At 34.3% G+C, this 72,089-nt stretch overlaps 4 protein-coding genes, 1 long non-coding RNA gene, 1 other non-coding gene and 3 pseudogenes across 6 annotated transcripts; 7 read left to right on the top strand and 2 right to left on the bottom strand.

Moving 5' to 3' along the window:
* Positions 1-8,306: 8,306 nt before the first annotated feature.
* LOC120159883 (zinc finger A20 and AN1 domain-containing stress-associated protein 6-like) lies at positions 8,307-9,327 on the top strand. The gene has a single exon (XM_039170402.1). The coding sequence runs from the start codon at positions 8,444-8,446 to the stop codon at positions 8,936-8,938; it is 495 nt and encodes a 164-aa protein (XP_039026333.1). The 5' UTR covers positions 8,307-8,443; the 3' UTR covers positions 8,939-9,327.
* A 13,490-nt stretch (positions 9,328-22,817) lies between these two features.
* LOC120159860 lies at positions 22,818-26,354 on the top strand (annotated as a pseudogene).
* An 8,134-nt stretch (positions 26,355-34,488) lies between these two features.
* On the top strand, positions 34,489-34,890 carry LOC120159868 (protein LITTLE ZIPPER 3-like). The gene has a single exon (XM_039170391.1). The coding sequence runs from the start codon at positions 34,526-34,528 to the stop codon at positions 34,745-34,747; it is 222 nt and encodes a 73-aa protein (XP_039026322.1). The 5' UTR covers positions 34,489-34,525; the 3' UTR covers positions 34,748-34,890.
* A 3,282-nt stretch (positions 34,891-38,172) lies between these two features.
* On the top strand, positions 38,173-38,246 carry TRNAN-GUU. The gene has a single exon. It is a non-coding gene; the product is annotated as a tRNA-Asn (tRNA).
* Positions 38,247-46,936: 8,690 nt separating this feature from the next.
* LOC120159861 (protein SELF-PRUNING-like) lies at positions 46,937-48,266 on the top strand. Its single transcript, XM_039170386.1, has 4 exons — positions 46,937-47,158; positions 47,239-47,300; positions 47,831-47,871; positions 47,957-48,266. The coding sequence occupies exons 1-4, from the start codon at positions 46,961-46,963 to the stop codon at positions 48,172-48,174; spliced, it is 519 nt and encodes a 172-aa protein (XP_039026317.1). The 5' UTR covers positions 46,937-46,960; the 3' UTR covers positions 48,175-48,266.
* Positions 48,267-54,251: 5,985 nt separating this feature from the next.
* LOC120159870 lies at positions 54,252-56,188 on the top strand (annotated as a pseudogene).
* Positions 56,189-56,904: 716 nt separating this feature from the next.
* LOC120159858 (iron-sulfur assembly protein IscA-like 1, mitochondrial) lies at positions 56,905-58,519 on the bottom strand. Its single transcript, XM_039170385.1, has 3 exons — positions 58,173-58,519; positions 57,953-58,070; positions 56,905-57,147 (listed from the first exon to the last, which is right to left on the bottom strand). Exons 1-3 carry the CDS (start codon positions 58,363-58,365, stop codon positions 57,036-57,038), a joined length of 423 nt encoding a protein of 140 aa, XP_039026316.1. The 5' UTR covers positions 58,366-58,519; the 3' UTR covers positions 56,905-57,035.
* Positions 58,520-59,048: 529 nt separating this feature from the next.
* Positions 59,049-65,881, top strand: LOC120159859 (annotated as a pseudogene).
* A 1,960-nt stretch (positions 65,882-67,841) lies between these two features.
* LOC120159854 lies at positions 67,842-68,699 on the bottom strand. Its single transcript, XR_005519390.1, has 3 exons — positions 68,632-68,699; positions 68,430-68,501; positions 67,842-67,924 (listed from the first exon to the last, which is right to left on the bottom strand). It is a non-coding gene; the product is annotated as an uncharacterized LOC120159854 (long non-coding RNA).
* Positions 68,700-72,089: the final 3,390 nt, after the last annotated feature.

The raw sequence follows: 72,089 nt of genomic DNA, 5'->3' as shown, positions 1-72,089 counted from the left end.
ATTATCAAACAGATAGAATCCGAAGGGCACATCGATCGAGAATCATATGGTCACACAAGTTATCACATGTTCAAACTAGGGATGAGAATGAGTCTGGTCAGGTCAGATTTTCGGTCTACCCGATCTGATCTAAAAATTATAAATCCTCCACTCGACTCAAGCTCGACCTGAAAAATATACACCTTTAGTCCAACTTGAAACTTGTTGGGTTTTTGGCAAAATCTCACATTGGTTGTGTATAAGGAGGATGAGAATTTTTTTTGTTATAAATAAGCCCTCCTCCTCCTTAGTTTAGCATCCTACAAATATAAGCCTTATTCACTATTAAAGGCTATTTGTACTCTTTCTCTTTTTGTAATATTTCCTCTATTAGTGAAATATTATTTTAGTAGTGTTCGAGGAGGTAGGCATAATTTTGGCCTAATCTCGTTAAATTTTGGTGTTCTCTTTATGTCTATTTAATAGCTATTGTCGGGTATAGTTGTTGTTAATTATTGTCATATTAAAATTACTTGTCTTGGTAGTTCTGTCTAAGGAAAGTGGATTTTAAGAGGGACCATTGTGACCCCTCCTCTTTCCTGGAAATCTATCTTGGGGTAATTTTTAGTACAATCGTTTTCACACTAGTCACCTAGATAATAGTTTTCAAGGTGAATTTGTTATTATTGGTGGAAATTAACCCGAATTCCACAACAATTGATATCAGAGCTCTTGGTTTATTTTAGTATGCTTTGTGGTTGCGACTTAGGCTGATCTTCCACATCATAAAATATTTCCTTGGGGTAATTAACATTTCGCATTGACAGCTATTAAATAGAATTTGTAGCAGAAATGACAGACGACACAAAAACATCCGCAAGAAATGTTGTAACAAATGTTAGATTTGAAGTGGAGATTTTTTATGGTACCGGTCATTTCGGCATGTGGTAAAGTGAGGTTCTAGATGCTCTATTTCAGCAGGGTCTAGACATTGCTATTAAAGGAGAGAAACCAGATGATGTTGAGGAGAAAGAATGGAAGATGATCAATAGATTGGCATGTGGTACTATTCGATCGTGTCTTTCTAGAGAACAGAAGTATGCATTTTCTAAGGAAACTTCTGCAAGTAAATTGTGGAAGGCACTGGAGGAGAAATTTTTGAAGAAAAGCGATCATAACAAGCTCTACATAAAAAAGAGATTGTTCTGCTTCAACTATGTACCAGGTACCACTATGAATAATCACATTACTAGCTTTAATCAGTTGGTGACTGATCTGATGAATATGAACGTGACTTTTGAAGACGAAGATCTGGCTCTGATGTTGATGGGATCACTTTCTGATGAGTTTGAGTATCTTGAAACTACTCTACTTCATGAGAAGGTTGATGTGTCTCCAGTGAAGTAACTGTTGCCTTGTATAGTTATGAATTGAGAAAGAAATAAAAACAAGAAAATACAAGTGTCGAAGCAGAAGCTCTTGTTGTTAGAGGTCGTTCGAAGAGTCAGAATAAAGGAAGGAGAGGGAGATCGAAGTCAAAGTTCAGATTGAGCAAAGATGAATGTGTCTTTTGTCGAGAAAAAAGGCACTGGAAGAAAGAATGTCCCAGGCTAAAGAATAAAGGCAAACCTGAAAGGGGAAAGGCTGTCTCAGAATCAAATGTGGTCGAGTATGATGATACAGATTCAGATTTCGCATTCGCTGCTATGCCATCAACCAGCTGTTCCAGTTCATGGCTGTTAGATTCAGCTTGTAGCCATCATATGACCCCCAATAGAGAATGGTTCTTTTATTTTAAAGAACTAAAAGGTGAAATTGTCTACACAACAAATAATTCCCCTCTTGACACACTTGAGATTAGTTCAATTCACTTGAGGAATCAGGATGGATCAATCAAAACCTTATCAGGTGTCTATTATGTACCAGATTTAATGAGAAATCTCATCTCCGTGGGAACCTTAGAGTCAAAAGGTTTAGAAGTGAGGGCAAAAGATGGGATTATGAGGATTATCTCTGGTGCACTGGTGATAATGAAGGGAATCCGAAAAAGAAACAATGTATATTACTTTCTGGTAGTACAATTGTTGGGACAGCAGCAGTGGCAACTTCTACTGATGAACAGGAGTCAGAAGCAACCAGGTTATGGAATATGCGCTTGGGGCATGTTGCTGAAAAATCCTTGAAATTGTTGATAGATCAAGGATTATTGAAGGGTGCTCGGGCTTGCAAATTAGCTTTTTGTGAGCATTGCATCAAAGGGAAGAAGACGAGGGTGAAATTTGGAACAACAATCCATGATACTAAAGGTATTTTGGATTATGTTCATTCAGATGTATGGGGGCCTTCCAAGATAACTTTATTGGGAGGAACACACTATTATGTCACCTTTGTTGATGATTTTCCCCAGAGAGTTTGGGTGTATACAATGAAGACAAAGGATGAGGTGCTAGGATTTTTCCTTAAATGGAAAAATATGGTGGAGACTCAAACAGACAGAAAAATCAAACATCTCCGTACAGACAATGGTGGAGAGTACAAAAATGATACATTTATGAAAGTCTGTGAAGAAGAAGGTGTTGTCAGGCATTTAACAGTCAGATCTACACCACAACATAATGGGGTGGCAGAGCGTATGAACCGGACATTAGTGGAGAAGGTTCGGTGTATGTTGTCTAATGTCGGATTAGGCAAAGAATTTTGGTCTGAGGCTTTGGTATATGCTTGTCACCTTGTCAACCGCTTACCATCGACTGCTATTGGTGGTAAAACACCATTAGAGAAATGGTTTGGAGAACCTGCTACAGATTATGATTCCTTACATGTGTTTGGTTCTACTGCATACTACCATGTTAAGGAGTCAAAGCTAGATCCAAGAGCAAAGAAGGCGATCTTTATGGGGATCACCTCTGGTGTGAAAGGCTATTGTCTTTGGTGTCCAGAAACAAAGAAAGTAATCTTCAGCAGGGATGTTACCTTTGATGAATCTACCATGTTGAGAAAGGTGACTTCAGAAAAATTGGAGCAGACAGATGGAACTCCCAAACAGGTGGAGTTTGAAGGAAGCAGAATTGACCCAGCCAGTAAAGAAACTGATGTTGACTCTCCTATGGTAGAAGAAGAGTCAGATGAAGAAGAGGTTCAGACCCAAGAACCTCCACAACAACATGAATCAATTGCACTCAGAAAGGAAAAGAGAACCATTAGACAACCTGATCGTTATGCTGATATGGTCTCTTTTGCATCACCAATTGCAATTGATGACGTTCCTGCCACTTTTAATGAAGCAGTCCAAAGTTCAGAACATAAAAGGTGGAGGATCACCATGAATGAAGAAATGTAATCCCTTCAAAAGAATCAGACGTGGAAACTAGCTAGTCTTCCGAAGGGAAAGAAGGCAATTGGGTGCAAGTGGGTATATGCAAAGAAAGATGGATTTCCTGACAAGAATAACATTCGCTACAAAGCAAGATTGGTTGCTAAAGGCTACGCTCAAACGGAGGGAGTTGATTATAATGAAGTATTTTCTCCAGTTGTAAAATATTCCTCCATCAGAATTTTTGTTAACTTTGGTAGCACAGTTGGATTTGGAACTAGTTCAGATGGATATAAAACCTGCATTTTTACATGGAGACTTGGATGAGGAAATCTACATGACTCAGCCAGATGGATTCAAAGTTGTTGAAAAAGAAGAGATGGTGTGCAAATTAGAAAAATCGTTGTACGGATTGAAGCAATCTCCAAGGCAGTGGTATAAGTGATTTGACAAGTTTATGATAGGGCAGAAGTACAAAAGAAACAAATATGATCATTGTGTGTATTTACGCAAGCTACAAGACGGATCTTATATATATCTTCTTCTTTATGTTGATGATATGCTGATAGCTTCCAAGAGTCAGACAGAAATTGCGAAACTAAAGACTCAATTGAACAGGGAGTTTGAGATGAAGGATCTTGGTGAAGCGAAGAAGATTCTAGGCATGGAGATATCAAGGGATAAGAAATTGGGGAGGCTTTGTTTGTCTCAGAAAGAATATCTGAGGAAGGTACTAAAACGTTTTGACATGAATGAGAAGTCAAAACCAGTTAGTACACCTCTTGCTCCTCATTTCAAGCTCTGTGCATCTATGTCAACTAAGGATGATGCAGAACGGGAATACATGTCAAAGGTTCCGTATGCAAGTGTTGTTGGTAGCTTGATGTATGCAATGGTGTGTACAAGACCTGATATTTTATAGGTAGTTGGGGTTGCGAGCAGGTATATGCATGATCCTGGAAAGGAGCATTGACAAGCTGTGAAATAGATTCTGCTGTATATTCTAAACACCGTAGATATTGGTTTGGTCTTTTAGCAGGACAAACAAGATGGTCAATGTGTAGTTGGGTGTTGTGATTCAGACTATGCAGGTGATTTGGACAAGCGTAGATCAACTACTGGTTTGCAAAGGCACCAGTCAGTTGGAAGTCCACCTTACAATTCAACAGTGGCTTTATCTACTACAGAGGCAGAATATATGGCAGTTATAGAGGTTGTGAATGAGGCAATTTGGCTTCATGGGTTGCTTGGTGAATTGGGAATGAAACAGAAGCATATCAATGAGCATTGTGACAGTCAGAGTGCTATTCATTTAGCAAAGAACCATGTTTACTATGCAAGGACGAAGCACATCGATGTTCGATATCACTTTGTACGAGAGATTCTAGAAGAAGGTGGAGTCATAATCCAGAAGATTCGGACCACTGAGAATCATGCTGATATGTTGACAAAAGTTGTAACTGCAGTCAAGTTTAAACATTGTTTAGACTTGGTCAATATTATTACAAATTGAAAGATGAATTTGCAGACACTACTGAAGATTGAATTTTTTAGAGATGTGTGTGGAATTTGTCAAGGTGGAGATTTGTTGGTTTTTTGGCAAAATCCCACATTGGTTGTGTATAAGGAAGAAGGGAAATTCTTTTGTTATAAATAGAGCCCTCCTCCTCCTTAGTTTAGCATCCCACAAATATAAGCTTTCTTCACTATTAAAGGCTATTTGTACTATTTCTCTCTTTGTAATATTTCTTCTATTAGTGAAATATTATTTTAGTAGTGTTCGAGGAGGTAGGCATAATTTTGGCCTAACCTCGTTAAATTTTGGTGTTCTCTTTATGTATATTTAATAGTTATTGTCGGGTATAGTTGTTAATTATTGTCCTATTAAAATTATTTGTCTTGGTAGTTCTGTCTAAGGAAAGTGGATTTTAAGAGGGACCATTGTGACCCATCCTCTTTCCTGGGAATCTACCTTGGGGTGATTTTTAGTACAATCGTTTTCACACTAGTCACCTATATAATAGTTTTCAAGGTGAATTTGTTATTATTGGTGGAAATTAACCCGAATTCCACAACAAAACTAACTCGTTTTTTAGATAAAATCAGAACCCGATTCGAACTACTATATTTATTAAAAAATATTATTTTTATTCGATAAAAATAGAGATTTAATTGAAAGAAAATAGTATATATATATATATATATAGATATTATTACAATTATCCTTGAATATATAAGATAAAATTACATTTTTTGGAGTCAGATCGAGTATTTTTTATCTTAAAAACAAACCAACCCGAACCAAATATAACCTTAAAAAAATCCGACCCGACCATACCGAAATCTAAAATCTTTTTTAAAAAAATCGACCCGTTTAAAATTCATCGGATTCGAATTTCATCCCCATCCGTAGTTTTGCAAGAAAACTCAATTCATCGAACAAATTCTCAAAAAAAAATAACTTATGGTAAATGTCACGTCATATGAAAGCTCAGCAAGAAAATTAATTACATTTGTTGAAGTGCTGACTATGAGGTTCGAACTCACGCGCACTTATGTGCAGCAGATCTTAAGCAAACAGTTAATGTGGCAGGCCAACAAGTGTCTTAGTCTTTAATGTTGGTTTTGCAGGCTTTTTATGAGAGTTTGTTTGGCGAATCGAGCAAGAATGGTCAAATTGAGGGTTTTTTTATATTAAGGTACAGTGATTATTAAATAGTATTTATTTTATATATTCTTAATCATTTGGTAATAAACGTTCAATTATCTTACTACAATCGTTGGTGTTCAAATTCTTGATTTCTAAAAAATAACAATAATTCCTTTAATCATTGAGGTAAATTGATTCGTGATAAAATTCTCAACCATATGATTATCATTCAACATGTCGTTTGGATTCTATTTGTTTGATAGTTTAGTATTTTAATTTTGCTTCATTAATATTAATGTCCACATAATATCATTAACTCGTACATAATTATTATTATTTATTTTGAACACTATCATTAATATCAATCGATGCGACATTCTCACTCATTTAAAGATAATTAAATTAATATGTCGCATGTAATTTTCTCTAGTAAATTAATACTCTTCAACAAAATTTCGACGTGATAGACATATCAAATTAACTATTATTAATGATAATGATCGAAATGAAAATTCCTTTTCATTGGCAGAGATTTTAATGATTTTTTTATTTTAGTAAGCAAAATGAAAATACTTTAAAAACCCAGTGACCGTTATTATATTTATACCCTTTGAATTATTAGTTAACAAAATCGACATATTTCTCTTTTATTATAATTTTTATTTGATGCGAATTTGGTGGTACTAGACCCAGCTCCGCTATGTGTCTCTGACACAGCAAGCTCTAAACTTTATTCAAGACCCTCAATCATTTGCCGCTGAACCATGCACCCCCTTCTTCTCCCACACGCTTCCAATGGCGCGTCTGTCAGCCACTTTTTCCGGTTAAGCCCACATCATTAGCATCGCTTATGTTTATAATTTGATATACAATAAATTAACTAAATTTTTTCGATGGTAAACAGAATAGTTATTATTTATGTAGGTTACAAGTTTAAGCATCTAACGGTTGTAAGAGTAAATAAGCGTTTATGATTAAATTATTGAGAGTACTTGAAATATATATTATTTTATAATTATCTTAGTTTAATTAAAAAATAAATGAATATAATAATTATAATTATTTTTATTTTTATAAATTGTAAATAAAATCATTTTTATAAATAATGTAAAAATAATAATTTATTTAGGCTTAATTATAAAACAAGTGTCCAAATATAACGCTTTTCTAAAATAAACATTTAAATATTTTTAATTATTCAAGTGTCTAATATTACAAATATTACAATTTTAGGTATCTCAATCGTAATGACCGTTTAAAAATCTCGTTAAGTGACATATGTCAAACTTATAGAATTTTAAATATTTTATTTTTTTTAAAAAAAAAAATATTATTAAAAAACCCTTCCCCAACTAATGTCCCCTCCCTCCTCTACTTTCTCTTCCCCTGCTTTTCACCCTTCCTCCCCATGGCCAAACGCCCAAAGGCCAATTAAACAACTGACCAAATGACTAAATGGTCGACTGCTATAGTCGGCTAAATGGTCCTTTATCACGATAGATTAAAAGGATTAGAGATTTAAATATAGCGATTTGAGAATTTTGGATTTTTAGATAATAATAAAGGTTATGATCAGTCAGTGGGTGACCGACGACGTATGGGTACCCAAAAAATGATCGATAGTTGGTGTAAAGGGGACTATAATAAAGATCTTAAGAATTAGGAGTTATTTTTTAAAAAATTTAAGTGTTTTTTAAAAAATATTAATTTTTTATTTTTTTTTAAATTAAATTTTCATGAAAGTATGAATGTGACACGAGTCACTTAACCGAGTCTTTTAACAACAATTACGGTTGTGACATCTAAAATGATAACATTTGTAACGTTAGGCATCTTGATAATAAAAGTTTACAAGTCTGTTTAAGAAAAAATGATACAGTTTGGATTAGGTATAACTTAGGTTAAGGGCACAAGGCTCTTAACCTTGTGTGAGATCGAGTCTCACTGAGAGCATTTCATAATTTAGAGGTCTCCACGAAAGTTGCTCTCAACCGGACGTTGGGGTAAGTTACTGTCATACTTTCTCTTACCTCAATACATATAAAAAAAAGTCAGCTAATTAGGTTAAGAGCAGTGGCGCGCGTGAGTAATTTTAATTTTCTCTCTCTCTTTCTGTTTGCATGAATTTCCGTGTCCAATTTTGATTTGCAGGCAATTAGGGATAACCAAAGGCGGCTTCCCTATACATCCATTTTTGGCCCTTCAATAAAAAAAATATTGATGATTATCAGTCGTTAATTTTATTTTCTACCTTTTTCGTCGTTTCGTCTTTCACCCATGGCCCTTTAATATTATTGCCTCTTGACGCTTTCTTCCTGATAATTCTTTCCTTCCAGCTTTTCTTTCCCAGGCATTTTCTCCAAACTTTTTTTTCGATTCTGATGTTTTCAGAGTTTTCCTTGTCTTTTCTTTTTAACATTTCTGTTTTAGATCTTGCAGATCCGATCTCAAGTGGATTAAATTTCTTGTGCAATTCAATAGGTCGAGAGGTTTAAAAAAGGATGGCGGAGGATCATAGATGCCAAACGCCGGAAGGCCACCGTCTTTGCGTCAACAACTGCGGCTTTTTCGGCAGTCCGACGACGATGAATCTTTGTTCGAAATGTTATAGAGATTTTCGCCTTAAAGAAAAACAAGGAGCTGCTTCGATCAAATCATCTCTCTCTTCCTCCCCTTCGTCATCCTCAACGGTTGTCGAATCCGTTTCTCAGGTTTCGCTATTCACTCTCCCTGAAGTCATCGGAGAATCGCCTGTTCCGACCATCGAGATTGCCCTGGCGGCTGAGCAGCGACCGCAGCAACAACCAAATCGGTGCATGGTTTGCCGGAAACGGATCGGGTTGGCCGGGTTCAGATGCAGATGCGGAATTACTTTTTGCGGGTCGCACAGGTATCCAGAGAATCACGGGTGTACTTTCGATTTCAAAACAGTTGGAAGAGAGGAGATCGCACGAGCTAATCCTGTGGTCAAAGCAGATAAACTCGAGAAGATTTGAGATGGGAACATCGATCTATTGACCTTGGATGAAAGAAAATTTTGAAATCATACAGCTCTTCAAGAATCGACACGTGTTTCGATGGTGGTCCCCATGATGGAGAGAAACCAATTAGGCTGGATAAAAAATATTTTCATCCTAATAAGTTAAAATATCTGTTTTATTTTACGTGTCCCCTTTAGTCTTTTTCTTCCCTTGTAAAAAAATGATTTTTTTACAACTTTTTACTCTTTTTATTTCTCTGGGTGGAGAATGAAAAAAAATATTAAATTCGAAATTTGGTGTAGATTCTTTTTTTTAATTATTGGTGTGTATCTGTGCTCATGTGCTGGAAGCGGCCAACTGTGACAGCTATCTCCGTATTGAATGTTATTGTCTTTTGGCATAAATCTATAATTTATAATATATATTCTATAAAAAATTATACATATATTCATTTATAAATATAATTTTTTAAAATTAATCATTGACATTCGATCTATTAATCGATTGACCCTCTAACCCAATTTGATCCATTTACAAACATCATGATTCGAATCTCTGACTTTACTTAAGGGAACCTATTACCTCATATTACATCAGTTATTGGTATTTATAATATAACATTTAATAAGTCTTATGCATCTTAATCAATTCTTTCCACTATTGATATTTTATTAATCATTTCTTTTTTTTTAAAAAAAAAAGAGTCTACCAAGAATCTCTAAGGATTTATAATCATAAAAGAGTGTCCAAAGGAGATATATTACTCAGAAACAATGTCACGTGATACAATAGAAGCAATAATTTTAGGATAAACCGAATCAAAGAAAAACGTATTTCCTAAACGAAGAGCCCGAGAAGCTAACTTATGCGCAACTTTGTTACAATTCCGAGGGATAAAAACAGCAGTGAACAAAACATTGCTATTTAAGATATCACGAGTTTTCTATAACCCAGGGTGGATAAAATGCATTAAACTTAATTTTTACTTGCTGCTCTAATCTACGATGGACTCTCCTATCTTGATTCCCTTGGTATGATATGCCTCTACATGAAGCTTAAAAGGGTCGAACCAACTCACTAAACCACCTCATTTTAAAGTAAAAAGATTTCGTACCAAAGCCATCGATAACGGTCCACCAGGAAGCTCTAGTCAATTGGTCTGGAGCCACCCCATAAGTGTTTAACACATGCTACACAAAGATGTACGCCGAGAGATGAAGTCTAGCCTGAAAAACAAACAAAGGAAGATAAAACCATTCTTGATCCCCACATGTGATCTTGTTGCAGTCGCTCAAGCAGTAAATCTCCAATCACCAAAAATGATTAGTTCCTTTCTGTTTTCTTTCTTTCTAGACTTCTCACCCCATTTGCGACTCCTTTCTTCTTCATGCCAAGAAAAAATTTAAAAGAAAAGAAAAATAAATTTCAATAGAATTTCTCAGGAAAAATTACGATGAATAAAAAATAAAAGAAAAAATAAGGGACATTTTCCTTAACTTTCCCTTAAATAGTCGGAGAATACAATTTCTTCCAATATTTTATTCCTGTAGACTATGCCAATGATATAATGTCATGTATATAAAAGATTAACAAAGGGATGTTGAGGGTGGGGTCGCACCATTGAAAATTTCAAACTCCCTTGTAGTTGAAGTTTTTTCTTTGTATCTTTTATTAATTATTTAATATTCTAACTTTGCACCCCTTAAAATTTTTAGTATAATCTCTTAAGTTGTTACCATCTAACATAAATTCTTACGTCAGTCCTACGTGTATGAGTCTTCAACTGTTTAAAAGTAATCATCTCGATGTTTCCTCGCAAATGGTGCCATTAATGCGATAAAAGACTTGTTTTGCACATTCCTTCGACCAAGAGGGAAAATGTTGTACCTCTTTCGGACCTTCTCAGCAAACTGTTAGGTATGGCTCATAAATATACCAGTAAAGAGGACAGGAGATGGAGCGGAGTGAGCGAACATCAACTGTCCTTACAAAGAAAGTCTCGTTGTGGGGTTACAAATTATGTGGGTTGGGGGTGCGGGGCGTAGCCCCCCCGGTACGGTACAGGGTTGATTTTGTAATTATGTACCAGGGTTTTCTATTATAAATAGAGATGTAACCTAGACCTAAAATATCATTGAATAAAACTTCTAGCGCCGCCTAGGCACCGAGGACGTAAGCACATTGTCGAACCTCGTAAAATTCTCGTGTTCTTTCGTTTTCTTTACCCGTTTTCGTCAACAATTGGTATCAGATGTCAGGAGCAAAATTCGAAGTCGCGAAATTCGATGGTCAGGGTAACTTCGGATTATGGCAAACGAGGGTGAAGGATCTATTGGCGCAGCAAGGGATCTTGAAGGCTTTGCGACCTACAAAGCCGGCGTCGATGGATGAGGAAGATTTGGAAGAATTGCAGCAGCGAGCGGCAGGAACCATACGATTATGCTTGGCGGACGAGGTCATGTATCACGTCATGCATCTATCGTCTCCAGACGAAATTTGGAGGAAGTTGGAAAGTCAGTTTATGTCCAAATCCTTAACGACAAAACTGTATCTGAAGCAGCGGTTGTATGGGCTGAAGATGCAGGACGATCACGATTTGGCGCAACACGTGAATGTCTTCAATCAAATCGTTTCTGATCTGGCTCGGCTTGATGTGAAAATTGAGGATGAAGACAGAGAGATGATTCTGTTGTGTTCGTTGCCTTCCTCTTACGAACACATGGTGACTACTCTTACATATGGGAAAGAGACTATCAACGTTGAGGAGATTACTGCAGCCTTGTTGGCTCACAACCAGCGGAAGCAGAATGCAGGGGAAAGCTCTCAAGCTGATAGCTTATATGTCAAGGGTAATCGAGATCGTGGACGGAAGCCAGAGAAGGTAGGGTCCGGGAAGCGGAATTCCAGATCCAAATCCAGGGATAAGAAGATGATTCACTGTTACAAGTGCAAGGAGGCGGGACATATGAAGCGAGACTGTCCGAAGTTGAAAAAGCAGACTGATGAGAAGCGTGATGGCTCATCCAAGTCTGTGAACGTGGTCGAGGATGATACTTCTGATTGCAGTGAGGGTGATATGCTTTCTATTTCAACGACACAATTGACAGATGCTTGGATTCTTGATTCTGGATGTTCTTATCACATCACGCCAAATAGGGAATGGTTTTTGACATACAGGCCGGTTAATTCTGGTTCGGTTTATTTGGGTGATGATCGATGTTGCAATATTGTTGGTATTGGTGATGTCAGAATTAAGATGCACGATGGCTTCGTTCGGACGTTGAGTGGTGTTCGACATATCCCAGACTTGAAGAAGAATTTGATTTCCTTGGGCACTTTGCACAAGAATGGTTTTATCCCTAAGGCTGACGAGGATAGGGAAACCATTCGGATTGTTAAAGGAGCATTGACTATGATGAAAGGCAAGATGACTGCAGGGAATATCTACAGATTGTTAGGGAGTACCGTTGCAGGTGGAGTTCACTCTGTTGAGTCCTATGATGATACGACAAAATTGTGGCATATGCGCCTTGCTCATCTTAGTGAATGTGGTATGGCAGAATTACACAAGAGAAACTTGTTGCATGGTGTCAAAAGCTGTAAGCTCGATTTTTGCAAGTATTGTGTTCTTGGTAAACAGACTAAAGTCCGTTTCAAGACTGCGAAGCACACAACTCAAGGGATTCTTGATTATGTGCATTCTGATGTATGGGGGCCTTCCACGACATCGTCTTTGGGTGGATCTAGGTACTATGTTACTTTTATTGATGATTTTTCACGGAAAGTTTGGGTGTATTTTTTGAAACAGAAATCTGAAGTTTTTGAGAAGTTCAAGCTGTGGAAAGCTGAGGTAGAAAACCAAACAGGACGAAAAATCAAGTGTTTGCGGTCTGACAATGGTACGGAGTACACAGATTCACAGTTCCTACAATTCTGTAAGGAGCATGGGATTCAGAGGCATTTTACAGTGCGCAAGACACCACAACAGAATGGTGTTGCGGAACGAATGAACAGGTCGTTGAATGAAAGAGCCAGATGTTTGCGGTTGAATGCGGGGCTTCCCAAACACTTCTGGGCTGAGGCTGTTAACATGGCGTGTTACCTTATCAACAGATCGCCAAGGGCATCGCTGGCTGGGAAAGTTGCAGAAGAGGTATGGACTGGTCATGATGTTAGTTTTGATAACTTACGGATTTTTGGTTGTCCTGCTTATGTGTATGTACCTGCTGATGAGAGATCCAAACTTGATGCAAAATCGAAAGAGTGCATTTTTCTGGGTTACAAGAAAGGTGTCAAAGGATTCAAGTTCTGGGATCCAGTTGCGAAGAAAGTTGTGATTAGTAGAGATGTCGTTTTTGATGAACAGTCTATGTTGCAGCAGAAGCAAGACACGACAGTGGTAGATTTCGAGCAGTTTCCAGTTGAGAAACCAGAAACTTCTCAACCGACTTCTGGTGGTTCCACTACGGATGATTTGCAGGATTATATTCTCGCCAGAGATAGGGTGAGACGGACGAATATAAAGCCTCCGAACAGATTGGGTTTTGAAGACTTGGTATCTTTTGCACTTACTGTTAGCAGTGATGATCCAGTTACTTTTCATGATGCCGTTACTAGTCAGGAAAACGACAAGTGGATGGCAGCCATGGTTGAGGAGATGGAGTCTTTGAATCACAATCGTACATGGGAGTTAGTTCCCCTTCCTGAGGGTAAGAAGCCGATTGGTTGCAAATGAGTGTATAAAAAGAAACCAGCAGTAACAGAAAAAGAGGGGGAGAAGTTCAAGGCTCGTTTGGTAGCGAAGGGTTTTTCACAGCAGAAAGGAGTTGATTATGATGAAATCTTTTCTCCTGTGGTCAGGCACACTTCAATCCGAGCAGTACTTGCATTGGTGGCTAGTTGGGATTTGCATTTAGAGCAGATGGATGTTAAAACTGCTTTTTTGCATGGTGATTTAGAGGAGCAGATCTACATGCGGCAACCTGAAGGTTTCACTCAACCTGGAAACGAGCATTTAGTTTGCAGATTGAAGAAATCTTTGTACGGGTTAAAACAGTCTCCGAGACAGTGGTATAAACGGTTTGACTCCTATATGATCAAGATTGGCTACAACCGATGTGAGTATGATTGTTGTGTCTATGTTAAGAGCCTTGATGATGGTTCTTTTATTTTTCTATTACTGTATGTTGATGATATGTTGATTGCTGCGAAGAACATGGATGATGTTATCGGTTTGAAAACTTTATTGAGTCAGGAATTTGATATGAAAGATTTAGGTGCTGCAAAGAAAATTCTTGGAATGGAAATTTGCAGGGACAGAGACTCAAGGAAACTGCGGCTATCTCAACGGGGTTATGTTGAGAAAATGCTAGAAAGGTTTGTGATGAGCAGCGCGAAACCAGTTAGCACTCCATTGGCGAATCACTTTAAGCTCTCATCAGAACAGTGCCCTAAGACAGATAAGGAAGCTGAAAATATGGCAAAGGTTCCGTATTCTAATGTTGTTGGCTGCTTGATGTATGCGATGGTATGTACTCGTCCTGATTTAGCTCATGTTGTTAGTCAAGTTTGTAAGTACATGTCTAAACCTGGTAAGCAACATTGGGATGCAGTCAAGTGGATCTTTCGGTACTTAAAGGTACTGTGGGACATGGAATTGTTTTGGGAGTCAGCGGGATAATCCTTTGGTTGTAGGATATGTGGATTCAGATTATGCAGGTGACTTGGATAATAGAAGATCTACGACAGGGTATGTGTTTACTCTTGGTGGAGGGCCTATTTGTTGGAAGTCTACTGTTCAATCTGTCGTGGCACTATCTACAACTGAAGCTGAATACATGGCCGCGGCTGAAGCTGCAAAAGAAGCTTTATGGCTTACTGGTTTAGTGAAGGAGTTGGGTGTTCAACAAGGTGGAGTTCAGTTGCTTTGTGATAATCAAAGTGCTATTCACTTGGCTAAGAATCAGGTGTATCGTGCTAGAACTAAACATATTGATGTAAGGTTCCACAAGATCAGAGAGTTGGTTGCATCTGGAGAGGTTTTGTTTCAGAAGGTACATACTGATGAGAATGCCGCTGATATGTTCACCAAGCCAGTTACGATAGACAAGTTCAAGCATTGCTTGGACTTGTTGAATGTTTCGAGTTGTTAAAGAAGCAAGGTAACTCAAACCCACATTGAAGTTTCCAAGGGGCAGGATATTCGCCAAGGTGGAGATTTGTTAGGTATGGCTCATAAATATACCAGTAAAGAGGACAGGAGATGGAGTGGAGTGAGCGAAGCGAACATCAACTGTCCTTACAAAGAAAGTCTCGTTGTGGGGTTACAAATTATGTGGGTTTGGGGTGCGGGGGCATAGCCCCCGCGGTACGGTACAGGGTTGATTTTGTAATTATGTACCAGGGTTTTCTATTATAAATAGAGATGTAACCTAGACCTAAAATATCATTGAATAAAACTTCTAGCGCCGCCTAGGCACCGAGGACGTAAGCACATTGCCGAACCTCGTAAAATTCTCGTGTTCTTTCGTTTTCTTTACCCGTTTTCGTCAACACAAACCACACCTCTGCTGTTGGTCTTTCGCCTGTCGATACTTCTAAAGATTCAAGAAGTCTTCAGAGTCCAATATCCTCCGAATAGATATAGTCCCACGTGATATATCTAGCATAGCTAAATATGTTAGTTGACAGTTATATCAATTAGTTTTGTTAGCCTGCGAACAGACCCTAAGTATGACACTAAAATCGAAATTCAGTATATAAATCACAACACATGACTGGAGAAAGGATTATGAATTCTCTTTCTCTTTTTGACATCATATATCATCTTCTTTGATTCACCTGAATCATTTGGGGATCCTTTCTCCAGACATCCACGACAACTCTTGTTTAAACTTTTCAAATAAATAAATCGTCTTGTAATGAAGCGAAAGAGGTTTGCAAAGGGAGCGGAGCCGCAGACACGAAGAAGTTTGTCAGAAGAAAAGAAATATATGCTTCTCCCATGAATACATTAATTCTCCATCTTAAATTTTATCAATAGCTGATTTCTTCTCCGGTTTTTATAAGTTTTTATTAATTAATAAGAGTGTATAATCAAAATGATATATATAACTTTAAAAATAAATTACAAATTGCAACTTAAGTGAAATCCAACAAACATGTGCAAATTATCCACAAAAAAAAACAAACAAACATGTGCAGCAGTGATGGCCAACCAAATGAATTTACCTGTAAGTATTGACCCATAGTTTAAGATTGTGAGAAACAACCGAATCTTGTTTAGATTACCGGTTACAGCTAGGCGATTAAAAAAATGAAACCGTTAATCGTAACTGTTAATAGGTATAATTGTTACATTTAATAGGTTAATTAACTAAATCGTTAATACTAAATGGTTTCAATTAACAGAACAACTAAAACTGATGGTTAAAGATTAATGTTACAGTTATGAATTTTGATAAACGGTTAACCATTAATAAATTAAATTTATAATTATATTTCTAATTTAACATTTTTTACACACATAACTTAGTATAATTTTATATTATTTATAATTTATATATTATATACAAATAAATTAATCTATATTTTTTTTCATTGAAAATATAAAAACATACTTACAGTCTTACGTCAACATAATTATGTGTTTACTATTACGTACTATGATATTGGGAGATGTTTATACTTATACTAGTATAAGTATGTATTAAGTGATACACTTTCTTATTTTATTCACTTACACCAGTGTAAGTATGGGGTATTGCTACATTTTTTATTTTATTCACTTACACAGGTGTAAGTATGTGTTAGAAGAATGATTATATGAGTGGTTAGTGTGGGCGTCAGCATTGCTCGTTCATGCAACTTAGTAATTCTAGAAGTTTATTAGAAGCTAAGGTTGTTTGTAATCAGTTGAGTTTGTTATAAGTCAATTACCAAGACTGTTAAAGAACTAACAAATCTGTATTGGTGTATATAAGGATGTAAGGTGTACAGATCAAATACTCAATATACTTCATTCATTTCTCATGAGTCCTTGTTTGTATTTCACCGTAGATGTTCAACATGGTATCAATCGCCATTGATCGTGGGAGTCTATGCTCTTGCTTCCGCTCGTGAATAAAGGCTCTTGAAGTTTAATTCACTCATGGATCTTACCTCATCTGCAGCTCGAAGCTTCTCCAATAAGAAAGTTAACGTGGTTCTTGATGAAACCAACTTCTTGCTTTGGAAACAACAAGTTTTACTCACAGTTAGGAGTCACCGGCTGGAGCGTCTACTAACCGGTGATGTCTCTTCACCGCCTATGACGGTTCTTGATCCAGATGGTAAGACGCGAGTGAATGAAGAGTACGAGGACTTTGTTGCGCGGGACAGTGCGTTGGCAACGTGGCTTCTATCAACGATGAGTACGCATTTGCTGCCCCAGTTTGTTGGAGCAGAAACAGCTGCTGCTGTTTGGGAAACAGTTTTGAAATTTTTTGCAAATCGATCTACTATGTCTGTTATGAGCATGCATTACAAACTGCAGTCTATAAGGAAATGTAACGATTGTATGGGAGTATATCTCACACGCATCAAGGAGGTATGTGATGCCCTTGCCTCATGTGGAAGTGTTGTTCCACCAGTCGAGCAAATTGTGGCCATTTTGAAGGGTCTTCCCCGTGAATACCAGCCCTTCATACCTGTGGTTTCTACTATGAAGGAAGATTTATCAATTGATAATATCTACACTATGTTTATTGATGCTGAGGTCCAGATTGCGGGCTTTGATGAACATCAAGACATCCTACCAATGTCTGCCAATTATGCTAGAGGAGACACTGATCATAACATCTCCAATCGTCAAGATCATAGAGGCAATCGTGCACCATCATCTGTATCTGGATCGAGAAATGGTGGTCACGTATTCAATGTCAACTCTGTGGAAAGCTAGGCCATTTGGTTGACTGTTGTTGGCATAGGTTTGATGAAGACTTCACATGTGTCAATACCAACAATTACCACTCTTCCAAGGACAGTTCCTCTAGCAGCTATCCCTCGTCTGGCTCGGTCTCTACCAGTGGTAATCAGGGCTGCGAGTGTTGTTCACGGTTGAAATCAGACTCTCAAGAAAACGTGGCTGCTGCTTATTCTGAACACTGGGTGGTGGACTCGGGTGCCACGCATCACATCACCCTAGACAAAACAAATCTTACAAATGCTTCTGATTTCCTTAGACCATGTAAAATTGCAGTTGGTAATGGTGTGTCACTTGACATTCAAACGGTTGGTAGGTCAATCTTACCTACTAAATCTAGAATTTCGATGCTGCATGATTTGTTGCATGTTCCCCATATAACAAAAAACTTGATTTCTGTTTCGAAGCTTGCTAAAGACAATAACATCTTCTTTGAGTTCCATGCAAATAATTGTTGCGTACGTGATGAGGTTACCAACAGAGTGCTCCTAACTGGTGAAGAGGCTGGAGGGCTTTACTCCTTTATAGCAAGCCACACTGGAAAAGAAGATGGTTGCACTGCTGCTGATGTTAGCTTAGTTACTAAATCTTCAACTAGTGAGCTAGAGGAGTTATGACATCGAAGACTTGGTCATCCCTCTACTGAAATACTAAGACAAGCAACTAAAGAGCTTAATGTAAAATTTTCTTTAGATTCTTATAGAATGTGTACTGCTTGTCAAATGGGAAATAGTCACATATTACCGTTTATGCATTCAACTACAACTTATGATACTCCTTTCCAGCTTATCTTCACTGACTTGTGGGGACCCCCACACATATCCTCGAATGGATTTAGGTATTATGCTTCGTTTATTGATACATGTACCAGACACGCATGGATCTATCTTCTCAAGTATAAATCTCAAGCCACGAAACCATTTCTGTTATTTCAAAAGATGGTGTTAACGCAGTTTGGTGCCTCCATTAAATATGTTCAAAGTGACTGGGGAGGTGAGTTTCGTAGCCTCTCCCCACTCATAGCCAAAGATGGTATCATTCACAGATTGTCATGCCCTCACATATCCGAGCAGAACGGAGTTGTTGAGAGAAAACACATGTATTTGGTTAAGATGACCCTTGTTTTACTGGCACAGATATCACTACCAATGAGGTTTTGGTCATATGCAATTATTTATGCTGCTTAGCTAATAAACAAGCTACCTACCAAGGTCTTACAAGGGCTCTCCCCTAGTGAGAAGCTATTTGGGAAGAAGCCAAACTATGATGAGCTCAAGGTGTTTGGGTGTCAATGATTCCCTCACTTAAGACCTTTTCAAGCTCACAAACTCACATTTCGATCTCAATCATGCACTTATCACGGTGTCAGCCCTCAACACAAAGGCTTTATGTGCCTGGCTGCTGATAGAAAGGTCTATGTTTCTAGGCATGTTGTCTTTAATGAAACTATGTTTCCTTTTGTAGGTCAGGTACCCCCGGTTAAATCACGTGTGGTCCAGAATCACCATTCTCAATCCCTTGAGATTGTACCACATAGACAGCTAGTATCTACGCATCAGCCAGCTCATTCGGACAATTTTTCATCAGGAGAAATACTACCCTTCAACGTGGAAGAGGCTGTGGGTGAGTCTTCAAATGCACTTACTGACACGAGTGGTGGAATCATACCTAAGAGCAATCCTGTTGATGAAGTTGTTGGAGAATTCTCTCACCAAGTTACTCCCAACAGTAACACTATTGAAACAATAGTGAATAGTGAAGGCAATCCTGAAATTCCTGCCAGTAATCTCAATTTGGAAATTCCTCCTTCTGGTGATAGATTTCACATGAACGAACACCCTATGGTCACAAGGAGCAAGCGTGGTATTTTCAAACCAAAAGCTTTCTCCTGTCATTTTGATGAGGTTGTTCCCTCCACTGTCGATGAAGCACTTCAATCACCCAAGTGGGATGCTGCTGTTCAAGAAGAGTTTGATGCTCTCATAAGAAATGGCACCTGGACTCTTGTTAAACTTTCTCCAGGTCGTGTTGTAGTAGGGTGTAAGTGGCTATTTAAGGTAAAGCGTAACCCAGATGGCTCAATTCATAGATACAAAGCACTCATGGTTGCCAAAGGGTTCTCGCAGGTTCCTGGGCAAGGCTATTTGGACACCTTCAGTCCAGTTGTAAAGTTCACAACACTTAATATTATTTTGTCTGTTGCAATAGCCAATGATTGGGAATTAAGGCACGTTGATATTAACAATGCATTTCATAATGGTGATCTAAAAGAAACAGTTTTCATGGAGCAACCTCCTGGTTTTGTGCAATCATGAGCAGATGGTTTGCCTCTTGTTTGCCAACTGCAGAAGGCGCTATATGGATTGAAGCAAGCCCCTCGCAACTGGCATACCAAACTGAAGGATGTGCTTCTGCAAATTGGTTTTCAAGTGTCTCGAGCTGACACCTCACTATTTTTCTTAATATCAGGTACTGAACATATCTACCTCCTAGTCTACGTGGATGATATAGTAATCATAGGGTCATCATCATCCTCGATTGATAAGGTTGTGTGCACACTTCGAGATATTTTTTCACTCAAAGATCTAGGGCCCATAGCTACTTTTTGGGAATTGAAGTAAAACGGTATGGTGGTTCCCTAATGCTTAGCCAAAAAAAGTTTATCTTAGAACTGCTGGAGAAAGCGGGCATGGAAAACTCATCACCATGTGTAACGCCTATGATCCTAGCACCCAAACTAGCTGAAGATGGTGAGCCTTTGGCCAATGCTACCATGTATAGATCCATTGTTGGATCATTACTATATGTTTGTCACACCAGGCCAAAACTAGCCTTTAGCGTTAGGAAAGTAGCCCAATTTATGCATGCACCCAGCGCAAGCCATCTCTTAGATGTTAAACGAATCTTGAGGTATCTTGAAGGAACCCTTGATTATGGATTAATGTTTCTGCCATCCAAGGCACGATATGCCATTTCTGCACTTGCTGATGCTGACTGGGGTGCCAATGTTTTAGATTGTCGCTTAATTTCAGGGTTTGGTATGTTCCTTGACAATCACCTGGTTGCATGGAGTTCCAAGAAACAAAAAACTGTGTCACGTTCTACCATGGAGGCTGGGTACAAAAGATTAGCTGATACTACAGCTGAAGTCACTTGGGTTAGTACACTAATCAGTGAACTTGGGTTGAAGCAGCAAAGAAAATTTGTTATCTGGTGTGACAACACAGGGGCCGTGGCAATGAGTGCCAATCCGGTTTACCATACTCAATCAAAGTATGTGGATCTCGATGTACACTTCATTCGCGAAAAGGTGGCAACTCAACAGCTTTGTGTGAACTATATTCCTACAGCTCATCAAATTGTAGACGGTTTTACTAAGCCCTTGTCCAAAGCAGCTTTTGAAATGTTTCGAGGAAAGCTTGGGGTTCAAGTTCTTTCAAGACCAGGAGAAAAGAAGAAGTAGAGGGAATGTTAGAAGAATGATTATATGAGTGGTTAGTGAGTGGTTAATGTGGGCGTCAGCATTGCTCGTTCACGCATCTTAGTAATTCTAGAAGTTTATTAGAAGCTAAGGTTGTTTGTAATCAGTTGAGTTTATTATAAGTCAGTTACCAAGACTGTTGAAGAACTAACAAATCTGTATTGGTGTATATAAGGATGTAAGGTGTACAGATCAAATACTCAATATACTTCATTCATTTTTCATGAGTCATTGTTTGTATTTCACCGTAGATGTTCAACAATATGTGTTAAGTGCTACATTTTTTTAGTATGAATTATAAAAAAATTGACAAATAATTATAATAGGTTAACCATAAGTTAATCTGTAACTGAACCGTTAATAACAGTTAACCGTTAGTGATTAACCGTTTCTTAATGATTAAGCTACGATTAGAAAAATCTCATAATTGTTATAACGATTAACTGACTGTTTAGACTAAACGGTATGGTTAACCGTTCATAAACAGTCCTAATTACAACCCTAAACTTTCCTAGAAATTAAGAATAAAAAAGAACAATGATCCACTAGATAAAATATCGAATGCATGATTAGGGATAGGCATGGGATCCGAACCTGACGGGTTACGACCCGACCTAACCCGACCAAGTCGGGGTTTTTTTTTATTAAAAAAAAAATTGTGTTCGAGTCGGGTCGGGTCAAAATTTTTTAATGTGATATTCGGGTCGGATCGGGTTCAGGTTTAGGTTGAAAAATACCTGACCCGACCCAAAAAATATATAATTTTACCTTATATATTTAAGAATAATTACAATAATACCCCTTTATATATTGTTTTTTCAATTAAGTCATTATTTTTATTAAATAAAAATAATATTTTTATTATTCTAGTTGGATCGGGTCGGGTGAAATCTTATTTTGGCCAGGTCGGGTCGGATCTCAGGTGGAGGATTTCTTATTCTCGGGTTTGATTGAATGGACCAAAAACACGACCCAACCCGACACACATGCACATCCCTATGCATGATGTATAGTAATCAACAATAAATACAATGTATTTATAGCTATAAGGCCAAGTGGCCAACCAATATGGTATATTTCATAAAATATAATAATTTATTTTTAAAAAACATTTTATATAAATAACTTTATAAACTTTTTGAGATTGTAATTCTATTGTATTTTTTTATTTGTAAATTTCGTCCCTCACCTTGGGATGGATTGAGGGTGCTGATTAGAATTTTTAAATTCTTTGTATTTTGAATTTTTTTTTATTTTCTATTGATTATCTAATTTCCCAACCTTAAAATTTTATAAATCTCTCCTAAAATTTTTAATAAAATTTTTAAGTTTACATCATCTTACATAAATTTTTACGTATATCCATTTTTTTCTTAAAAAGATGCATAAGAATGACAAATAAGATGTACTTGTGCAGCATGGCTTCCCTTTCTTGTGACATGTGTACATCACAATCCAGATTGCTCTCAATCTTCCAATATTCAACCTCCAATGTCGTCATGTGAATTGTGATGTTATATAAAGCCAACAGACCGCATAAAAAAATATTCGCAACACGAGAGAAAAACATTCATACTCGCTGCCTCCAATCTTCTTCTTTCATAGTACTGCTGCTGTCGGCCATGGCTGTTATGAAAGGACATGTTCTGGTTTTTGTATTAGCTTTGACCTTCGCCCGATTCACTGACCGTGTTGTTTCCTACGATCGTCCTCCTGCTCGCGGCGACATTTCCGTTCCTCAACCAAAGGAGTTTTCCTCAACTTCTCCTCAACAGGTAATCGTTCTCGTTTCTCTGTGTAAATATATTTCATTTTAAGTTTGTTGTGGTTTGCATGGCGGATTACGATGAAGAAGATGAAACGTGACCTGCAAGCTAATACTTGCTCTCCCTTCTTTTTCCCTAAACAAACGTTTTTACTTGTAAACAATATATCCGATCAATGGAACATATGAGGGAATGATGCATGGTTGCTTTTGAGTGGGGTTTTGGATTGTTAGGAACCGGTCCCCGTTAATCAGATGACCAAATCTGCATCTTTTTCCCATTTCCCAAACCTAATTTTCCATAAATATGATTTTATGGGCCGTGTGTTACTTATTCGGCAACCAAATTAATGAGGATAAGTAAGAGTTTGTTAAGTCAAAATGGTTGGCCTGAGTCGTTAATTCATTATAATAGGTTATGATTTGGACTGGGGTAAATTATAAATCTGGTAACTAAGATTTACTCTATTAGATTTTACTTACTGTATTTTAAATATTTTCAATTCATCACTGCACTTAAAACATTGTATTTTTTGTTCACTCGATCCTTAAATAGTTAACGACGTTAAAATGGATAGTTATATAGATCTAAAACGACGTCGTTTTAGTAAAAAATTTGTTTTTAAAATGGCTTCAATTTTTAAACGCGGCTAACTATTTAACGTCAGAGTGACCAAAATAAGAAAGAGAGTAAAGTTCAGTGATAAAAAAATAAAATAAGAGAGAAAATAAAGTTCAATGATGAAATTTGTAGTTTATCATTTTTTTACTAATATTACTTTATAACATGTTTCTTGGACCCCTCGAGTTAAAGGGTTTTCATTTTTAATTTAAAACATTGTATTTCCTCGTAATCTTCTTCTCAAGTCATATACTTTTTGTTGTTATTTTTTTTCATCTATCAGACTTTTCAGTATCCAAAATTTTCGAATTTTATATCTTCTAAAGAACTTCAATTATGACCGCTAACCGATCTACGTGATCTAATCGCCAAATTTATTATCTCTTAGTTAGATTTGCTAATAACCTATCAACCTAAAAATAATTATAATCACTCTTGGTTTAATATTAGCACTAAGAATTATTTATAAGTCGCAAAAGTTCTCTTCCGTCGATTTGTCATTTGTCTTTTGTACTTGACTTCTTATGTACATCAAACAAACAATTAGACATGAGTTTTAGGCTTAATATCAAAATAAATGCTCAAATTATACCCTAAAACCTAAATAGATGCTTAAACTAATTTTTGTCTCATTCAAGTAACTAACGTTACAAACGTTACTTAATTAAGTGCTCGGACCGTCAACAACGTTAATTTCTATCATTAAGTGACACGTGCTACAATCTAGTATTTTGGAATCGCGTAGGATCGTGATTTTAATCCTAGGGTTCGGACAGTTTAAAACGTTGATTCATCATTGATAGGTCGTAGATCGATCATGATTTCATGGGGCTTTTGGTCGGCGGGGGAGGGGAGGTCGAGTAGAGCTTCGTCGACGGCAAAAGGTGGCGACCGACGTGGGTTTAGGGGTTGAAATAAATGTTTTCAAAGTTTTGAGTTTATTTCAAAATTTGAGTTCTCTGTTTTTAAAAAAATATATATATATAATATTTTAATTTTTTAATTTGAAATAATTTTTTTAAATTACCAGGTTGAGATACGTGTCATTTAACAGGGAAATTAACATCGTTACAGGCCCATACACCTAAATGGGTAACGTTTGTAACGTTAGGCACCTAAATGAGATGAAAATTAGTTTTGGCACCTATTTGGGAAAATGGGTATAGTTTGGGCACTTATTTTGGTATTAAGCCCAAATTTTATGCTAATGTATGTGTAAAATATAAAGGTTAACATGCTCAACTTGTTTTAACTGTGCTAGGGTAATTCAATGATTATGATTAACCCTTTTTTTAATTAAAAAAATGATATTTTTGTGTTGTGTTGCAGGTGCATATATCTGTAGTTGGCCCTGATAAAATGAGGATATCTTGGATTACCCAAACCTCAGCTCCAGCAGTAGTGGACTACGGTACATCTCCAAAGACATACACCAACTCTGTACTGGGACTTCATCATCCTATCGTTATCTTCTATACACATCCGGTCAAATTCATGATGCCGTCATCGGCCCCTTGAAACCGGACACCGTCTACTACTACCGTTGCAGCTCTGATTCGACCCGAGAATTTAGTTTCAAACCCCCCGGCTCAACTTCCGATTAAATTCTCTGTTGTTGGTATGTCGAGTTTTATGTTCCTCACTTGTGTTCTTTTTCGTAAAACCTTAATTTAGTTATGTAAATGTGTATACAAGGTGACCTTGGACAGACGGAGTGGACAAACTCAACTCTTCAACACGTCGGACAATCGAATTACGATGTGCTATTGCTGCCAGGGGACTTGGCATATGCTGATTTCGTACAACCTCTATGGGATTCGTTCGGCCGCCTGGTCGAGCCACTGGCTAGTCAACGGCCCTGGATGGTTACTCAGGGGAACCACGAAGTCGAAAAGATCCCTGCCATCCATAAGACACCCTTCACCGCCTTCAACGAACGCTGGCGTATGCCGTTCGAGGAAAGTGGATCCGCTTCCAATTTGTATTACTCTTTCAATGTGGCAGGCGTCCATGTTATCATGCTCGGCTCCTACACCGATTTTGATCCGGATTCCGATCAATTCAGATGGCTGCAAGCTGATTTGGGGAATATCGACAGGGGGAAACTCCATGGGTCATTGCGGTAGTCCATGCACCATGGTACAATACCAATTGTGCTCACCAAGGGGAGCCTGAATCAGATCATATGAAGAATACATGGAAGAATTACTGTATAAAGCTCGGGTCGATATCGTTTTCGCCGGCCATGTTCATGCTTATGAACGATTTACTCGAGTTTACAACGGAGAAGTCGATAATTGTGGTCCGACCTACATCACAATCGGCGACGGTGGAAACCGCGAAGGTCTAGCTAACAAGTATATAGATCCGAAACCTGAAATATCATTCAGGAAGCAAGCTTCGGGTATGCGAGCTTGAGGTGTGATGCGAGCCATGCTGTGTGGACGTGGCACAGGAACCACGATGATGTTTCACTTGCTTCAGATACAGTTTGGTTCACAACCCTATCGTCTGATCCTGCATGTAAACTTTGATCTGTACATCCTATTTAAAGTATTTAGTCTTATATTATTAAATTGAATAAATTAATATTTTACCGAATTATATTTTTAATTTTGGAAAAATATAGGTGGAAAAATAAAAATTGTATAAGTTAACTAAAAATTTAACTGTAAAAAATAGAAAATAGTAAAATATTTAATAGATAACTAAAACAACATTAAAATAAATTAAATTAAAATGCAACCAAATATCTTATAGATATATTATATTAAAACATTTAAATAAAATAGCACGAATTAAGAAACCTAAGTGATAAAGGAATTATTGTTATTCCCTGAAGTCTCGAGTTCAATCACAAAAAATGCTAGATGTGTCAACGTTTGATGTCAAATGATTAAGAGAATTGTTGTACTTACCTCATATTAAAAACAAAAACAAAAACATTTAAATAAACTAAGCTTTTAAATAATTAAAGTGTTAGAATTATGAGAGTAAATGACCATATACTTTTATTAATTTTTTATTAAGTTAATGTGATTATAAAAGTATGGTTCTAAACAGTCTCAATCATTTGACAATTAACGTTTAATTACCTTGATGTACCTCTGGTGCTCGAATATGTGATATCTAAAAACAATAATAATTCCTTTAATCACTGAATAAGTTGGTTTCGTGTAATATACCCATATTAACTTCGAAGACTAAAAAAGGAGATGAAAATATATGCATAATCCCAAAGGATGGCGGTAATTTAACTGCTTTGAGCTTCATCCCCACTATGTTTTTCCATTTTATTTAAATTTAGAGTAAATTACTCATTTAATCATTCACCTATTACTTATTTTATTTAAATTTCGGATAGAGTTGGGACTAATGCAATCAAATTCTCAATGGATATGCCAATACTGTTATAATTTAATAACCTAAATGCAGACAACAATAATCCAAGGTTAGAATTATGGTGAATCCAATTAAGGACTCGGAATTAGTATTTAATTTACTTAATTGATATGAATGGTGAGTAAACTATGAAGCATGATGGGCATTTTATATAGGATTAATCGTCGATATAATTATACAATTGTACAACTAACATCAATTTTCAATTTGATTGAGGGATATTACATAAAAGTAATATACGATTTTGATCAACTTTTTTTGGATTTACGAAAATGACCAACAAAATCGCAATGCGATCTCTAATTCGCATTGCGATCTCCACTATCGCAAATTCGCGTTGCGATAATTGAAAATCGCATTGCGATAGTTGAAAATCGCGTTTTGATTTTCCATTTCGCGTTGCGATTTTCTATTTCGCGTTGCGATAGTTGAAAATCGCGTTGCGATAGTCTACAGTTGTCGTTGCGATTTTCCAAATTCGTTGCGATAGTCTACAGTTGTCGTTGCGATTTTCTAAATTCGTTGCGAAAATCGCGTTGCGATTTTCCAGTTCGCGTTGCGATTTTCCAAATTCGTTGCGATTTTCCAAATTCGTTGCGAAAATTCGTTGTGATAGTTAAAAAAAAAGATTTTGTTTTTTAAGATTTTCTCTAAAAAGATAGTATCCGCGCGGACGTGTCGAAGACACGTATACCACGACCACGACCCGAGACGAGACGAGACGAGACGAGACGGGACGGACGGCGGCGGCGGTGCGCGAGAGTCCCCCTTGTTCTCTATCACTCAACAAGGAAGTGGGAAAGCCAAGCCTTAAATACCATTCTCAATAGTGTTTCCAAATTCGTGGTCGTGGTTGTGGTAATACGTGTCTTCGACACGTCCGCGCGGATACTATCTTTTTAGAGAAAATTCTTAAGAAATAAAATCTTTTTTTTTAACTATCGCAACGAATTTGGAAAATCGCAACGACAACTGTAGACTTTCGCAACAACAACTGTAGACTATCGCAACGAATTTGGAAAACCGCAACGCGCAACGTGATTTTCAACTATCGCAACGCGAAATGGAAAATCGCAACGCGATTTTCAACTATAGCAACGCGAATGGAAAATCGCAACGCGATTTCAACTATCGCAACGCGAAATGGAAAATCGCAACGCGATTTTCAACTATCGCAACGCGAATTTGCGATAGTGGAGATCGCAATGCGAATTAGAGATCGCATTGCGATTTTGTTGGTCATTTTCGCAAATCCAAAAAAAGTTGGTCAAAATTATATATTATCTGAGATTTTTGGTCACTGAAGTTATTTTCTCTTATACAATTGTACAACTAACATCAATTTTCAATTTGATTGAGGGATATTACATAAAAGTAGGAAGAAGTAGAGACGAAGGGCAATGATGAAGAGTTATTCCATTGTTGCAAGGTGAAGTCATGTGTTTCGTCAAAACTTTAAAAGCACCCTCAAAACATCATTAACAATACGGTAAATTATGTATTTAGTACCTAAACTTCAATTTTGATATGTTTTAATACCTTAACTTTTAGTTTTTTTTAAATCATACCTAACGTTTAGTTTTCTTTTCATTATCATAACTTAATCACGATCGTCTATCAATTTCAACATGGGAGTTCAAAGTAATATAAATCACAAGATAATCAAATACACATAATCTGAATTGAAGAAATATTATGAAATTATATAATTAGAAAGAAAGAGACGATGATTATCTGCTGTTGTTTCTTTGGGATTGGATTTTGTGGGGTTTCACAAAACTTAAAGAAGGCGCAAAGCAGCAAATTAGTGAAAAAATAATACCAAAAAAGAAGTATTTCGTCTTTGGGAAAGACTTTTTATAGATTTTAATAATAAAGATGCAATCCCAGATTCTCAAAAAAAAAAATCTAAAATAAATCCGAATGGTACCACTTAACCTTTGTCTCTGTGTGAGATGAAGACCAAGTGGTCCCTAAAATCTGAAGCTGAATGTGTATGAAGACCCCCAAGGCTAAGCTCACGTGTAGGGATGGATGATCATGTTGCAATTTTCATCATTAGCCATGCAGGGGACTTAAATCATTATAAATCATTAACAATGGCCTCACAAAAGTTGAAATTGTTTCATGAGGTCATCAGCTACATAATAACAACAACAAAAAGATTGTGATTTTCAACATAATATTATTTTAGGGAAAAATACTTTAGGTACCACTGAGCTTTGTTCGTTGTTCGTTTACACCACTAAACTTCCAATTTTAACAATTGTAGCACTGAACTTTAGTTTTATTCAATTATATCACTCCGCCGTTAAGTTGCTAAGGGACGATGAACTTGGTCAATGGTTGCTGATGTGGCATGCTACCAAATGATGTCATTTTGGTGAGGTTGTTATGATGCCTAAAACGACATCGTTTTAGACAGTGAATTTTATAAGTGTATCGATTTTACCATTAAATCTTTAAACAGTCTTCTTTTTTAGCATTGCATTTTGATTGTCATCGACAGTCATGCATCGTCCGTTACAGGTCATATTTTAGCGGCAAGATTGGTACCAAACGTTATTATTTCACTCCTATGATGATTTTTCATGAAACTCATTCAAAATTGACAAAAAATCCATATCAAAGTTCGACATATCAATACTTTGATCTCTTTCAATGACTGTTCAATGAGGCTAGTTTTTGAGTTATATTATTTGTCTTCTTGAAATAATGCTTTTCACCATTCAAGGTTTTTAACAAACAACTCAAATCTCATAAATCTAAAAATCTCTAAATATCTAAAATGGTAGATTTTCTTTGTTTAATTTGTTGATTTGAGACGGTTTTGTGCAAAGCTAATTTGATAAGAACGATGAGTGAAATGCGAATAGTTGGTACCAATTTTTTATCTTTAATTTTGTTGATTTAACTCATAACCCCACCTATAGGATCACATGATTTTGAAATATAATTTATGGGTTCAATTGAAATTTATATTTCTGTTGTGATCCTAATTAGTATCAATAGATTTTATAATTTATGGCTTCGGTTGGTTAGACTTCTAATAATTAAAGATAAAAATGAAAGCCAAAAGAAAGGAAATCATCATGCAAGAATATGATGATAGATAAGGATTTCCATAGCTTTCACGTGTGTAGTTAAAGCATTTTAATACTGCCCCAATCATATTTGTACAGTTTTAAAATATTAAAAAATACTCGAACTTTTATTTTAGATGTAAATTGTATTCATAATAAATGGTTTATTTAAATAATAAATTAAACCTAACATCAATTTGAATAAAATGGTTAAATTAAGATATCTAATTCAGAAAAAAAATTAAAATATCAAATAGAACTTTAAAATTATATTCAAATACATAATTAAATAAAAATATTTAAATACCGAAAATATTTAAATTATTATTTTTGATTAAGCAATCATATTTGTACAATTTTAAAATATTATAGCAAAGTATTATAAAAAACACTCAAACTTTATTTTTATGTAAATTAGTATTATAATAAATGATTTATTTAAATAATAAATTAATCTAGACCAATTCGAATACAATGGTTAAATTAGGTATCTAATTGAGAAAAAATTAAAATATCAAATAGAACTTTAAAATTATATTCAATACACAATTAAATAAAAATATTTAAATAACAAATAATAATTTAAATTATTATTATTTTGATTAAGCTAATGTGATTACAAAGTAATATTTTTAAATACACTCAATCATATGACAATGAGCGCTCAATCCGTTGGTGCTCGAAATCGAGACCTCTAGGAACAACGACGATTCCTTTAATACTGAGGTAAGTTGGTTCTTACAAATATTTAAATTAAATTTGATACTAAAAATATTTATTTATTTTTTTGGGTAGATTATGAATTTAGTACCTAAATTATCATTTTTGGTCCTTTTAGTACCTCAATTTTCAATTTTTTTCAAAACCATACTTAAAGTTTAGTTTTTATTTCATTTATTACTCCACTGTAAAAAACTTTAGTTTTTGTTTCATTTTAGTATCCCGTTTAAAATTTAATGTTAAGTTTTGAAGAAATTAAAAGTTTATGTACTAAAAAGGATCAAAACGAATACTTTAGGTAATAAACGCGTTAATTTTTTAACAACAGAATGAAATGAAAACTAAACATTAAGTATGGTTTTGAAAAAAATCAAAAGTTTAGATACTAAAAACCCAAAATTAATAGTTTAAGCTAAATACGTAGTTTATCCTTAGGTTTTACACCAAATGAGTATCTTTTACCCCCATAAGGGTGCGTTTGGTTCACGGAATGTAAGATTATCAGTGTGAATAAAAGATTACCAGGGAATAGGATTACTGGGAATGTTGTATTTTGTGTTTGGTTGATTTAGCAGGAATGTAAGATTACCGTGTTTGGTTAAAAGAATAAAATATTATTAGAATGTATATTTGACCAAATTGTCTTTATTATATATTTATTTTTTTAACAAGTTGAAAATATTATATATTTTCTTTTAAAAAATTAAATTCATAAAATTTATATAATTTTTTTACAAAATTAAAATATAGAAAGGTTTAATGAAGGGTAAAATTTTATTTTAACCCCTGAATATTTTAATTATAGATTTTTTTTAAATCTAAAATAGTTTAAGGATAAATTTATAATTTAACATTCGTAGAATTTTTATTCAATTAGAATAATACTTTTTGAAAGAAAAAAAATTTAAGGGCATTTTAGTCTAAAACACCGGTAATCCAATAATACTTAAGGAAATGAAGTAATGACATTTACGGTAATATATCCTAAAAAATTCACTATTGACAATGTAAGATTATCGGGACTGACATTCTCAGCCAACCAAACGGAGGAATATGAATTTCATTCCCATGAGAATCTCACATACCCCCAACCAAACACACTAAGTATATTAAGAAACACTCCCTAGTGATGATGGTTCATTTAATATCGGAACGGCGTTGAAGATTTTTCCATCATTGGAAGGATGGGAAATGATCCGGTAAGGGCAAAGGAGTAACTAAAGCATCAATTAGCCAATTGAATGCAAAGCCGTAATTATTACAGTTGTAATAAGCGAAAGCTCAAATCAACACTCAAAGACGAACCCCGGTGGTTGCTCTAAGTCCCCATTAAGAACACTCAAAGACGAACGAGCTTCACGAGGGATGAAGGCAATGAATTGACGATCCTACCATCCAAAATCATACCATCTGTCAACTATGATGTTTCACGTTAAGCTACTCATATAACACATGAAATGTCGAGGCTTTCCCAACTTCCATTTAAAAAAAAAAACTTTCCATGGTTATTTCAATTTTTCAATATGCTTAACTTATGAAGCTGATTATAATAACGTAAAAACGAAACACCACCATCATCGTCAACGGTGTTTAAAACAAACCAAAGTTGTAGGGGTAATATCGTCATTTCGTTGAAGTTTAAAAACCATGATAGTCAAAGAAGACAATATTTAGGGAAAACTAGCTCTTTGGTCACCTACCAATTACTTAGTCTATGGTTTAGTCATTAAACTATTATTTATTTCAAAAGACAATATCAAAATTAACCCTCAACATTTACTAAAATGATTATTTTGGCATCTATTCTTTTTTAGCATTTTAGGCCACAATGTCTCATTTAGGTAAAATATCCTAACATTTAATTAAATTATCATTTTTGACCTTTTTTATAGCATTCGACCTCCTACCATTTCATTATCCATAGAAGTTTCTTTTTGTCCTAAAATAAAACGTTGGATGTCAAAATACTAAAAAAAATACAGGCCAAGATAACCATTTTCATAAATATTGTGGCCTAAATTTGACGTTGTGTTTTTTTCAAATCATATCTATTACATTTTGATTATGCTTTGATATTCTGTTTAAAAAATTATTGGTGATGCTGATATGATATTATTGTTAGTATTCAATGCTGATATGGTTGTATCTTATAATGACATGTCATTACGACCATTTTTAACAGTGGAGACTAAACATAATCAAAATAACACTTTAAGTATAATTTAAAAAATATAATAGTTTAATGATAAAAAACTAAGTAATAAATGAATTATCACATAGATAATTTATTCAAATGTTTAAAAATAAAATGATAAAATATGATTTTTAATAAATTTTATATATTTAATTTTAATGGAAATATCATAGTTTGAGTTTTTTTTAAAAAAAGAAAAGTAATCATTATTTGATTTATGATGGGAACTCAGATTCGTATGTATATACGATTTGACGATAGAAATTAAAGTGTATAGAAAACAAAAGAAGAGGGATGGGCTTCTAAATATGCCCTTGTGGTGTATAGGTAGGCATAATTTGTGATGTGACCTATTTTGTATATAATTGTTTGACAGGGTAGGGACCCTGTTGAGAATTCACCCAAAACCGCCATTTTCAACAAAAGAATTAAAGATTACGGCCAACAAATGATGATCACCAACAGTTACGACACCCAGAAAAGAAGAAGAAGAAATAATTAAAAGTGTCAAAAAATAATTAGTTGACAGTAAATGAAAAAGAAGAAGAAGAAGCAAAGTTTGATGGAAAAGAGAGAAATGGGAGGGATGATACCACCATATTCATCATCATCATTGCGAATCTTGTGACGGCCTAGCCCACCATCATTTGCAGAAACGGAGCAAGTTCCAGTTCTCTCTTCACCTTCACATGATGCCACCATCTCCATCATAATCATCATCATCATGCAACATTAAAATCCCTTCTAATGCTTACACATTTCATGATTGTTGTGTCAGACCTCTATTACCCTTTTTCTCTATATAAATTCACGCCTTCCTACCTTCCATTTTGTCCCTCGCTTCACTTTCTTTTCCTCACTGCTGCCTACTAGCTGTTACATAAACCCAGAATTGCACGGCTTCCTCGGCGAAAAGGTGATCCTTTTTGAAAAGGGTAAAACTCGGTTGAGGCCCCCACTTTTAGCACCCCCCTTTTGTTTTCCTTTCACCAACAAAGGGTAGACATTGTTTATGCACAGTTCAACTATATTGTTCTGTTCTTAACCACATCCTACATTAGGTGTTCTGTTATCTTGCATGAGAACTACCTATCGGTCGTCCTATTGAGTTCCCAATGTTGGATTTTTCTTCCCATTTCATCTCATTTTGAGGTTTTGCACAAGTTTCTCTCCTTGGATTCCACAACATTTTTGTTTCTTTAACAGGACCCCCGTCTTTTTCCATGTCTCGGCTCTCAACTTGTTTTGTTTTTATATGAATACAAGGCTCTAAAGCCACATTTCTACATGTCCAAACAATAACATGCTAATGTACATGAAATACCATTCTTAATTTCTGGGTTTTCTTGTTTGCAGGGGCAGTTAATCGTTGGATGGTCATGGAAAAGCTGAACTCAAATCTGTACCTTCAGAACTGTTACATAATGAAAGAGAACGAGAGGCTGAGGAAGAAAGCACAGGTCCTGAACCAGGAGAATCAAGCCCTTTTGTCCGAGCTCAAACAGAAACTCTCAAAGGCCAAGAATTCAGCCAACACAATCCCAGACCTCAATCTCAGCTCCTCTTCTAACACGAATCCTCCTAGTTCTAGCTAAACCTGGTCCAGCAGGATTAGACATCATGACCCCAGCTTGTTTTTCATTTTTTTTTTTTTTAATGTAAAACCATAGATAGCCAAATTGTACTGGTGGTAGTATCTTTGTATCAGGCTTATATTTCTCTATTTTTCATCAGTGGGGGGCGGATTTGTGAAGGTGTATCAGGCTATCTGCTAGAAAAAGTAATTATAATGTTATAATAGTTTTAGTTTCATTCTCTCTTTATCTAATCGAAAAAACAAGCGAGCTTCATGTTTCATATATTGATATAATTATCTAAACTTAAAGCAACTCTCTAAGTTAGAATTTTAAAAAATAACAATAATTTTTTCAACGAACATAAAGACAGTTAGATAAAATAAATAAATCTTTAATTGAAAATAGTATTCAATTAAGTAGCTTGAATCATAAAGTACAAAAAAATTTTATTTTGTTAATGTTCTCAACAGCATGTTACTGTTAAGTGAAGATGTGGTCGTTGATGTGAGGAAAGGAAAATAATAATGAGGTATTTAATTGGATGTTGCTCTTTTTTTTATTAGAAATTCAATTAATTTTTCCTTTCCTTTAATGTTCTTTTATATTAGATAAAATATCAAAATAAAATTTATTTAAAATTTAAATTTTTAAAAAGTTGCAAAAAAAATATAGTTATAGAAATCTATCGACAACTTGAAATAGAGACAACAAAATAGAAGTACTTGGAGGAAATGTTAGGTGTTTTCTCCATACATCTATTCTCAGTAATTTTTTTAATTATATATATTCATCAGTTGTTTCAAATCATTTGCAAATTTTACTATGATTTTAATAATCTTATGTAATAATTTTATGATTACGTCAACACAATTAAACATCAACACTCAATTAGACCCATTGTACGCATCATTTTTCTCATTCACGTGTATATCATCGCTTATTATTATGTTAAACAATAAAAAATAAATGTTGTATTAGGAAGTAATTTTTTAATTAAGTTAAAGTGATTATAAAGTAATATATGTTCTAAATACTCTTAATCGTTAAATAATGAACGTTCAAACATCCTGTTACAATTGTTAGTGTTCGAATCCTTTATCTTTAAAATAACAATAATTCTTTTAACCTCCTAAACAAATTGATTCATATATACAACCCTAACAAGCCAAGAAAATAAAGATTTATGTTTAAAGGATAAGAAAACATCACAAGACAAGAAGGGGGGGGGGAGTTGTTTCATTGAGATTCTGTTCTGTTGCAAAGATCTAATAAAACAAAAGTCAATGATGGTTGATTAGTTGAACTTAACACAGTCCTGATGATAAAACTGTGTCTTATCAAAGCCTAATGCCTAGTATGTCTATGGGCCAACAACTCAGCTTAAAGTCAATTTGGAAACTCAAAAGGTGTATGATGAATCTACTTACATCACACGCTCAAGGATATGGGCTCACTCAAGTTCTTCAATAGCCCCCAACATACCACAATCAAAACATGTTTTTGAATATTACAAATCCCTTGTCATGAATCCATCAATTGGATTTCACGATAAAGAAGAAATACTTTATAATCGAACAATTATATTTATAAGATATATATACGTATAAAACGATAAAGAAAAAATATTTTATATTTAAATAATTATATTTATAAGATATATACATATAAAAAAATGGCATCGTTGGTTAACGAGATGTCGGAGTGAACGGTGATGGAGGTACGAGAACAATGAACAATAATGAAACCTTATAATATCGAATAACCAAAACTAAAGAAATACTAATGTTTCTAAACTTTTTTTTTGGATAATTCAAAATTTATTACCCAAAATAGTAAAGTTGCTACAACCAATCAAACAACAAAAGAAGCTATTAACAAACATGAATCAAAATAAGATTGGCTATGTTATATTCCAAGCATTACAAAGAGAAAGATTAATACTATCAAGCCTATCGATGAACTTGCCCCTTAGACATATGGCAACAACATCCTTAATATCTTTGAGCAAGGCTTCTACATTTCTCCGACGTCCCGAGAAAAGGAAATAAATGAAAGCAGACCATGTAAGTTTTAAAATAAAAGTGATTAGAGACTTCCCTTTCCAAAAAGTAATTGCCCAACCAGTAAAATAATCCCAAGACGTGAATGAGGTATTCATGCCATTATGCAGCAGTAAAGTGCTCCAGAGTTCGGATTCCAGAACTCAATTTATCAACCGTTCATCTTCTTCATTTATCATTCCCGTTTATGTGGTAGCTAGGTTTTTAAGTTACTAGCTTCCGGGTGTATCTAAACTCATGTTAAGTAAGAAAACACAATGTCGTCTAGGTTGTTAATAGATAGTACATGTCAAAATTTTTTTAATAACATGCATTGTTAATTGGTTAGAACATATATTATCTTGTAATCATTTATGTCACAGTGATTTTTCATGAGAAAATTAAGCAGAACAAAATTTGACCCGAAAGAATAAAAGAAAAAAAAACCCTAAGCAACTACTCTCTAGTCTTATCTACTATTACACTAAAATTAAAAGATGCCAATTAGAATCACTAGTAAAGACTAAAAAATAATTAAAATCTTATACTTAAGGTGCCAGTTTCCAGATTTTGCTGGTCACCGTTTTTGAGAACCGATGTTTGATTGTAAATCTGATAGCAGGGGAACCCTTCTCTGCCTAGGAAAGCCAGAGACTTCCCGCTTCTTTGAATCTGAAGGAGAAAAAAGTAAAACGCCATTGCCGGGGATCAAACCCGGGTCGGCCGCGTGACAGGCGGAATACTCACCATTATACGAGCTTGGTGGTCAAAATTGCACCAGTCATCAAGATGGAAAAAAGCATTTTCTTCCACCAACGTCTGCAACTCTTTCTTCTCTCATTTTACACATCAGTCCCCTTGTTAACCCAAACACAAATAATAATCTCTGTAACTTCAATCTGAAGGATTTAACTGAAATGGAGGAAGCATTGTATATAAACAATGGAAGAAAGATTTAACTTACGATATACTGATCTGATCGAATGACATACACATCAAACAAATAAGATGCCTCCCCACTTCTTTTCTACCATAATCGAACATGTTTAAAATCCAGGTTAGAAAGCAAAACTAAACATTGTTTTTGTATATAAAACAAGTTCCAAGTTATTAACAAATTAAGCATCTGCAATAAAAATAGTAAAAATAAGTTCATACTTCATAGCATGGAAAAGAAGAGAAGAAAAATTACTACTCCACAAAACCCATTCTCTACTATTAAAAAAATCTAAAACTTAATATAAAAATATTTATGATTATTATTCACTATAGATTCAGATATATATCTATTTATTATTATATAATCTAATCTTCCACACTTTTTATCCAGCCTTACTAAATTAAATGATTTATCAGTTAGATACAATAAAATGTGATATTTTTATTTGAAGATTAGGCCAACCAGCTGGAATAGCTCAGTTGGTTAGAGCGTGTGGCTGTTAACCACAAGGTCGGAGGTTCAAGCCCTCCTTCTAGCGGTTTTTTTTTACTTTAAATTTATAATGTTACCGGGCCAATAACCCAATTTTTAAAACGAGTCATCATTCTATTTCTTCTTTCTTATTTTAGCTATCAAACTATTTTTTTAATAAAAACATCATTAATGTTACCTTTTTTTTTCCTATTCTGGTCACCAAACTAATTTTTTGTAGCAAAAACGTCACCAATGTTATACTTTTTCCTATTTTGATCATCAATCTTAAATGATGCAAGCGTGGATTTTTTTTTTATGATTTTCCAACATTTTTTCCCTTTACCTAAGTGTCATTTTTATTAATTTTATTTGGATCAATTAGATGGAGAGGTCTTTAGTGACATTAATGACTGATTAGGATAAAGAAAATGATATAGAAAATTGGAAAAAATTACGTTAGCATCATCGTTAAATATTTAACAGTCGATTATTAAAATAGGCAAAGGTAACATTAGTGGCATTTTGTAACAAAAAAAATAATGACTTAGAAAAAAACAATAAGTTGGTGCCTCCTAATGTACTTTATACAAACAATATCAAATGTCTTAGATTTTATATCAATTATTATATTATGAGAAGTTATTATCGTAGATCATTGTTTGTAGCTTTGCTTGTTTGTAGAGGTTTATGAAACATGTTGGGTGCAATTTGCTTGTGGATAGTTTGAGACAAATTTGGTGTTATCTATACATAAAAATAATGTATTATGACTTTCCCATAAGCTTTAAATATCACCCTAGTACTTTAGATGAATGTCTGGGGTGAGTTTGGTGAATTTCTCATAAGTAACCTGATATTTTTGAATTTGAGTATCGATATTCGAGATTTCAATTGGATAGTATAGATATAATGCTCATAAGATACTGATATTATTCATCAACTATTGATGTCGATAGTGTTGGTATTGATACTAGGCTTATTTTTCTAAACTTTGGGGTTTAATTTAGCATAAATACTTAAAGATAGTATCGATACTACTGTTGGGATTTTCGGAAGCTCGAAACGACAACCGGAACGATTTGCAAAGAGGGGTCGGAACGGTTTTGTGTTTAGGGAGTAAGGAGATTGAAAACATAGTTCAACAGATACCCATAAGACAATATCAATAATGATGATAGGGTATCAACACTGAGTGATTTTTTATCAAACATCGAAAGTCAAGTTGATATTACTTATGGGTGATATTGATACCTTAAAGGGTAGTATCGATACTCGTGTCAGAGTATCTATACTAAGGGTTGATTAAATGAACTTCGAGCTATTTTCTAATATTGATACTCATGGAAAGTATTAATACACTAAGGTTGGTATCAATACTCAAGGGTATGTATCGGTACCATCATAAAAGAAATGTTAGAGAACCTTGCTCTATTGAGAGACTCGAGTGAGGAGTCTAAAGACATTGTAATCAACTATTAAAAGCCTGAAAATGAAAGCTTGATTTAATGTGATTGATTAAGTATAAGAATATTATAAGATAAGATTCTATAAGATTTATGCCTTCGTTTGATACTCGAAAAAAATGACGAGGACACATGTTACCTTTTTACAATGATTGTCTTGTTTGTGTGAGAAATATCTGAATATATTCCAAAACTAGTGTCGTGGCACCTAAATACTACCTTGGATATTTTCTCTAAGTACACTGGTGTGGCCTAGATCCATCTGTATATTCTAAAGGTGTAGGTTAGTTGGGTGTACGTTCTTGGTGCATATGTGATCCAAGTCTCACCCAATGATACTTGGCTGTCGGATGTACGTTCATGATGCAGATGTATCACGAATCTCATCCAAAGCACCTTTGTCGTAAGCTATAGGGGTGTGAGTCTTATGATGCTCTGGTGATCCCGAAGTACACTATGATGTTTATTTGTTTGGTGATTGACGATGTATTTTTGACTGCTTCATAACTATACATGTTGTTATGTTCATGTGACGAATGCATGTAATATAGTAGAGTTATTTGTGTGAAATCGAGCTTGTTAACTCAACGTTCAAAACATATTTTCATGCACAGTTTCATAGGCGGAGATCGATGAGTTTATCGTATAAACAACTTAAAACCACATTTAACGGCTCTTCGCCCGCTCCAAAAAGAGGTGAACCGTTATTTCCATTCTCACTGCCTTAATTTGCCACTTCTAGAACCACCGTAACCATCAACCCGTATGCCATATATAAACAATAACATTATAGAATTATGAGTGACGAATGCATGTAATATAGTAGAGTTATTTGTGTGAATCGAGTTAACTCAACGTTCAAAACATATTTTCATGCACAGTTTCATAGGCGGAGATCGATGAGTTTATCGTATAAACAACTTAAAACCACATTTAACGGCTCTTCGCCCGCTCCAAAAAGAGGTGAACCGTTATTTCCATTCTCACTGCCTTAATTTGCCACTTCTAGAACCACCGTAACCATCAACCCGTATGCCATATATAAACAATAACATTATAGAATTATGAGTACTCGTGCATTTTCTTTCTTCCGTCTATTTTTCTTCATTACTACATGTCAGTAGCAAGATTCTCTGTTGAGAATAATAACTAGTGTGTAATTGAAGCTTTAGTTAATCGGGTCATATAAGAACAATAATATTTAAATATACAAGATTCCTTAACTGTACAGATTACTGCTCTTCCACTTAAGAACCATGGGGCGATGGTACAAATAATTTCTTACACGACATTTTAGCTCTCCGATATGCAAGAGAATTTAGTACTTTGTGTAGCTAACATTAAATATTAATGTTCTTTTGGTTTGGAAATCTTCGAACCATATTTACTGTATAACGTTTCTAGAACGTATATGATATCACAATTTTGTTAACTATATGGGTAAACCATGTATTTAGTCACCCAACTATCATTCTGATTCCGTTTTGATCATCAAATTATTTTTTTTTTAAAACTTTACTTTTTTTTATTAAACCGTGGTAAGTACAAAATAGTATATGCTCGAAGATAACTTTCAATCATTTGACATTGAACACTCACACCCCTGAAATTATCAGTGCTCGAACCTGAGACCTCAAGGAATAACAACAGAACTACTGAGGTGACGATTTTTGTATTTATTTCAATGATGATGTGATATTACCTTATGGTGACACGTCATGATCACCATTATTATTTTTTAATAGTGAGTGACCAAACGGAAATAAAGTAACTTTAAGTACGATTTTTAAAAATAATTGGTGAGTACCCAAAATAAAACCAAAGTGACAATTAGGTGACTAAATATGTACTTTACCCTATATATATATATATAATACACACACTTTTACTTAATTTGCTTTGGAAAAATGCTAAATTGCTAAACTACACTATATATATTCTAGAAATTAATCGCAAACGTTTATAAGAATGTCTCTCATATGTTGCTAGAAACTCAATTTTTTATTATAATGCCTTCTAATTTATGTAATTCCATTAAATATTTGTTAGTTGACAAATTATGGTTATTTTTATTAACATATCTTTGTGATTTCCTAAGGTTTTGAGGGAAATGAAGTACGTATATTTCTTCCTATACTTTGAAGTTGACAACTATTTTTTTATTAAGCTAAGGTGATTACAAAGTAGTATATGTTCTAAATACTCTCAATCATTTGACAATGAACGTTCAATCACCCCGTTGCATCCGTTGGTGCTCTAACCCGTGACCTTTAGGAACAACAACGATTCCTTTAACCAATGAGATAAGTTGGTTCGTGCCAAGTTGACAACTATTTAATATAATATACTTTTAGTATAAAATATAAATAATATATTGTTCAACCTTTACAGAGTGCATAAGGGCACTCATTATTAAAACTATAATAATAATGCGCAAAATCTCAAATAATGTTCTATCCTTTTAATTATGATATAATGCTTTAATATTTAAAAATGGTTAAATGAGAGTTTAAAGTTTGCAAATATGAACAATTTCAAAAAGGTAGAATAAAGGTATAATATTTACAAATAGGATGAAATAAGGGGTCCACTCTTTTCAAAAATATTTTTAAATAAAGGCTTACAATTTTGATTATTTAATTTAAAAAAAATTAAACTCTTATTTGAACACATTTAAAATCATTAAGCATGAATAACCTTCAACATTTTAAAGGTTATTTGAATTTGTTTTACAATAATAATTGAAATTTGACTACTAATTATGGAAAACCCACCATCTATTTCACCAAGAGAATTTGGAATTCCACTGAATTTGTTTATAATAAACATTGAAATGACGTGGGTGCACTAGGCACTCAGTGGCTCAAGCTTTATGACTTCTCCTCCGAAAGAATCTCTCTTAAAATGGTAAAAAGATGTGCGCAAATGTAATATTGGGAAAGTTCTATGAATTCAAACTGCATTTAACAATTTCTAAGTATCATTCTCATTTGCCTTAAATGAAAAAGACGAGTTTCCTTTATTTGGCCATACTTATGCAGCATGCTTCCACGTATAAATGAGTTATTATTTTATTTTTCTAATCAAAACATTCAAATTCTTTTAGTGATGATTCTAGTGTGATTTTAAAAGAATTTTTTTGGGTTAACCATTTCAGTGGTCTCCTATAATGCTTTAATTCTTCGACTTTCGAATCGGATCGGTTTAGGATATTACATCCAAGGGGTAACACCGATAATGTTAACAGCTAAGGCGACGCTCGTAGACTAGGGGTGAACGTTCGATCGAGCCAAGTCCAAAAATTTCGAGCTATACGAGTTGACGAGTCATATTTTACAACTCGGACTTGATTTGAAATTTTTTCGAGTCGAGTCAAAAAAATTTGAGTTATACGAGTTGACGAGTCATATTTTACAACTCGGACTTGATTTAAATTTTTTTTGAATCGAGTCGAGTTGGGTCAATTTTTCGAGTTTCTGTTTAAATTTAATTGTAAATATTTATAATAGTATAATATTATTTGATTCCAATTTAAGTGGCTTTCTATAACCATATATACAATACAAATATATTTCTTCATATTTTTTATACATGATATACATATATCATACAAGGTCCAAGGACTATACTCAAACTTGAAAATAAATTCACTAATTACTAAAAACAATTCGAGTTATTCAAGTTGCATTTTTCAACTTGATTTGAATTTGAAATTTTTTCGAGTCGAGTTATGAAATTGCAACTCAAATTCAATTCGAGTCAAGTTTTTTTTAATAGAATCGAGTTGACAATTTCGGTTTTTCGAGTCGAGTTTTGCTCACCCATATGACAACCTCCAAGCACTTTTTTCACATATGTATAACACAACACATCATCTGAAGGTACCCCAATCACCTTTAATCTTATCACAGGCGCTAAAATAATCTTATAGAATTAGGGGTGAGCATTTAATTGAGTCGAGTCAAAAAATTTTAAGTTATTCGAGTTGACGAGTCATATTATACAACTCAAACTTAATTTGAAATTTTTTCGAGTCGAGTCGAGTTATTCAAGTTTATATACTAATTTTATTATAATTATTTATAGTATTATGGAAATGATTGGTTCCAATTTTTTGACTTTATCTAACAATAATATATATATATATATATTATTCTTTCATATTATAATGTTATTTAATATATCAAATAAAATCTAAAATTATGAAATATATTCATAATATTATATTTTAAAGAAACTATTTTGAGGTTAAAATATTGATATGAGTATAAATGAGTCAAGAAATTGATGAGAAAAAAGAATTTGCAAACAATTATAGTCAAAGACTAAATTGAGTAAAATGCAAAGTTAAAGGACTAAATAAAAAAGAGAGTACATCTTTAGTAAAAAAAATTAACAATTGAGGTTACATAGGTATTCTATTATGGTATATGAGCATGTGGTTTAAATTTGGTGAAAAACGATCTTAAAATAAATGACAAATTGAAGGAATAAGGAGATTAAGAAAAATTGAAGGACTAAATTGAAAAATAAAAAATTGTTATCAAAAAGAGGAATTGAAAGTACACATGTATTCCAATATGGTTGAGGAGCATGTGGCTCAAATTTGATTAAAAAAAATGGGACATAAAATAAATGACGAGTTGAGGAAATAAGGAGATTATAAAAAATTGAAGGATTAAATTGAAAATTAAAATTAAAAAGAGGAATTGAAAGTACACATGTATTCTACTATGGTTTAGGAGCATGCGAATCAAATCTAGTAAAAAAACGGATTTAAAATAAATGATGAATTGAAGAAATAAGGAGATTATGAAAAATTAAAGGACTAAATTGAAAAATAAAACTTTGTCATCAAAAATAGGAATTGAAAGTAAACATGTATTGTGTTATGGTTTAGGAGCATGTGGTTCAAATTTGGAGAAAAATGGTTAACCATTAATGATAGTTAATTAATTAAACCATTAATGCTAAACGATTTCGGTTAACCGAACCGCTAAAAATGATGATTAACAGTTAAGGTTACGGTTACGAATTTTGATAAACGGTTAACCATTAATGAATTAAATTTATAATTATATTTCTAATTTATTACTTTTTTACACAAATAATTTAATATAATTTTCTATTATTTATAATTTATATATATATTTTAATAAAATTTATATACAAATAACTTAATATATATTTTTTATTTTTAAATTTTTATTTCTTTGAAAATATGGAAACATACTTATACCAATATAATTATATGTTTATTATTATATATTAAGATATTGGGAGATGTACATACTTACACTCTTAAGTGCTATACTTTTTTGTAGTATGAATTATGAAAAAAATTTGACAAATAATTATAATAGATTAACCGTAGGTTAACCTATAACCGAACCGTTAACAATTAATTATTTCTTAACAATTAGATTAAAATTAAAAATATCATAACTGTTATAACAATTAACCAATAGTTTAACCTAAACATACCTGGGAATCTCGAAATTTAAATGCTCGTAACAATTGATAGCATTATTTGTTGTTTGTACCGTAGTTTTGCACGTGAAATATTGTGAATATTATGTGTATTTGTCGGATGTTATTTGTTCAAATTTATTTAGTTATGTTGTTATCTTTATCAATCTAAACTGAACATTGTTATATATACCCTTGTGAGCGAAAAGAAGAAGGAAACTTGTTTTTGATAGTAATCATATCTAAATAAAATTTAGAAGAATAATTATATATTAAATGTAATAGAAATATAACACTAATATTTTTCGTGTTCGAGTCCCACGGAGGACATTTCATAATTCAGAAGTCTCCTACGGAAGTTGTTCTCAACCTGGCATTGAGGGCAGCCTACTATCATACCTCCCCCTTACCCCATTACATATGAGAATAAGGGTCAGCTAATTTTTACATATATAAGATAAAATGAGTTGGGTCGATAAGAGATGGAATCTCATTAATGATACCTTCTAATAAAATATTATTATTTTAAAAAATAATAATTTAATGACAATAAAACGAACACGAAAAGGGTATATTCATGTTTGTTTGTTTAGCTTTAACCGAACAAACGGATGTATACGAATAACTAAACGAATAAAATTTCTTGTTTGTGTTCATTTATGTTAGTTCGTTAAAAATGGTAAATGAACGTGAATGAACGGATGTAAAGGACATTAACAAACAAACATAAAATTAATTGAGTTTATGTTTGAGAAGAGTGTTTTTCTTTCCAAATAATTATAAGATTTATATTTTCTTTAATTATGAGTATTTTCATTTGAGTTTAATTGGATTTTAAAATATTAATGAGTTTAAGGTTAAAATTTATTAAGTCTTAATATTTTAAATGGGTTTGAAGATCGGGCTGAATATAAACGAATGAATATAAATGAACGAACATGAACGAACAGATTGTTGAACATTCACGAACATAGATGAACGAAAGAAATGTTTGTTCATGTTCTTTCATTTAATTAAACGAACATAAACAAATTTATAACCAAATTGTTCATGACGATTCGCTAACATTCGGTTCATTTACAGTTTTAATATTTTAGATTGGAAGGGATAAAACTGTATAAAATTTAAATTCATGACTCGATGTTAACCAAAAAAAAAATTCTTTCACCGCTAAATTAGTAGCATATTCAACACGTACGAATAAGATTCGAGGATGGCAACTTGCACACTGATGGACCCACTTTTCAAGTATTGTTTACAGTAATTCATTTCTACCTTTGTTTTCAAAAACATATAACATGATTATTAGTCGTAAGCAAGTTGATATCGTTTAAGTAGATTTGAGTTTTTGTGTATGTAAAAAATTCTTGTTAAGAGATTTCCACTAAAATTAAATGTACGACGCGAGTCAATCTAAATTATTCAAGACAAAACTTTAAAACTGAAAGATCAGAAGAAGAAAAAATATTGATTAATTTATATATATAAAGCCTTGAAAACAGCCAATGAAGAACCAATTCCAGGGCCCCCAAGCCGAGAAAATAATCATATAATTTTCAAAGTAATTCTAACAAATATGATTGAATGGAATATTTACAAAGGTATTAATCCATCTGATCGATTCATGTCACCAAAGGTATAGTCCATCCTTTATTTCCCATATTAATTATAAAGTTTATACTCTTCTACCTCCATCTCCATAGCCTAGCTATAGCGCTTAAATCTAAAGAACTTAAAAGCCTTTTCACAGCAGTTTCAATGACTATATAAAGAGCTTCTTCTTCCTCCCATCCTCCATCAACAAACTCCAATCAATCAATCTTTAGCGCTGTTGTAGTTTTCAAGAATGGCAAGGGCGGTGGAGCCTCTTGTAGTTGGGGGAGTGATTGGAAATGTGCTGGATCCTTTCGTTCCCAGCGTTCAAATGACAGTCACTTTCAACAACAAGCGAGTGTTCAATGGACATGAGTTTTATCCTTCAGCTGTTGTCACTAAACCTAGGGTAGAGATCGAAGGAGGCGACATGAGAACTTTCTTCACCCTGGTAACAGACCTTTCTTCTCATTTCACCTACTTCTTAAACTGTTTAACTAAGATCAAGCTGGTATTTATGTTGCCTTGCAGGTCATGACTGACCCAGATGTCCCTGGACCTAGTGATCCTTATCTAAGGGAGCACCTTCACTGGTACACATGCCCTACACCTCTCTATTAACTCATTAAAACCCTACATTCAATCAATACATATACCTTAATTATCGATATAACTGAGTCCTGGGGAGGGTTACCTCAAGCCCCGCAGAAAATGCACTGTTTTCCACTTCCCATCACCAGCACAGCTTCATATATTAAAAAAACATTTATGGTCCAAAATGATGTTGAAGAGAAAAGGCTTTGATCTATTAATTAATCATTAAGAATTGTTAGATAACAACAGACATAAACTTAATGATGTCATATCTTTATTATTATCATCTGTGGTGACAAGTAGTCTGCATGCATTTGGCACGACAGTTTTCATTCTTACCAAGCGAAAATAACAGTAACTAATAATTTATTGAGTGACTCCAATAATTAAAGGGAGTATTGATTTTTCTTGAGATCTTGAGTTCGAGCAGCTGCATCAGTGCGTGTGTGCATTGTTAATGATTAAAAAAATTATGAACATATATCACCTTATGATCACTCTAAACTATTTATACCCGATCATTTTACAGGATTGTGACAGACATCCCTGGCACTACAGATGCAACATTCGGTAGGTTTTGCTGTGTGATTAGATGTACTCTTGGACAGTCTATGAAGATAAAAGAAAGTGATTTTTTTTCTGGTTTATGAAACAGGAAGGGAAGTGGTGAGCTATGAGAACCCAAAGCCGAATATTGGGATCCACAGGTTTGTGTTAGTTCTTTTCAAACAGAAACGCCGACAGATCATCAAGTCACCTTCTTCAAGGGACCACTTCGACACCAGAACTTTCGCTGCTGAGAACGATCTTGGCCTTCCTGTTGCTGCTGTTTATTTCAATGCCCAGAGAGAAACAGCTGCAAGAAGACGTTGATTAGCCTGAAGAAAGTTATCAAACACATTGAATAAAAAATGGGGTCTTCGAATCAAGTAAATTTGTGTGGTTTTCTATTCAGTACAAATATATAGGCTAAAAATAAAACTTTCTGCAGAGATCTTCGTTGAAGCTCTGCAGCCATGGCTTGAGTAAAACTAAGAATTGTTGAATTTGAAGATGAAAGGTTTTCGATTACTCAAACAAAAAGTAAGAATCGTGAATTATTTACCGGTACAAAGGACGCGCACATGTTTTCAAAACAGCGGAATCATCCGAGTACTAGCGTGGCACAGAAAATCCATGCAAATCCCATCTATTGAAAAGTACAACAAAGAGACCAAATAATCGCGATTTAATAGTTTAGGTACTAAACTATTAGTTTTAATCCTTGTAATACCTGCATTTTTAATTTTTTTCCAAAATCATACCTAAAATTTAGGGTTTTAAAATTTTAGTACTTTGTCATTAAAAACTTTAGTTTTTTTCATTTTAGTACTCCATTAAAAATTTATCGTTAAAGTTTTTAAAAAAAATAAAAATTTAGATACTAAAATAGACCGAAACTGATAATTTAGGTATTAAACGCGTTAATTTTTTAATGACAGAGTACTAAAATGAGATCCTCTCCCAGAGAATAAGATACAACCACAAGATATTTTATCTTATCTGTCGAAACGATTTAAAAAAACAAATAAATTTTTAATTAAGTGTGATTTAAAAAATATCGTCTCAATTAATTTGGTAGTTCCTTTTTAAAGTTAAAAAATGGTTTAAGGAGTCGCCACCAAAGGTGGATTGGGCACCCAAAACGGTTGTCATTTTAATAAAAATAATTTTAATTTTATTAAAACAACATTTAAGGTTTGCGTACCGAAAATTGAGTTCGAGAGTCGTTTACGTGTGGGGAAGGATTAGCACCCCCACAGTGCCCTAAATCAGTAACTAGTCGATTAATTAGTTGTCTTTTCAATGAAATTTACAAGTTCGAATTTAATTTAATTTATGATCCATTCAAATAATATTCTTTGAATTTTAGGATAAAAAACAACAATATTTAATTATTTGTTATCGAGAAGAAAAGACCTCCCATGCCTTAAAGTAGCCAATTCTCTCTCCAATCGAAATAAGGAAATATTACTATTTCATTTTAAAATTCATTATTAATTTAATTTTTAAATGCATGAATAATAAAAAATAAACTAAAACAAATTAAATTAAAAGTTACCAATCTTTTAAGAAAGAAGAAGGATGTTCAATTATTTAAAACACTTCGAAATCGGACCTTTTATAAAGTTCTAACGATCTTTTCTTGATGAATTTAAATAGGAAGACATTTCTTTTTCTTTCGTTTACAAATTTTAAGTGTAATCAAATTTTAGGGTCTCACTTGACAGGATACACTTTCGTTTTAAAATTATCGGAAGTAACTTTATTATGACTTAAGACAACCACTTCATAACAACCCTAAATTGAAAGGGTATTGCCCTTAATCCAATTATTTGAATCTAGTATAGTTATGCTTATGAAGTATCATACATATCATGCAAAAATGGTGCCATGTATTTCATAAATTATCCACTTACATGAATATTAAAGTGATTAATAATATTTTAATTTAGACTAACAAAATATATGTTCGCACATCACAACAGTTTGGGTACAAAAATGAAAATAACAAAAATTAAATGGGTTTAGTGAGCATATGACCAAATTTTTAAAAAAAAACAAGCCTAAGGACTAAAACAGTAGGTTAAACAAACAAAGGTCATAAAATAGCAAAAGTAATATATTCCAGGTACCAAAATTAAAATAAACCCATAAGCATACAAGGACCAAAATGAAAGTCTGAGAAATAACATGTCAACAACGCAAACGATGTGAAATATAAGCAGAGAGAGTTATAAAATGAACCGAAATAAAAAAATCTAAAAAATTACATAGCAAATGTATAAAATAGCAGAAAATTAAAATAATCTAGCGCGAGACTAAAGTGAAAGGCGCATAAAGCTAGAGGCTATAAACAAAAGTTTCGAAAAACTCAACTTGAGGACCAAAACGTAACACCTAGAAGGGTTTACCTTCGACTCGATGGAGTTTTGATTCCAAGCGGCGGTGACGGAGCTTTTCAGACAGGAAATGTGAGAGTTTTTCTTTTTGGGGTTATTTGTTTCTTTTGGGTATTGGGTTCTCCGCTCATAAAAGAAACTCCATTTTTTCGCTTGGTATTTTTGGCTTATAGAAAAATGGATGGGATCCTCCCTCCTCTGGTTTCTTGATGGGGTTGATATATTTTTTCTTTTATTTTTTTGATGATAAATGATATCCCTTTTTTTTATCTTTTTTTTGTTTGCATGCACGGGGAGAGGACTCTGCATGGCAGAGGGATTTCACCCCTAGGCAGATTGGTGCTACATTTTTTTGGACTAGTTGCAGCAGGTACGATCGGTGGTGGAGGACAGGTCAGATCCATGGGCGCGTGAGGTTGTTGGAGCGATGCACGTGAATCTCACGTATGAGATCTAACAATTGGTGCCCTTTCAATCCGACGGCTATTCTCTAGCAGCGTCAGTGATATCTCTTTAGAGTAAAACCCTAGTTCTTGTTGTATATGGGTCGTTGGATCTCACCAGATCCAACGGTAGACAAGTGGCTACGCGGACACTTTGTAACACCTGATCTGAACAGTTAGATGAAAGGCCCAAATCCGATGGCTCCCATTGTGCGACGCTAGATACTTTCAACAGAAACCCTAATGGGTTTAGGGCTTCCACGATTGGGTCAACTTGCATTTGGGCATTTAGCCTTGTAATTGTTTTGGGCCTATAATAAAAATAAAAAAGAACATTTAATAAATATTATACATACATATATATATATTTAATGTTATTTATAAATATACGTCATTTTAGACATTAAACTTTAGAATGTATCAATTTTGTCATTGAACTTTTAAACAATTTACTTTTTTGGCACTACACTTTTCGGTCATTGCTGACAACCAAACATTGTCTGTCATCGATAGTCTTTCACATCAAAATCGATAGCTAAATGCTCGTGTTTCACTCCCAATTCTTTTCATATGATTAGTTTTTCACTAAACTCACTCAAAATCAATGAAATTAAACAAATAAATCTACCATTTTTAAATGGTTGAAGACTTTCTTAGATTTACATGATTTGTGGTGTTTGTTCAAAAATCTAAACGGTGGATGTATTATTTCCAGAAGGCGAAGAATATCTTAAAACTAGCATCATCGAACGGTCATTGAAAGAGATCAAAGTATTAATACGTCAAGCTTTAAAATTATTTTTCGTTGATTTTGAGTGAGTTCCATGAAAAATCAATATTAGGAGAAGAAAGAGGAGTTAAAAACGAACATTTCGATAAAAATTTCAGCGTAAAATATTATCGATGATAACATACAGTGTTTGGTTGTCTACGACAATCAAAAAATATTGTGATAAAAGAGAAAATTATTTAAAAGTTCAAAGGCAAAATCGATACACCTCTAAAGTTCAGTGTCTAAAATGATGTTGTTTTAGGCATTGGAGCAACTGCACCAAAACGACATCATTTTGGTGTGACATACCACATCAGTAACAGTTAGTCCTATTATTAACTTAACGGCGGAGTGATTTGTGGTGTTTGTTCAAAAATCTAAACGGTGGATGTATTATTTCCAGAAGGCGAAGAACATCTTAAAACTAGCATCATCGAACGGTCATTGAAAGAGATCAAAGTATTAATACGTCAAGCTTTAAAATTATTTTTCGTTGATTTTGAGTGAGTTCCATGAAAAATCAATATTAGGAGAAGAAAGAGGAGTTAAAAACGAACATTTCGATAAAAATTTCAGCGTAAAATATTATCGATGATAACATACAGTGCTTGGTTGTCTACGACAATCAAAAAATATTGTGATAAAAGAGAAAATTATTTAAAAGTTCAAAAAATCGATACACCTCTAAAGTTCAGTGTCTAAAATGATGTTGTTTTAGGCATTGGAGCAACTGCACCAAAACGACATCATTTTGGTGTGACATACCACATCAGTAACAGTTAGTCCTATTATTAACTTAACGGCGGAGTGATATAATTATATGTAAAACTAAAGCAGTATTATAATCGGTAAAATTAAAAGTTTGGTGCAATAAATGGGTCAACATGCAAAGTTCAACGTTATTTGAAATAATTTTCCTTAAAATAAAATATAAATTCTATTTTCAATCGAAGTAAAAATGTTATATTCTTTAACACGTACTCCTTATTTTGTGCTGATTTTGTAATGTTTTATTCCTTAAGAGAGAAATTTGAAGGCTTTTTTATTTGGTGTTTTCATTTATTTATCTTTCATATATTTTATAGAGAAATTATATCATTCTTTACTGAACCTTACTCTCTCTCCTATTTCATTCATCATATTTTTAATTTTTTAGTTTATTCATTAAACTTTTAAATTTTTCCTATTTTGATCAATTTAAATTTTTTTATTATTCTATGATATAACTTTTTTATTATTATTTAATATAAAAATAATTTAAAACAAGATCTCTAACCCTAACTCCTTTATCTTCTTCATCCTAAATCTCATTGACAACCATCATCCCTTCTTGTCATTGTCGACCACTGTCGGCCTTCGGAACCGACAGTCGTTTGATTCCAAATTGTACTGAAAAACTTACTTTGAAACATTGAGTCCGAATAAGATGACCGCTTCACCGAAAAATATCTCAAAAGTCATAAATCTCGATGAAAACATTTTGATTTCCTCAGTTTTGATATCCTATTCGTTGACTTCAGAGCATATTCTGACAAAATAGAGGTTGGATTCGGACTAAAGAGATCAAGGCGAAGTAACCCATAAAATTTGAGACAGAACGACGGTCGACAACGGTCGATGCTTCGATTTTCTCACTTCTGATTGGATTCAGAGCATATTTCGACAAAATAGATGTCGGACTAGGGCACATGACTTAAAACGAAGCGATAAAATCTGAAATCGAACAACCATCATCTACAACCGTCGATGATGACATCAAACGTCGACAAACGTAGACGACCACCAACTATCTTAATTTTATATTTAAATTATTTTTATATTAAATGATAAAAAGTTATCATGTCTTACCAAAATAGTAATAAAACAATTTAAAATGATCGAAACAAGAATAATTCGTAAATTCAGTAAGTAAATCAAAAAATTAAAATTTTGTATTTTAAATTATCTTTATATTAAATGATAAAAAGTTATTATGTTATACCAAAATAATAATAAAAATAATTTAAAATGACCGAAAAAAAATTAATTCATAAATTCAATAAGTAAATTAGAAAAATTAAAATTGCCGTGAGTAAAGTAAGATTAAGGTCGAGTGATATATTTTATCTATAAAATGATACGAGACATATTGACAGGTCAAAGAGACCACGCGTTGAGCAAAGAGCAGCAAGGGGGGAGAGCGAGCCACCTGGGCAAACGTGTCGAGAAGATAAATCCTTAGCCGCATTTCGGGGCTCCCAGTCCCGAACCCAGTTTTTATTATTCTCAACTTCCTGCCTGAGTTAAAAGTTGATTTTATAATTGACTTTATATAGCCTTAGCTGCTCTTTGATTGGACCCCAACTCCACTCCGCCCGGAACTTAATATACTTCACCCTTTCATTCAAACAAAACCACTCATCTTCAACCCCTCATTTTTCACATCTGCAACTCATCAGTTTATCTTTAATCGTCTTATATCATTTGTAAGGCCTATATATATGAAGTAATTTAATGCTGGTTTCGTAAAGCTTTGACAAGCTAACCTTTGTTTTTCAGCCAAATTATCTTCTTCCTCGTTGGAACAAGGCATGTCATACATATATATATGGTTATTCTGCCTTAATTTTTATGGTTCAAGTTGCAATGTGCTGTTATGGGGTCCTTTTCTTTCTTTCTTTCTTTCTTTCTTTCTTATATTTTGATGTTTAATGAACAAGTTTTTCTGCCTTTATTTTAGTAATGCATATGAGTGTATATTATTAGTAGTGCATATTGATGTATGGTATTTATTGTAGACTCATCTTCAAGAAAATGGTAGTGTCCAAATCGGAGGTGGAGTCAGCGGATCAGCAGCAGAAGAACCACCCTTTCTTAGAACTCGGAAGACAGTCTTCAATCTATTGACTAACACTTTATGAGTTCCAGCATACACTGTTTGAGGGTGGGAAGAACTTTGGGTCCATGTATATGGACGAGTTCCTTACCCGCATCTGGAACGCCAAAGAAAACCTAGCTATCGACTCCAACGGTCATCAAAACAACTCTGAAAATAAACAGGTCGGTGCCCATGTTCGCTCCTCTTTGAACGAAACCTCAAGCAGTAGAGGTATAGCTCAGCAGTCTAGTCTGCCGAGGCAAGCCTCGCTTACGCTTCCTGCACCGCTGTGCAGGAAGACGGTTGATGAAGTTTGGTCCGAGATACAAAGAGGGCAGCAAGGACAAGGACAGAGTAACAATAGCAATGTGCATAATGCCGATGAGGATGCCGGTATTCGGAGGCAGTCTACTTTTGGTGAGACGACCTTGGAGGATTTATTGATCAAGGCAGGGGTGGTAAGAGAGCAATGCATGCTGCCACCAACACCGGCGGTACCGCCTCCCCCGCAATATGGGCTGTATCAGACTAGTAATAGCCCTGCGGTCGGTTCAGGTTTTGTTTCCAGGCCTGTTGGTTTTAGTGGGACTGGATCCCAGACAATGCCTCCAAGTTTAAATGATGGTAAGAATGGTGGTAGCTACCAGCTAGCTGCACCACCACTGACAGCCCTTCATTATAACGGGAAGGTAGCCGCTGCTAGTGGCTATGGGCCTGGAAAAACAATAGGAGTAGTGGCACCGATGAGTCCGGTCTCATCGGAAAGGATTTGTGCCAATCAAGTTGATAATCCGGTCTCACAATATGGGATGGCGATTGGTGCAATACGAGGAAGGTAAAGGATCATTGATGGTCCAATAGAGAAGGTGGTTGAGAGAAGGCAACGTAGGATGATTAAGAACAGGGAGTCAGCAGCAAGGTCTAGAGCTAGAAAACAGGTATGTATCGCATTGATAATTTTACTGTTTGCTGAAGTAAATCCATACATTTAAATGTGACCAAAACATTTTTATAAGAAAAAAAAAGTGTCAGAAACCAGGTTTCGAACAATCAGAACTTTACTGGTTCCTTGGCTTAATTGTTACGATATCAAGAAGTTTACTCCACTAATTGCTTCTATCTTGGGGATTCGGCCTATGATTCTTCTTAGTTATTACAATGCACTCACTTTCTAGCTGCTCGAACCCCGTCCTCTAGAGAGAACAAAATTCACTTTTACCACATACGTTATTCAATGGCTTCACACATGCTTAAGTTTTAATTGTCTTATTAAGAAGAAAGAAAACTACGCTAAGAAATGGAAACTGACCAGATTTTATTATCTCAGTAACACATTATTGAGGAAATGAAAATACGGTACCATGGAAGTACCTGTCTCATACAAGGTAGGTTTGTTTTCTGACAGGTATATACAGTGGAACTAGAAGCTGAGTTGAATCAGTTGAAACAAGAAAATGCTCACCTTAAGCAGGCTCTGGTAAACAAAACATAATTATTTTTGTTCATTTTCATGAAAATTGATGAGTTTTTACTGTAGCTTCATCATCTGTCATATGAAGAATTTAACCTCATCTTACTTTTATCAATAACAGGCAGAGCTGGAGAGGAAAATAAAGCAACAGGTAAAGCATTCATAGTCCCTAAAATAGTTGGTACATGATAGAAACTTCGAACATCGATGGCAACAATACTTACCCATGTGGTTTTGTAAGTGGTTTCGAATACATGATTCATTTTTAGCTTTGTTCTTCCTAATTTCATTTGTTTTTCTTGCAGTGCTTTGAGGAGTGGAAGACGGAAAAACAGATGGAAGGCCTGGAAAACTAAAGAAAATCTAAGAAAGATGAGAAGAAGCTTGAGTTGTCCATTGTAAGGCGAGAAGTCGGCGCAGAAAAACAGCTTGAAAGGTTTATAAATGAAGAGAACACCAGGAACACAAAGGAAAAAGAAAGTAGAACCTGCGGTCTGGATTTACAATTCTTCCAAAAATCTATTAAATGGAGCTTTTCTCAAGACACCTAAGACAGTCTTTACATCTTGCAATATCATTGGTGCAATCCTTATCTGAATAATAAATGTCATACACATACTCTTTGCAAGAAAAGGGGAATTTGCCTCTATTTGACTGGTGCGTTTCACAAAGCACAAAGTAAAAAGCTCAACTAACACAAAAGATTTATTCACTCAATAGCCTTGAAGATGGCTTAAGTGGAGGTAGTTATCTGCAATTTCCCTCTCTAAACATTTCAACCATGCTAGTTTATTCACAGAACCCTATGTTCCAACTTCTATATGCCACTACTTTGCATTGCAACTTACTGAAGCATAGAAAAACATATCACAGCACGATTAAGATACTCTATGAGGTCGTAGAAATGAAAATGTATACTGAAGTATGCCAGTTGCATTTCCAAGGAGATGACCTACAGGTATATTGATTCAATATAACTACGAATTTTTGCTGCAATATAAAAAATAACTTGACATATTCGCATTACAACATAACGAACTGGTATATACACAAAAAGAGTTTTAAACGGAAAACTACCATGTGTTATATAGCAATACTGAATCTATATGCCACCTATACTCGTACAATTAGTTGCCAACATCTGCTACAAAAGTAAGTAACATTTACCTTTTGGTTTATTTCAAGGGCAAATTTAATAACTCCCTGGAAGCAGGTTGTTTTAAATCTTATTAAAAGGTTTTCAAAATCCTTAGGCACTACCCCGTTTAGCAGCTCCACCACTAGAACCAGATGTTGTCATGAAAGATTCACCGCATCCACATTGACCTTTAGAGTTTGGGTTGATAAAAACGAACTCAGACCTGTGAAGGAAAGATTGAATACCAATCAAAATGCAAGAAACAATAACAGTTACAGAAAGGATTGAGACTCGTGTATGCACATGCCAAATTATGTTGACCTTTGCTAATATCAAAGCGTGCAGCGTGCTGGATGCTTCTACGTGCAACATTCCAGATTATCCAGTTAAGAGCTCTGGTAAAGAAAATATTTTTTGTCCTCCAAACACCCAAGTTCATGGAAGAACACTGAGCAACCGCAAGAAGGATGCAATGATGGTGGCAGGCTGTTGGTAAAGTGCCTATAATATGTGGCCATTGGGGGAACGAGTTGTTACTCGCAAAAGGAACGATGATAGGCAGGAACAACCATAGAGTCAACACTAGCCAGAAATATCTGGTATGTTACTCAGATTCTAGAGGGTCGAGATAGATATGGGTATGCTTGATCTTTAAGTCTTTTTACATATACTTATTCTATCATATCATATATAGAGTATGTGAATTGTGTTGAACAACAGATGTCGAATACAGGAATTTTAAGGAAAATGAGACGTATACGCAACAAATACAAGAAAAACGTCAATGGTGCAGAACTGAAAACCAAATTGGAAATTTTCATGTGTTCTTGAACCAAAAATTTCTACTTTCCGCCTATGGATTAAAGAAACAAAACCAGTACATTTTCCTGAATACTGATTGGCCAAATGTTAGTGGTTTAAATCTAGTTTATGCTTCTCAATTTAATTGATCACATAAAGATCAAATGAATCAAAATGATACGAAAAACACATAAACAAAGCTCCTGAAAGATTAATCTATGAAATACCTGAGTTTATCATCCACAAAATCCATCTTAGTTCCAATTACATGCATCAAAGCTTTAGGATCGATCAGTATTTTCACGCCCTTGTCCTCAACCAATTCATCGAACTTTCCTTTTTCATCTATCAGTCAATTCCATAAAATAAAAATAAATTAACAAAACATTAAATAACTTCACGAATATAAAGATATAAAAGTCAAGAGTACTATAACATGAGACGAACCGGCGTAATTGAGGGTGTAGGATAAGCCGTTGCAGCCGCGAGCCTTAACACCCAATCGAAGGAAGGGTCTATTGCGTTGTTGAAGAAGGTGGCGTATTCTGGAGGCGGCTGCTTCGGTCAAAGACAGAGCTTGCCGCCTCATCGCCGCGGGTCCGATTTTCTCGGCGGCTGTCGCGAATAATCGAGAAGCCATCGGTATCTCTCTAAATAACGCAAAAGAAATGGGAAGCGAGAGACCAACAAAGAATCTTGTGCGCCGCCCGAAAGGAGGAAGAAGCTTGCAGGTGAACTGATGCAGTCGGATTCTGAAGGAAGAAGCTTGTAGGTGAACTGATGCCGTCGGATTCAGAAGGAAGAAGCTTGGCCTTTGGCTTGGGGTTGCAGTTGTTAAACAATGGAAATTAAAGCTTACAAATAGAGCCCTCATTCGGGTATGGATCGCATTGTAATTATAATCATTTTTTTTGAAGGGTTATACTGTATCGTTTAAATTATACAATTTAGTACCTAAATTTTTTATTTTTTAAAATCATACATAATATTTAATTTTTATTTTGTAATCACTATGCACTAATAAAAAAATAATTATTTTACAAGTTTAATAATTAAGGGATTAATTAAGCAATACCAGTAGTTATGGAACCATCGGTATACTTTAGCCTAAAAAATATTTTCAGCAATATTAAACTGTAATACTGAAGGGTAAAAAATGTCGATACTGTTTTTCCGAAATATACTTATCGTGGAATCTAAAGCTCTCCTAACCGTCAATCAGATAATCATTTTTTTAAAAAAATCTTTTTATTCAGAGTTGTTGGGTTATTTTTTTTTTAATTTCACATAATAGCTAAAGCGAAAAAGAGTTTCGAGAGCTGTAAATTAACTAGAAAAAAAACAGAGACCCTCTCCCATTTCTCTCCATTTGAGCTTTAGCACCCAAATGCCTTTGGGGAACTTTGCTGTTTCATGGTTTCCTCGACTACATATCATCCAGGTCTTCTCATTTCCTCTTTCTCTTTTATGACCCAGATTTCATTTTCTCTTTTTCATTCCATTTTGATGCATCTTATTTAGTTTGTGCACTTTTTTTCCTTTTTTAATGAGAAAAATTATGGTTCTGAGTTCAACTGCAAAGGTTGGACCTTTTGTTATGAATGATGAATCTGGTTGCTCTGAGCTCTAAAGTTGCAGCAGTTTGGGCCGTTTGTACTCTTATTTATTATTCTTATTATTATTATTGGAATTTGTTTCTGCAACTTTTTGATGTTATACTTCACCTTTGATACGGTTTTTGAAATTTTATTTTGGGTTTTGAGGCTTATTTTATCTTTAATTTGAAGTTGATAGTGACACTACCAATCATACACTGATAGTGCTTAGCTAAAGGTTTTTTTTCGCCCCTCTTTCAGTCTCTCTTTGTAACGTGCTTTTAATTATATCAATTGTTTTATGCAGGTGTAAGAAATTTGACTGTGCAACTTGAAATTCAAGCTATTCAGGACTCTGAAAGTAAATCTGATTTGTTAGTGTCTCCCTTAAAATGGCGACTACTATATCGCCTTATTTTACACCTTCAGACAGTAGATCAAGGGGGGTACTTAATGTTCTTGGAGGGAGAGTGTTAATGGAGAACCCTCTAGGGAGATTTAGCTTCCTTAGAGTATGTGATGGAAAAAGTGCGTTTTCGGTTGCCAGTCAAAGGACTGCCATGCCAAAATTTAGATGTTCAGCCAACCCTCACAGCGTCAACCGGTATCAAAATAAGGACCCTTTTCTGAATCTGCATCATGAAGTTCCAATGCTTAGAGGTGAAGGGAAGAATACAATAGCCAACCTGAGAAAGGATAACTCTAGTAGAAATGTCGTTGAAAGCTTAGGAGACATGTCCGGTTCAAGTAATTATAATGAAGCTAACATCAAAGTTATTGGTGTTGGGGGAGGTGGGTCAAATGCTGTAATCGCATGATAGAGAGTGCAATGAAAGGTGTAGAGTTCTGGATTGTTAACACCGATGTTCAAGCCCTGAAAATGTCACCCGTCTTTCCTGAGCACAGGTTGCAAATTGGTCAGGAGCTTACTAGGGGTCTTGGTGCTGGTGGGAACCCAGAGATTGGCATGAATGCTGCTAAAGAAAGCAAGGAGCCAATAGAACAGGCTCTTTATGGTACTGATATGGTTTTTGTTACTGTAAGTTCCCTAGCATCTACATTTGGGTCGAATTCAGATTGATACTTATTACTGTTATTAGTCTGATTAATTTATTGTCTTGATCAAACTGTCTATTTTATGAAAATATACTACAATTAGTAATGCAGAAAATTGAGCTGAATATACTATGCAACTAGAAAATTAATTTTATGTTCTGTTTGCTATTATTAACTAGACTAGTTAAAGAATATTTGTCAAATAAAATATTTTAATCTTTCTATTTACAGTTAATTCATTGATCATATGATAAATGCCAACTGTCTGGCTACTTTTTTTTTATAGGAATAGGAGGCCTCATTAAAAACCTCCCTCATAGTTGGTTCTTGTGAAGAGGCAACTAGCGGAAGGAGGAAAAGAGTACCTCAATGTATTAATAAACCATGATTACATAAGAATATCTTTTACACAACCACCCCGAAATAAAACACATAACAGAACATCAATATAGCAGTAAACATTCAACCAATCCCTTCCTTAGCTAGCTTGTCTGACTCCCAATTACTGCTCCTAGGAATCCATCTAAGCATAATCTCCCTATTAGAAATTAAGGCCCCAATTTCCCCAATCAAAGAACTGAAAAATGTAGGGGCAAAAATAGGCTTAAAAATCCAGTCCACTGTTGTTTTACAATCACTCTCTACTATAAGTCTTCCCTTCAACGCCCATTGAGAGGAAAGAAATAAATCAATGCCTTCTTTAATGGCTTTCAACTCAGCAAACATAGATGTACCTGTTCCCACAACAGTAGAAAAAGTTAATAAAGTAGATCCATTCGAATTTTCAAAATTCCTCCAATTCCACCCTGCAAACCATCACCTCTTACTGCCCCATCCACATTGAATTTAAAATAATCCGGTGGAGGTGGAAACCAGCAGAGTTCCGTCTTCTTCTTAGGAGGTTTAATAGAGATCGTGTTTGCTAGCAATGGATCCCCTACTAGTAAATCAGCCTTCATATTAGCATGAGGGAATTTCGCTAAGAACCATTTGGCCAGCCTAAATCTGGAAATGAAGAACAGGGATGAACTGTCAAATTTCCAGTCTTCAAACACCACTGAATTCCTTGCCTTCCATAAAGACCACAGTACAACTCCTGGGATAAAATTCCAAATAGTAGAAAAAGGCCTAAGATAAGACCAAGAAAAAAGTAGAGAGGAGGGATCTTGGGGGAAAATTGAAGATATATCCCATAACCTTAAAAATCTATTCCACAGTTCTCTTGCAACAGAACATAAGTTAAAAAGGTGTTCAATTGTTTCTTCATCCTTTTGACATAAAGGACAAAGAACAGATTCCAAGGGAACCCCTCTTTTCTTCAGCTCCACTCTAACAACCATTTTTCGATGTGATATCTGCCAGAGAAATGTTTCCACGCTCAGAGGAGCCAACTCAGACCACACCCACTTGTTCCACTGAAAATTCCCTTCTGATCTGCACGAAAGCGTTACTCTACAGGACTTAACCGAGAATAAACCATCACCTTTCCTGACCATGCCAGAAAGTCATCCACTGAATCATTCAAAATTATATTATCAATCAAAGACATTAGACTAATCCACTGATCCAATTCTCAGTCACATAAATTCCTCCTTAATTGATTATTCCAAACCCAACCACTTTTTAGGGGGCGTTTGGATGGGGGAATGTGGGATTCCCATGGGAATGAAATCCACATTCCCCCGTTTGGTTAGCCCGGGAATCCCATTCCCGGTAATGTAAGATTACCAATAGTGGATTTTTTGGGGTATATTACCGGAATGTCATTACCTCCCTTTCCTTAGGTATTGTTGAATTACTGGCGTTTTAGATTAAAATGCCCTAAAAAAAATTTTATTCAAAATTATCCTTCTTCTGTCATTGAATAATAAAAATTCTACGAATGTTAAATTACAAATTTATCTTTAAACTATTTTAGATTTACAAAAAAAGTCTAATTAAAATTTTATATGAAGTTCAGAGGTTAAAATAAAATTTTACCCTTTTATTAAACCTTTTTATATTTTCAATTTTGTAAAAATAATTATATAAATTTTATGAATTTAAATTTTTCAAAGAAAATATATAAATATTTTCCAACTTGTTAAAAAAACAAATATATAATAAGGACAATTTGGTCAAATATACATTCCAATAATCTTTTATTCCTTTAACCAAACACGGTAATTTTACATTCATGCTAAGCCAACCAAACACAAAATACAACATTCCCAGTAATCCTATTCCCTGGTAATCTTACATTCCCAGTAGTAATCTTACATTCCGTGAACCAAACGCACCCTTAAGGTTATCAACTGTCTGGCTACTTAAACGTGGTTTCTTATTTAACCCATCCAATCAAATTCAATGGTGAAGGAGTTGCGTACGAAATCTTAGCGTCAAGAACTGGGAAAATTTCATGTATTATTTCTGCAACAGTGAGCTCAACTTGTATTATGTGCTAAGCATCAGTTATGGGTTAATAATTATTTAAAATAAAAAGCCATACACTTTTTGTGTGAATTTATTATATTCTTTCCTGGAGTTTGATTTGTCTTGTAATTGATGATTCATGAACTATTTACTTCATGATTCATTTTTTTCATTGACACCCCTACAGGGTGTTTGTTATCTTGTTTTTTGCCAAGTTAGGAAATGCTTTTATCGTCTAGTATCTTCCTTTAACGTTTTACCAAGGACTTCAAGTTTGTATATGCAGGCTGGAATGGGCGGTGGAACTGGGACTGGTGGGGCTCCTGTAATTGCAGGGGTTGCAAAATCAATGGGTATTTTAACTGTTGGTATTGTCACTACCCCTTTTTCTTTTGAGGGAAGGAGGAGAGCTGTTCAAGCACAGGAAGGAATTGCAGCTCTAAGAGAAAATGTCGACACACTAATTGTTATTCCAAATGACAAGTTGTTGACTGCAGTTTCCCCGTCTACTCCAGTAACAGAAGCATTTAATCTGGCTGATGATATTCTTCGACAAGGAGTTCGGGGTATCTCCGATATAATTACGGTATAGAATTCTTCAGGAAACTATCAGTACCCTTCTAACCTAACTATCCATGTTGAGTTGAAATCAAAATATTTAGGCAAAAGAAACATAACTGCAATGTTGTTTTTCGTTCTTTCTCCTTGCATAGTCCTTGAAAATTGATACTGCCTTTCCAATTTTATTGATGGTCTTATGGGAATTTTTTTTTGTGATAAATTACAAGCAAATAGGAACCTTTTTGCACCTTAAAATTTGCCTAGTTTATTAGATGGCAAGGATGAAGTAATAGTTTGGTGATGCCTTTCCATCTCTTTTCCCCCTTTTCAATATGAAGTTTCTAATTCATAGGCTTTGGGTGGTTAAAGCTGGTGTAGTCCTTTTATATCATTTATCCATATAATACTTGAGGGTTGAGGGGTACACTTTTTGTTACATATCTTGAGCCTTTTCTCTGGTAAATAACTTCTATGATTTATTATCATGGTTGTTGCGCTAAAGATACCTATATTTTCCATTGTTCATATGTAATCAGATGAAAGTTGTAGTGTCTGTATGTTAGATGGTCTAGTAACTTTGGTCATTTTTACCGCTAATTATGATCCCAGGGTTCTGAAATGGAACCTTCAAGCCTGTAAAAATCAGTATATTTGCACGACTACCAGTCATTATGTGTAATGTTTGGGATGCACAAACGTGGAAGTGTTATGAGCTTTGGACCATACCTTTGGACTCTAATTGGTTGAGTTTCCTGATTGTAGATTCCAGGGCTAGTCAATGTGGATTTCGCTGATGTGCGGACTATAATGGCAAATGCGGGTTCTTCACTGATGGGGATAGGAACTGCAACCGGTAATTCAAAAATATGCTTAGCACTTTTTCTTCGAGATTTGAGGTTGTTTGTCATATCACATATGCTCCTAAACTTTTCTGAGCAAAAGAATATGAGGAAGAATCAGGGAGAAGAGAATGTGTAAAGAGAGAAAAATTATAGGTTTCTTAGGAAAGAACTTGGCAGTCATCGTGTTACGTGTTCCTCACCTGTGTTTTGAAAATGCTAAAGATGGTGCATATTGGACTGCAGAGAATGAACCACAGCTTTGACTTTGAATGCATGAAGTTCTTACATTTTTATATGTTTTGCCCCCTGACAAAATTAGAAGTGATGGTAGCTCTGCCCGTTCTCTTCCTTCCTTTTACTGGCAGTACCGATTGATTTTTGTTGTGAAAGAAATTAATTTTCACACGACGATGGACTTTGATCTCTTCTCTTCATGATGCTTTAGTTTATTATTCCCTTTCCATTGACATGTCAATTTTTCTTCTTTGTAGGAAAAACAAGGGCAAGAGACGCTGCACTCAATGCTATCCAATCACCTTTGTTGGATATTGGTATAGAAAGGGCAACTGGAATTGTCTGGAACATAACTGGTGGAAGTGATTTAACCTTGTTTGAGGTAACCCCCTGTTTCTAACTTCCTAGGTGTGTGTGTGTGTGATGCGGCTGAAGCGGTGAGTTGCTAACTGGACATTAACTCTGGTACCAATCTATTTCACTTTTCTTTTTCATTTCTAGTGCCCAAAAATTGTTTGTCTTATATATGTGAGAGGAGCCCTTGCGGGAAAGAGAGGAGTTATTGAAGCCTGAGCACATCATATGTGATAATGGCATACTCCTTTTATTTCATGTTTTCTTTTTCCTCTTCTCATATGCATTCATTTGACATGTGATAAATTTCTGTAGGTTAATGCTGCAGCTGAGGTAATATATGATCTTGTGGATCCAACTGCCAATTTAATATTTGGAGCCGTGATTGATCCATCGATTAGTGGTCAAGTAAGTTAATACTTGTTTAAACTTGCTCATTCCGAAGTCTAGTCTCAGAAAGAGTCATCAGCGTATCTATACCACAATCACCGTGCTTTGAATACGCCTACCATCAAATTGTAGTTCTAATCAAACATATGTAACAACAGTAGGTCAATAAATAAATAAATAAAAATCAGAAAGCTAGGCTTCAATCTCGGAAAGAAATGCCCTCATGAATGAACTTTAACGTCTGGGCCACATGTTGGCCCGATAAGAGTGCCTTGCCTTGAGTTTTTACCCCTTAGAGGTCATAATCTTCATTAGGATAAATCAATAAGGCATGTTTGCACAAACCAACAAGACCACTTTTTGCAACATTCATGATCCTGAACAAGAATCATTAATTTGATGGCAAACATCATTTTGGGTCTTTATTTAGGTAAGTATAACACTGATTGCCACCGGATTTAAACGTCAAGAAGAAAGTGAAGGGAGGCCGCTTCAGGTACCACTCTCTTTATCATTTCTCTCTTTCTCCCTCTAGTAAACCAATCTATACTGGATTCCAATTAATTGCAGGCGAGTCAGGTAGCACAGGGAGATGCCAGTGTTGGATTAATCGATGGCCTTCTTTCAATGAAGGCGGTTCAGTGGACATCCCAGAGTTCCTGAAGAAGAAAGGACGTTCACGCTATCCAAGAGCTTGATTTGTTTTCTGCAGTCTCTCAATCTCTCAACTCTCAAACCAATATAGTTATGCCTCAGTCTTAGATTTCTGCCCTCATTAGGTTAGAGTAGAGCTTTTGTTAGAGTGACATGTTTCAATAAAAGTCAAGTGATTGTACAGAGTGCATTTGTAGAGAAAGCAAAGGAGATTATTAGTATTATTATTGTTATTCAGTGTTTTATTAATGGTGGCCACATTGTCATCATCCATCTCAACTAATAATTGCCAAGCATATGATTAAGCGGTAAAAGTAGATTTCAAGTTCTAAAGATTATTTTGTTCTTTTTAGGGTGTAAATGAACAGAATGTTCGATGAATTGTTCGTTAACCGTTCGTATAATGTTTATTTATGTTCATTTATTAAGTTAAATAAAAGAATATGAACAAAATCTTTATGTTCATTTAATAAACAAACGAACATGAACAGAGATATGTTATAAGCTAGTTTGTTTTTTCTATTATGAATTGGATATATGATGAAATTTAGAGTATAAACTATGAATCCTAAGAAGTTTAAGCACTAATTGTGTAGTTTTCCATTTTTCCTATTATAACAAAAAAAACCTTTTGTCATAATTCACATTTTCCTTTTATTCTAAACGAACATGTTCGCGAACAATAAACAAATAATAAATGAACATGTTCACGAATATTAAACGAACATTTAAACAAATATGTTCACGAACATTAGAAAAATACATTCTCGAACGTTAAATAAACGAACATGAACACTTTTAAAAATAAATAAACGATCACGATAAAAAAAATTAAAAGAACACGAACAGAACATGAACAACTTCAAAAACAAACAAACAAACACAGACACAATCTTATTTGTTCAAGCTCGGTTCATTTACACCCCTAGTTCTTTTCTATTTATATACACGGGTAAAGAAGTATAGGGGTTATTTAAGCATTGATTATTAATAGAAAAAAAAACTTGAAATCGAGACTCTAATAATTGGGCACAAGCTTAATTTAGTTAACTCATTCCACGACCATTAAAAGGGTAAGGTTTATAAATTTGAAATTCGAATCTCAGTATTTACAATCTGTTCCCATTTTATAACATAAATAAAAATTCATGTTTCAGATCAGTAAACAATAAGGAATTTGACGAGAACATGGCTAAATCCATTTAGGAATTACAGTATAATCCTGCAACCGGTTTTCGCAATTACACCGCAGTTCTGCTTGTCCATTATTGTTTCCTTGATAAATAGTAATATTATTTCTTCTCAAAACCACAATCATACAAATTCCCCAAACCATACATATCTAAACTCCCCCATAGGTATGAGAAAATAAACAAAGAAATTTTGATCAGGACAAAGTTGCCAGCTCCCATAACTTTATTGTCCCATCATCACCGGCAGAAGCAAGAAGGCGTCTTTCCTGTTATTTTCAACGAAATGAGACTAGACAAATCCATTTTACGATACCCTCACAAGGTTAGCATAAGCTTTCCGCCAACTAATTGCGCATTTATTTCCAATATCATTCTTTTAATAAGCCTCAAATGCCACAGTTTCCAGATGATCAACAAAGAGAGATGCTGTAACTAAAGAGAAAAGTGAAATTATAAGCGAATCTTTGCTCTGTACAAACAATCGTATAGCATCAGCAGCAGCTCCACTGGCAACAATTCCCTCTCTGTGATAGTAAGCCATATGCAATCAGTTTCAGCTTAAAACTTAAACAAAAAGAAAATTATTCAGATGATAGATAAAGATTAAAATTAGAAACTAAACAAAAGATACGGTAAATAGTATTCATTTTTTAACCTTCAAAGTGCTATTTAATCAAGTTTTCATTCATCAATTAAAATCAAATGCTCCCTAAAAAATTATCATTTTGCATTGAATTGGTCTCTTCACCTGCAATCGCAAAGATTGAATAAAAAAATGGGTTATTATCCTTTGCGTTCACGAAATAAACATAAATGTAGTCCGAATAACAAAATGGTGTCAATATCTTGACCAGTGAACTGGAAAGATCGTTCGATCATGATAACCAGAAAGAGTGCAAAGATGATTCCTGGACAACCATTAAAGTGAAGGATATCACAATGGGTTACGAAGTCTTAAACGAGAATAAAAGAAAAGAAATGCTATATATCAAGAACGATAAATTAGTATTTACGTTTTATCCCTTCAAGATACATTCACTTGCAATACTTAATAATTCCGTTTACTGTTCCCTAGGAAAGCTACAACTACCAGCTAAGACTATATGCTTCAAAGTTTCAAACAGCAAGAATGAGTTCCTTGGCATCAAAATGTGAGCATTAGTAGCTTCCAAATGAAGATTATAGGCCATGAATTTATCACTGAGAGTGATTCTTCTTTGTGCAAGCAAACTATTGCAGAGAGACCAAGAAAGCTCTACAACAATGAAAAATAATACAAAGAAATCAACAAACATCCAAGTCCTGATAGCTGCAAACCGGCCTAGGCTATGGGTGTGATATGATGACAACCAAGAGTTAGCAAAGATGAAAAGTTCGAAAGGAATAATTCAAAAAAAATGTCAAGTTCCTCACCAGGGTGCATAACCTTCTCTAGACTGCATCCTTGTGATGTCTGTTTCCCATATCTTCAGGGTAAGATCATCACTGCAAAATCAGTTTAAATTGTTTTAACACTTCATACAACTTCACCCTTTTTTTTTTTTTTGCTGATGCCATCGGAATATACTAGAATGCCAATTGCTGCAGGTTAGAAAGAGAAAGATTTTATACATACCTACAAGTTACCAATTTGTCTCCCTTAGCATTAAAATCAAGTGACCAAACGGTGGAAGAGTGGCCACCGACCATAAGATAATGAAACAAAAAGTTTTTAATAGTCCAAAAATTTCATAAACCAGTGGAAAAGAACTCTTCAAGGTATAATAAAATTTAAAAGATATCACTACAATACTTGATATGTAGATACTAAACTACATGTCAGACATTACAATAAACAAGAAAATGAGTTGAAACAGAACAGATGGAAAGAGTTCTAGGCATCATACTAGCTAGATTCACTAAAGTCTGTACACAGCTCCAATCACCATCATCATCCTCTGACCACCAAAACTATAAGGTAAAGTGAATATGTTACAGTTTGATCACATTTCTCAATCTTGTTGGCATATAATGAAATTTACAAAACATCAAAGATTGCCCATGGTCTTGATAAAGAGAGAGACCAATACAGCACCTTGACAGTGTTATCATAGCTACAGGAAAACAAAATATCCATGGTTGGATGCCAGCGAATCATTTTCACATCTTGAGTATGACCTTGCAAAAATTGAACACACTCAAATTCGTTCCCTGGCATGACTTCCCAAATCCAAACAGTTTTATCTCGCCCACATGTCGCAAGAAGAGAACCCGATGCATTCCATGATACACTTCTCACTTCATTTTCATGACCCTATACACGACAGTAAAAAATAAATGCTCCACTGTAAAAAATAAAACTTGTAGCTGAATGCAAGAAGCAAGATATCGTAGTCTTTGTAGATGTCCAATCCCTTTCTACATGGTAAACAAAATTTCTTTTAGCCACAGTTAGTATAATTATTTTTTGCTTGGTCAATTGCTTTAAATAGTGTGCATATGACACCAAAACTAACTGGAATCTCGAGAGAAATTAAAACAAAAACAAAAACAAAAACAAACGGAAGTGGATAATAAGTAAGAATGAGAATAAGATTAGCACCTCTAAAGTGGAAACACATTCAAAGTCACCCCCAATATTTTCCCATATGGCAGTGGTAGCATCAAAGCTAGCAGTGGTCAACAATTTCCCTGAGGGTGACCAAGCACATGATCGTACCGTTCTAGTATGTGTTTCTTCTAGTATGATAAATTTAATTATAAATGCAGGATGTTTTAATTATTTCATTGTTTAATAATTAACGTGTTAATTATCTTAGATCCTACATAAAATTAAATTTAATTCAAAATAACATCGTTTTAATTCTCTATAAAAACTTTTTTTTTTTGCTTCCTCTCTTTTTCTCTTACTCGACCTAAACCAACCCATAATCTAATCACTTGTTAGTCACTATTTTGACCACCACTAACTATCTTCGTCGGAGGCTAATGAGTCTCAAAATATCCACCAAACCTATTTGACCTTTCTGAACTCAAATCCTTTATCCATTTAATCAGAAAACACCTCCTTTACTGATTTTTACCCACGCTTCCGTCGGTTGTACCATCATCAGCCGGTTCATTTACAACTAATGAAGCAAGTTGAGATCCATGACCATATCATTATGATTTTATGTATTGTTTAAAAAGGTGACTTGCATTAGCGGCTAAAGGTGTATCCAGGGATTTAAATAGCGTTCACGATCGCGTTTTCGGTTGTATCGCGTTTATCGCAGTTGCGGACATAACGGATGTCATCGCGGTCATTGCGGGTGTCGCGGTTGTGAATTTTCTTAAAATTCGCACAACTTATCCTAAACAATAATAATTATAATTATAATTTTAAAGAGTCATTTTTAACGATTTTTAGAATATTTTCTAAATAAAATTAACATACATATAATATAGTTTAATCAAATATTAAACTCAGTGATAGAATGAGATAATTAAATAATAATAACATTATGAATACATTATTATTTAAAAGAAATAAGATTATCAACATAGGAAAAACTCTAAAAAAATAAAATAGATAAAAATAAATTACTTGTTATTATTCACTTACCAAAATCAACATATTATAACTTAAAACTTATACAATTAAAAATAACCCATTATTTAATAAAAAAAACCTATAACATAAATAAAAAAATATCAAATTGCAAAAATAATTAAATTATTAGGTATGTTTTTGTCCAAACCCAAAACATTAAAAAGTAAACAATTAATTAACTTATTATTGGGTTTGTTTTGGTCCATATCTAAAACGTTAAAAGTAAAAAATAATTATTTAAAACATCTTAAAAAATTATTATATCCCTTCTTCTTCTTCAGTATCACGCATGAGAGAGAGGGGAGACAGAAACGCGGAGCAAATATTGTGAAAAATAGAGAGTTTTTTTTGTTAAAATTCGTCCCTTTTCTTCTTTATTTTTCATGTTCTTAAACTTTCCTTGTTTGCTAGCTTGATTCTTACAAAAAAAAACCCAAAAAAGTCTTACTTTATTATTGCATGTTACACCAAAAGAAAAGCAAGAAGAAAGATAAAATAACCAGGTACTTCTCCTCAAAGTGAACTATTTTTTTTTTCTAATTTTGTTTGATTTTGAGTTTGGACCATGAAATTTAAGAGAAAATCTGAACTTTTATTTTGAGTTTACTGTTGACTTGGTGTAATGGAAAATAACGGGCCGTTATCGTCGAGATCGGCTGTTACTCGTTAAGTTGCAGCCGCTATCGGTCGTTATTGGTGTGATTCCAACGTCACACCACTTTTTTTAACAATATCGGTGTCGGAGGGCGGCGCTACCGCGAAATAGCGGCCGCAATAATGCTTTCGTTCCGTTATTTAGAACCCTGGGTGTATCGCTTAAAATGGTTTGAGAATTTGAGATTGAGGTTTTGATCTTTGAGAATCAGATTATGGTTAAGTGATTTAAATTATGTTTTTTTATTTTAAATTTTAATTGACATAAAACATTAAAAAATATTATGTCATAATAAAAAATAATTAAATATTTGACATCATGAAATTTTTATAATTTAAACTGTGAGTAATTAAAACAAAAACAATTCAAAAGTTCAGTTATTTAATTGAATTTTTTTAAACTTCAATGACCAAAATACAGGTGGAAAGATAATTGAGTGGTGAATAGTGAAATTTACTCTTTTTATGTATTTATTTTAATATAAACTATGTATTTATTACTTAAACTATTGTTTTGATCCGTTTAATACCTAAACTTTAAGTTTTTTCAAAATCATACTAAAGTTTAGTTTTTATTTTATTTTAGTACCACTATTCAAAATTTAACATTAAGTTTTGATTTTTTTTTGAAACTTTAAGTACTAAAGCATACAAAAACTGATATTTTAGTACTAAACGCGTTAACTTTTTAACGATATGTACTAAAATGAAACAAAAACTAAATGTTAGGTATAATTTTGAAAAATTAAAAATTGAAGTACTACAATAGATCAAAACTAATAGTTTAGGTACTAAATACATAGTAGTACCCTTTATTTTACTATTTTCTCTGAAAACTTTTGAGGTGA

This window comes from Hibiscus syriacus, unplaced genomic scaffold (genome assembly GCF_006381635.1).
Source record: "Hibiscus syriacus cultivar Baekdansim isolate YM2019G1 unplaced genomic scaffold, ASM638163v2 tig00111378_pilon, whole genome shotgun sequence".
Classification (NCBI taxonomy): Eukaryota; Viridiplantae; Streptophyta; class Magnoliopsida; order Malvales; family Malvaceae; genus Hibiscus; species Hibiscus syriacus.
Note: the sequence above shows the minus strand (reverse complement) of the source record. Positions and strands in the feature narration are given on the sequence as shown.

Coding starts and splice junctions, on each gene's coding strand:
- LOC120159883 (XM_039170402.1), top strand. CDS start 8,444: ATGGCGGAGGATCATAGATGCCAAACGCCGGAAGGCCACCGTCTTTGC.
- LOC120159858 (XM_039170385.1), bottom strand. CDS start 58,365: ATGGCTTCTCGATTATTCGCGACAGCCGCCGAGAAAATCGGACCCGCG. Junction 58,071..58,172: donor CTACACCCTCAATTACGCCG/GTTCGTCTCATG, acceptor ATTGACTGATAG/ATGAAAAAGGAAAGTTCGAT. Junction 57,148..57,952: donor TTTGTGGATGATAAACTCAG/GTATTTCATAGA, acceptor TTTCCTTCACAG/GTCTGAGTTCGTTTTTATCA.
- LOC120159868 (XM_039170391.1), top strand. CDS start 34,526: ATGGTCATGGAAAAGCTGAACTCAAATCTGTACCTTCAGAACTGTTAC.
- LOC120159861 (XM_039170386.1), top strand. CDS start 46,961: ATGGCAAGGGCGGTGGAGCCTCTTGTAGTTGGGGGAGTGATTGGAAAT. Junction 47,159..47,238: donor TGAGAACTTTCTTCACCCTG/GTAACAGACCTT, acceptor GTTGCCTTGCAG/GTCATGACTGACCCAGATGT. Junction 47,872..47,956: donor CACTACAGATGCAACATTCG/GTAGGTTTTGCT, acceptor TTTATGAAACAG/GAAGGGAAGTGGTGAGCTAT.